Source organism: Vanellus vanellus (genome assembly GCF_965231255.1).
Source record: "Vanellus vanellus genome assembly, chromosome: 26".
Taxonomy (NCBI): domain Eukaryota; kingdom Metazoa; phylum Chordata; class Aves; order Charadriiformes; family Charadriidae; genus Vanellus; species Vanellus vanellus.
The window spans coordinates 2945855-3017943 of record NC_138931.1 but is presented as its reverse complement, the minus strand read 5'-3'; the positions used below and the strand labels follow the sequence as shown (position 1 = coordinate 3017943).

Below are 72089 nucleotides of genomic sequence, written 5' to 3'. Positions count from 1 at the left end.
AAAGGGTTGCTTGATTATTTGGCACATACTTTTTGTTTCTCAAGTTATAATAGTCATGTTAGCTTGTAAAAAAAAAAAAAAAAAAAAAAAAAAAAAAATCAAAGATCTCACCCCGAGTCCTGAATTATTTGACAACAAGAAATGCTTTTGTCATTTTGTCCTATTTGTTGCATATCACTCCCTCTTGTAAGAGGGAATGGAGGGTGAACCACATAACCTTTGAGCAGCACAAACATCTTCATCTCTGACACGTAATGTGATAAATTTCAGAACGATAAATTCTTTGAAATGAAGCAGCTGCTCCTCAATGTTTTCAATACTTGCCGTGGAAGGACTCTCATCAATCATGCTATTTTGAGACACTAATAAAGAGGCTTAAGGTGTTGGATTTACGTGGGGAACCCTTCATCTCAGCCCTGGAGCAGCCTAAGGTGTGTGCGTGCCCCTCCTGCAGCAGGCATTTTGTTAAAGACAAACCCTCTTATTAAGATTTATAGGACATACACTCAGCCTATTTGTTACAGATGTACTTGCCAGATAATAGCAATTATTCTATCTCCTCATTTCAGTCAAGTACTGAGAATTAGCTCCAGTATATCTCCACTTTAACATCTCTGGCTTTGCCAAAGCTGAGGATGATCTTGATATGTAGGATTTATTAGGCATCAATTTTCTTTCTATTGAGATTTGCCACAAGATACTGTAAGAGATCAAGCGCTGCTTGTAGAATGGACTTATATTTTAAATAATGAACATACCTGGAATTAAAATTACATGAAGATTTTAAAGTTTGGAGTGCTGCTTGGAATGCAAACCCACTGTGTGTTTGGCTGTGAAACGATCAGGAGCTGGATGAGGATTTTTCCTCGTCAGCGTGTTACTCCGCTGCTGCCTGCAGCTGGGCTCCTTGCTGCTTCTGGAGACACTGGGCTCGGCCACCGCACGTGGCAGCATCCCGGGCTGGATAATTTGGTCGAGGTGGCGGCTCCCACACCTTACCGATATGCTGACAGTGACGCCAAAAGTATCACTGAGATGGGTGGGTGGAGCATCATGTCGGACAAAGCACTGGATTTTAAATACTGTGCCATGAAGCTGTGGAATTCACAGCTGTGTGAAATTAAATGTACTGGCTCTCTTGAGTGTGATCGATCGTGCTATATATGATAATTGGTTCGGGATGTTAAGTAATTCTTTGTAGTGAAATGATCCCCCATTATCCCTATGCACAGGTTTCTAACTTACTGGATTTAATATTTCTCTCTGAATGACCTGATCTTTATAGTATTTTTGGCTACAACCTCCTTCGAGGATTCAGACTCAATCTACGCTGACAAACCTCATATTTCTAAACCATCTGTTTGGAGCCCTTTCCTTCCTGCTGTGACTGATGTGTTATTTCTGTCGAAGTTGAAACATCTGCCACGGGAGAGGTGTAACCTCTATTTTCAGGTGTCCCTGATGCGAGTGCTTTTTGCTGCAGCAATCCCCTCATCCCAGGAGCGTTCAGCTGCTTGTACTCCTCTTTCTGACAATATAATCAGTGAAAAGGCGGAAGGAAAATCAGGCAGTACTGTAGTAAGGTTATGCAAGCTGGGAAATAGATTCTGTAGGCAAGTAAGTCCTGTTATGCAAAGTAAAGCTGGCATGTGCGGTCCTGGATTTGAATAACAGCAGGAGTTTCATTAGATCGGAGGCATTCAGAGATGATGCAGGCTGCATCGCCGTGACCCGCTGCTGATTTGACACTGGGCTGCCTTTGAGAGGATCTAGTCCTGTGCAGGCTGTCAAGCAGCTCCTGGGGATGACTCCCAGCCTGAACAAAGGCTGTAAAAAACAGGGAAGTGCAGATAAACCTGGTCTCACACTTGGACGTCTCTCCATCATCAGCAAAGTGCTTAAGCACGCACTTAGCTTTGCGAACTGAGCCCATCCTGAAGCGCGTTGACAAACGGAGGTCACCAAGAGAGTGCTGCTGCACTTATTTTTTTGAAACATCCAAGGTTGGCTCCCTGCTGTGCGACACCCTCAGTGCAGCTCTAACAGCGGATTACACCTCAGGGTTCAGCACGATGGCACCGCATCTCCTCCTGCACTGCAGAGCCCTTTTCTCCATATGGTGATATTTACAGCTTGAGTTTTATATGTATTCAGTCTTATGTACAAGGCTTCTACTGCAAGAGCGTGCCGCGGATCAAAAGGACAGCACATTGTGTATTTTAATTTAAATACATCATTGCTTAACTCATAATATTTATTAATGCCTGCAATTAAGATCACTTACTAGTGTCTTACTAGTATCATACAAAGTAAATTAATACTAGCAGCTCCCTGGAGTAACTGATTAGAAAACAATGCTCGCTCTATTGCTCAGTTCCTTCTCTGTCAGACTCCAATCAAAAATTCGCTGCAGCCTTTTCTAATGATTTAAGTCACTTTTAGATCAGTTCCACAGTGAGCCATAAATTTGTTGTTTTTTTGTTTTTTTGTTTTTTTCCCCCAGACAAGGAAATGGCACCAGTATCTCGTTCAAAAGCTGATGTCACAGAAAATTACCCCTTTAATTGACAGTATAGGCATCTTGTTGTTTGTTTAACTAATGGCTTGAAAGGTCGCGCCACTGCCACCATGCAGTTCAGCATTTCTCCAAAGAGCTGACCTTACTGAAAAGCACCCTCTTGTCCTGTGCTTGCAGGTGAACCCAACACCAGGCAAACACCCTACTTGGCATTTCTTTCTCGCAAAGCAAAAGTTGTTTGGTTTTTTTTTTTCCCTGAGGCTAATGTTAATAACTCTAAATCAAACTCAGAACGCAAGCAACAGCAAATAGCACCCTCCCCACTCTTACCAGATGTGTAGCTTTGGGAATAGACTCTGTTTCCCATGGGCCAAAGGACTGAGAATTTGGGTTTGTATATGAAAGAGAGGAAGAGACAGTCTTGTAAGCACAGATTTAATTGGCATTGTAAGGTTTCTTCCTCAGGCTGCACAGGGCATAGTTATATAAACCTGGATTTTAACAAGTCCCGTTTTGCCTTTGACAGCTGCTTCCCTCATGATTTTTGGAAAGATTGCATAAAGTTGCTGCCTCGCTTTCCCCATCTGGAATGCTACAACGGTACACTCTGACTTGCTGACTGTGCAGGCCCATTTGGAGGATTAGTTAAATGTTTTTGGAGTGTTTTGTAAATCCCATGCACTAGTCAGACAATGCAAAAGCGAGCAATGGTCCGCGATTTCTTCAGTTATGTGCTACTTATTTCGTAACTTTTTACATCTGCCAGGATGCACAGTAGTTTCTACTTCTCTCTTGACACGCTCCTTCTACACTGATGTTTATAGGACATAACAGTTCAGGACCAAATTGAGTTTCCTCTTGCTAAATCATCACTTAATTTCTGGAGCCTGCGGTCTCCGTGTGTGAAGCAGCCCCCATTGCTGTCACATGTGACTGAGAGGCAATGTTGCGGCACTTTATTTCTTAGAGTGGAATAAGTTGGGCGTCTGAAAGTTGTGTGATAAAATCCCTGTAATACTGTTTTAATTGACTTTTTTTTTTTGAGGTAGGACTGGAACAGAACACCCCTTAGATAATAGCATCCTTCCCAAGAGGCCACGCGTGGCGGGCTGCAGGGGTTAATCTTAGCCAAAAGGAGACATCCCTCCATGTTCGAAGTGCAGCAAGTTTTCTACGTGCCCTGGGGTCACACTTGCATCTTGCTTCAGGGGCTGTGTCTTCTCCTCAGGCCAAGAAATAGCCCTGTACAGTGGCTGCTGCTCTATTAGTCAGCACAGGCTCCATCGAGAGGGTTGGTTCACAAGTTCCCGTGAAAACATTCCTGTTTTTAAACAGCACATGGCTTGTCAAGTAAATCGAAGCTGGCACAGATTATCCTTATTCGCTTACTAAAGTGATTTTTCAGAGTTTAAAAACTGTGACATGAGTGTGAAGAGCTTGGAATTTTTGAGTTGCTGGATTTGGTGGTGTGGTGGGTGGTTGTTTCTTTTTTTTTTTTTTGGTAAACTGACAGAAAAACATGAGGGGCTTGCTTTTTGCCAAAGAAGGAAATATAATGTAATTTTGTAGCAAAATTTGTCTTTTCTTTTTAACTAACACCCTTAAACAATATGAGGTGAAGCATCAGTAAAAAGAGATTTGACACTATTTCAGTGCATTTTTTTTTTTTTTTGAACGGAGAGATCTTCCTGAAGATCAAGTCTATCGTCACAAGTGCATTGAATGGCTCACGCAGCAAACGCCGCGCTTCGCTGTGCTGAGGCTTATGAACAGGCGAACCTCTGTGCGTACCAGATGTGGACAAACTCAGGCGGACGGATGCTCTGCTGCCCCCGCGGGCACCACGTTGTCTGGGAACAGAGCAGCTCTGCTCTGGATCTGTATCCCTGAGTTAAAACCACAGGGAATAGATTCTTGGACTTGTGTTGTATCAGCGCTTCTGGGGCCGGTGTGGAGCTCGGGGCAGTGCGAGATCACATCTCCCCGCACCCGCGGCAGTGGCCGTCGGCTACTGAAACTCCTGAGGTTGCCCCAAACACTGCGGGTTTCTGGAGTTTCTGGAGCGGTGGCACGTACGGTTTGGCTGCAGGTCAGTCTCGCTGAGGGGACCGGCTCCAGTTCAGGTTAAGTCCGCACTGGGGAAGGGTATTGCAGCGGCAAGGGCCGACAAAGGCCGCTTTTGGGGGGCTTTTCGAAGTTTCTGGAAGGCGGGAGCAGGGGCCGGCCTGGGGCGGAGCCGGCAGCGTGTGGGAGGGCCGCTGAGGCGGCGGGGGCGGAGCCGCAGCCCGCGGCAGTTAAAAACGAGCCGCAAAAGGGCCCTCAGTCGGCAGATTGTAAACGCTAATTAGTGTGTGTCACCCAGGGCGGCACCCGGGAGCCCTCAGGAGAGAGCCCGCACAGGCGCCTGTGGCGCAGCAGGGCGTGCAGGGAGCGCCGCCAGCTCCACAGGTAAGATCAGCTGGTAGTAACCGGTCCCCCTCCTGTTTCCAGAGGCAAACCGGTAGTTGTTGCCCTCCCACAAGAGGACCTGACCGCTTGGCCAAAAGCTGTTGCTGGGAGGCACGTTGCGATCCAAACGCAGCTCCCGCAGGGACACGCAGCTGTGCAGGCCTCTGGCTGCCGGGAGCGCCTGAGCCCGTCCCTCGTAATGGAGGTCGTGTAGATACAGCGCTCAGCGATACGGCTTAGCGATGGGCTTGTCAGTGTTAGGTTAATGATTGGTCTAGGTGATCTCACAGGTCTTTTCCAATCTAGGAGATTCTGTGACTTGGCTGAAGGTCAGTCTTGACACCATTCAGGCGACATCCACATGCGGAGTGCTTCCTTTCCCGCCGAAGCCTCGGGGGCTATTTGTGGGAGAGCTCTCTGCTGCACAACCCGAGTTCCCTGGCGTGGAGAATGATGTGCTCCACTCATTCGTGGCACCAGCATGATGGGCTGAGGTCTCACGAGGCTTACGTGTGAGGCAGTGCTGCCTTCCGGCAAATGGGACCATCAGCACGAGTGAAAGATGACAAGCTGGCTTGTGTGGAGAAAGAAGCTGTCTTCAGGATGGTGCAGCTTGCGGTGCTCTCTCCCAAGCTGGGGTTAGATCAGGTGCTTGCAAAGAGATGTTACCTTGCCTGCACCCGAGGCTTTTAAATTAAACATAAACGTGCAGAATTTAAAGCTGCACAGGAAAAACTAAATAAAGCTTCGGTCTAGTCTTAACGTCTTACAGGCAAGGCTCTGTCTGTGCCTATGGGAGTTTGGGAGTGGAAGGTCAGATTTCTCCTAATCTCTCGCCTGACTTTCCCTCTGTATGTGGACAGGCTAACAATCATCAGACCGAGGCACTTGGAAGGAGCAAGAAGTCAGATTTTAGCTTTTGGAGTCACGAAGGCATGCAGAAAATGAGCACACGATTCAGGAGGAGTTTCTGTTGCCTGAACAGCCTCAACTGCAGCCAAAGTGTTTCAGCTCAGTAGCATCTCTGCAGCCTTGAAAATTGTGCCTTTATACGTCCTGAAATTGTGAGCTCAAAACATGAGTATAGTCTAGAGGTGAACAAAACATTTTCTTTTCTGTATGCCCCAACCACTGCTCCCAAAGCTTGCACAGCATGGGGAGGGTAAACGAATTTGGGGCATCCATTTCATGCCATCGTGAGAAATCCTTGGGGCCCTGGATTGTGCCTGTTGACGTGTGGTAGTTTGCAGAATTGGAAGCTACTTATAGCCTGTGTACTCTGGTCAGATATTCAGACATCTAAATTTTTAACTGCTGTATTCATCTAAATACCTTTGACTGGGTTTTGTAAGACTTTGTGGTTTTGTTTTGTTTTGGTAAAATAGGTCATTTCTTTTTACTGTTCACAAAATAATTCACACACACACTTTGAATTATTGATTTCTCTTCATTTTGCATGTCCTTTCAAGATCCTCTTTAAAGAGGGGTTTTGTATATATATATTTTTTTTTTTTTTCTTCAGGAGTCTTGTGTCCCCACCTGCCAATGTGTTTAATATAAATTCACTGTCTGTCCTTGCAGATTACATTATGCAGTCTGGGGTGATGGACTTTTTAATAAAGTGAATATCGGAGACAGATTTGATAAAAGACATGCCACATCTAATGATGTTTAATGAAAATAAAAGCTTTTGGGTTTGGTGTCCTGCCCATTAACTTAAGTGTGATTATATTTATTGTCCATCAGGCAGTTCAACACAAGCTCAGTCAGAAAATGAAGTTTTAGTGGTACAGTAAAAATAGAAAACAGGATGAATGCTTCGGTTGGGGGACAAATAGGGTTTGCGAAGGTCACAGTAAATCTATGGAAACATTGTCAATGGCTTTAGCAGAGATCAAACTGGGTTGCAAATATTGCCAGGGAAGAAACAGGAATAACACTGCAAATATTTCTGATTGTGGTTGAAGTCATGTTTGATATGTAACAAGATCCTTACGTCTTCCCCTGATGTTCTTTGTTTGTTTCTGGTGGCTCTTTCTGGAGATACTGGAGTGTCTGAACATGGCCTGTTCCGCTTCTCACGTGGCTTTCCTGGCTGTGATGGAGAGCGTGGGCTTGGCAGGATGCAGTCACAGCTGAATGGGCTCTGTAAGACAAGCGAAAAAAGTAAGACAAGTGAAAGCAATGATGCTTTAGAGAATGAGGAGAATTTCTTACAAGATCAAAGTATGTACTTTAAACTAAGCATATATTAAGATTCAAGGGCATTGGCTTCATTGGAGTCCCTATAACGTTGGGCAGAGGTGGACACCCAGTATGTGTTTTCTGCTAGCGGGTTTGTGGTTTAATGCCATGTCAGCTTCCATCCCTGACCAGAATAACGCGAAATGAGATCTGTGTTAGAGTTTCTAAAGCTGGTTGGAAAAGCATAGCTTTTAAAAACTTCATCATAATAATATTTAGAGTTTTCTTGTTGATCTAATGAAAAGTGATAATTATGGGGAGGAGGTAAGTCAGTTTTGTTCTGTATTTTTCTTCCCCCCATTCTCCTTTCTTTCTTGGTTTTGTGTAAAAGAAATCATAAAGCAGAAATATAGACACCAAGGAAAAGGAAATATAGGAGCCTGGGAAACTGGGAATAAACCTGCTCTTATTCTCCCTTCAAAATAGAGAAAGTCCACTGAAAAATGCCTCAACAATCCTTTTGAAAAAGACCATTTTTTCATTGGCTAAAGATCAGTAGCCGTATTAACTTCAGAAATACCCGAAGATGAGGTAACTCTTGTCTAGCTGAATATAGTCAGCCAAAGCATACACAGGGGGAAAATTAGTAAAGAAAACCTGACCATTTGAAGTGTAACGATTACTTCAGTTGCTCTTCAGGTTTAGAACTGATTATAGATTTTGTTTTTCAGAGCAATCAAGTACAGAATAATTTAAAATAAATCCTGTTGTAGGGTTTTTATAAATGTCATGTGCAAAACACACTAGGTCCCACTGGCCAAATTTCAAAGGATTGGCTGGACAAAATAGTAGCTGGCTATAAAGGAGGAATTAACCACTTGAATAATATATGTGACAGAAAGAAAGAAGGTTGACCCAAAACCCTAGCACTGTAAAAACATCCTGAAATTAAGATTTCTGTGTTGTCTTTAGTTTTATTCTTAATGAATATCTTCTAGACATAGAGATGGCATTCAATACGCAGTGTGTTGTGCTGGACTTTCACGTGCAGTTCCACGTGGTTTATGATTGTGTGTTTGTGTCTATAGCAGTTATACATGTTGCAGTTAACACATGCAGCATCTTCATGTACCAAAACGTTCTATCGATGAACACAGCATTCTTTTCATGGTCTACATACATAAATATGGATACAAATTCTTGGTGTGCTTTGGGCTGGACTGGCCACTGAAACGAACAATTCCACATGAATACATACATCACCTTTGAATCTATCAAACCCCGGGGGATACACAGCACTCCTCGGAACAGGGTAATGCTTATAAATCATAAGAGCAGTACTTCTGGCTTTATTCCTTGAGCAGAGATGGCAGCAAGTGTCTCTCGGTGTGTTCTAGCCTGTGTCTCTCAGTGTATTCTAGCCCTTGGGTGAGCCGAGTCCCTCTAGTTGCGGGGAGGGACGAGGCTGCCCCAGCGATTCCTGGAAGGGAGAGGAGATGCTTTCCCAACTGTGGTGGGGAGCTGGGGACCAGCCTGCACCCCTGGGGCTGTCTCCTGCACCCCCATTTTGGGCAATACTGCAGCTTGCAGGAAGCTCTGTGCTGTTCCGGATCCATAATTCGTGTATCACAGTATGTCAGCTTAAAACTCGTTGTGTGTGGGGAGGGCACAGCCTGGTTCTGTGAGCTCCAGAGAGCAGTCAAAGATTGAATCCTGCACAGGGAGAAGAAAGTTTGCCAGAGAACAGACAAGTGCCGATTGCTGTTTTGCAGCTACCAATTTCAGACAGGAAGGTGGGTCAAGTCGTAGTCTTAGAATAGACCTGCTCCGAAATTGGGTGGATTCGCAAAGCAAAGCCTGGCTGAAGGGGATGGGATCTGCCCTTAGTGACAGCCACAGCTCCCTGGAAAATGAGCAGTATTACCATTGCCAGCTGGGGTTTTCTTTTTTCCGAGACTCACAGTGACAGGACCCACTGCACCACCCACACTTCACAGCAGGGTCGAGCACCGGCAGCTCTCACTTTACAGAGCAAGGGGTGGTCCAAATCCCCAGCTTTTGCAAAACCTCCCACTATCTGCCTTCTACTGCAGCTCCTGAGATATGGTTTGCATAAATACAGTTTGCTAAACATGTCAAAATCAATCCGAGTAAACGATGCTATTCAACTGAGACAGTTTCCTCTACCCAGGATCATATAATGACTTTCCCAGCAAGATACATAAATTCAGCAGGCCAAATATTATCACCTTTTTTTTTTTTTTCATTCTGGGTATCACTCACTAACAGGTTTATTTCTGGTGTAGAGAGGCAACTGCTGGTCCATGAATTTTTTAAACTAATATTGGAGCTTCTATGCTACTCCTACGTGTCATGGGGTATTCTGCAGATGCTCAGAAGATGTGTATATGTAACTGCTTTTTTTTTTTTCCCTCCCCCTTTCCGTTTGGCATAATTTGGCATATATTTCACAAACGTCTATACTGCTTGGCACGTTTTAAATAAGTAATGAGATGGCACTATTCTTCTGATTGCAGCATGCGTAATGATGGCAGTGATTAAGTAAATGACTCTAACCCCATGTCAGGGTGGCTTTTAAGGCAAGGAAATGGTGACATGAATAAGGAATAGGTGTGAAATTAGTAGCATAATCATTCAAGGGAAGCAAAAAACATGATGTTGGTATGAATTAGAGCTCTTGCTGATTTCTGACAGAGGTCTTGTGTTTCCACTCTAGTTAAATTTAAGGAGTTTTGGGTCAGGGCTTATCAGTGAGAGGGGGAAGTCTGTCTGCTGGTTTATAATGTCTAGACAGCTGCGGAGGTATATTGATAAGTGCTCAGTTAGATCCCCCTCCCCTTCCCCTTCCCTGTGGGCTTTGTCCTCCTCGTGCCTTGTGCTGCTCGGACTCCTTAGGAAGGAGACCACTTTGGCACATGGGGTGTGCTGATCCAGGCCAAGACATGGCCAAGGAGCTCCAGTGACAACCTGGAGGGTTTAGCTAGCCGGGGTTTACTTTGTGGCACACAGACCAACTGCTGAACGCCCCAAAACCTGGAATCCAGTGCTTTTCCTTCCCAGTGCCTCTGGGACAGCGCGTGTTCATTTTAACTCATCTGTGTTTCGGACAAAAAGGGAGCAATTCCACTAGGCTACCTAAGGTTCCCCGTTGTCATTTGTAGATCTCTTCCTGCCTGCACTCTGCAGTGGATCATTAATATTTCAGGTTTATTTTCCATCCGGCTACGTGCCTGCAGCACACAGCTGATTCTAGCATGAAAAATTCACAGCAAATTACAGCTATCCGGAGGTCCGGTGGTTGCCAGATGAATCAGGGCCAGGGTCCCACTGCGGTTTCTCTCTCTGCCTCTCCCCTTTTTTGGGTGCGGGGCTGCTGCAGTGTGCTTGGACCTGTGCAGGGTTGTTTTCCTTTGCAGGGCTCCAGCATATGGATTGTCAAACAAGGATCAGTCTTATCAGAGCAGTGTGTCAGTAAATTGTGTGTTGAGAGGTGGTGGCATCAGAGGTTTTTAAAAGATGCTTTGGTGTTGTTACTGCAAGTCATTCTTGCTATTATAGCCCGGAAAAGACCAACACAGGCCCCTTTTTGTGGGCTACTATAAATGCACAAAAAGGAGAGCGGGGACCCTGAAAGGTACCGACACGCAGGGTGGAGGTTAGATAACTGGTCCCCAAAAATGGGCTTGGGCATCCCCCCCTGCAGCCAGTGAAGGCGAGTGAGGGCCTCTGAGTTTTGAGAGCTGAGGCAGATGGGGAGAGGAAAGAGGAGCCGATGTCCTTATTTTGAACATGCAAAGCTGAAGCAGAAGGAACTTAAGGCTGGAACTGAGTTTCCAGGTGAGTGAGCTTAATGTGTTGGGTGTGTGGAAGATGCTAAACTCTTCTGAAAAGCCAACCCTTGATTGCAGCTGCTGAGTGCCAAGAAATCTGACCACTGGTGTGGGATTCAATCCGGTAGCACCACCTGAAGGTCCAAGAGGGACTGTTGCCTTGAAATCTGGCTCGAAGCTACATGAGCAATGTCACCTAGGTAGAGCGAGTTTTCTTGTGGTTCTCAGGTGTGTGTGATGGGACCGAAGGCGTCATAAGCAGAGAAGGGAGAGGGGTGGACTCATAACAGTTAGATGCCTGCAGCAAAGCATGTAGGTGCTCAGTTGGTGTCTCTGAAGGGGGTCAATCCTGTTCATCTGTTTCAGTACCTTGACTGGGGGGAGACTATGCTATGGTTTTTTGGTTTTTCCTCTGTTCAAGTCATCTCATGGGTTTTCTACTGTTATGAAGCGGCATCACAGAATGGGGTTGGGTAGCAGGGATTTTTGGATGAGCTAATTTATAAAACATGTTTGGCAATTCACTGCAGTACTTTAAAGGGACGTACCCACCGATGGGATTCAGGGACACATCTCTCGGTTATAGCTGCTAAAAGTGACATGGAAAGTACATTACTCTAGTGCACTTCAGGACATGAAGAAATAGATTCAGTGTATGGCAGAGCAGCTTATTTCTCTCTCCGTGCATGAACAGATGTAAGAGAGACATCTCTTTTGCAGCACAGAGTAAGCGCACCTGAGCTCTGTCCTTGCCTGTACTGAGGCATGCTAGAAAGGTCCTCCAGTCTTTCACAACATTTTTTGACTGCAGAAGGGGGATGCCTCCGTTTCTGAAGTCCTGATGAAGTTGTGTTATTCTTTTAATTTTTCCAGTTGCTTGGTGCTGTGCGCTTTGATCTACTTTGTCAGGCGTGTGACCAAGGTTTCCCTCTGGTCCTGGGTGCAATGGCCTAGTCCAACGCAATGGAAACTGTTTTCTCTTTTCTGATAGCTCTTGCAGACACATTTGTCAATATTTCAGCCTCTACTTTTTTTCCCCCAGACAGTCTAAAGTCTGGGGCCATGCATTATGTGGAATTATTTATGGATCTAATGTCAGTAACAGCCTGTTAATATCTGTGCCATTTTTCTGAAGATTGCTTTAAAGTGGTCTGGGGGCCAGGGCAATGGCTGGCGAGCCGACAGCCCCCCTGCTCCTTTCCCAGGGCTGCCCATTTCCTCTGCACCAGAGGAAGGTTAGAAGCAATGCCGGACTCGGGAAGTTATCAATAACCTGATGATTAAGGACTGGCACTTCTTAGCCACTGGTAAATAACACTAAGTAGCTGATGGTCGAGGTTCCCATTTACTGATATTATCAGTCAGTGGCAAAGGCCATTATAGTGAGAGCCGTTTGTTTCATGGCACTGGAGAGCCGCTGTTAGGCCCAGATGGATGGTGGAGAGACAAAGGTCTGAATTCTTGGGGTCTGTTGCTATAAGCCTTCAATATTTCCATGCATTTTCACTCATTTGCACATCAGTGGATTCAACCTACAGCCTTTTATTCACTTATTTATTGAGGTGGTAATGATTTATGCAGTACTATGAGGCTATGAAAGGTCTGCTGGCATAAGGGAGCAAAAGGGGAAGAAAACTCTTGATTTCAAGTTACAAGTGACATTTATTATTCATTTTGATAAGGGCTGGTAGGACAATGTTTTGTTTTCTGGTCTGTAAAACCTGAATCAATTAGGGCTGCCTCTTGCTGTGTAGACCTTAAAGCATGTGCTGTCTGTGGTGTCATGTTTGAAGGGTTGGGTTTTGTCTATTTATTTGTTGCTTGGTGCCTCTGTGTCTGAAAACCTGAATGTGCTCCAATCTCCCCACTCTTCCTGGCTGATGGCGTCCTTGTTAATGTCTCCTGAATCTATAGCTCAAGGTCAGAGGATGCAGTAAATTCAGAATTGATTCGTTTGAGGTGATAGCGGTCATCCGATATTTAGCAGGAGAAACTTCTTTTCCATGCCCCATTGCCCTCTAATGGCCAGTGATGAATTTGCACAGCAAAGGGACAATCCAGAGGGCCAGATAGGAACTACTGAGGACATCGGTCTGTTGTGGTGGTTCAGCATGTGCCTTATTTTCGACATTCCCCCCACCCCCCCTCCCCCCCCCCAACTGTTCACAGTGAAGATTGGTTTGGGGTTGCAAAGAGTAAAAGGTATGCTCTCTTTTGGTAGCACCGTCCCTCAGACAGATGGAGGGAGGGAAAAGAGGGATGAAAGAGGGCGGTAAATTCAGACATTGAAAAGAAACAGGGAAAAAAAAAGACACTTTTGTTTTTCCGTGGATTAACAGGAGATGGAGGACTGGAGTGATCACTCATGTTAAAAAAAAAACAAAACAACAACAACAAAAAAAAAAAAACAAAAACCAAACAAACAAACTCAAAAAACAACAAAACCAAACACAAAACAAACCCTACCCCAAAACCAGTGTTAAACTGCTTTGCTTTTGGTCGGAGAGCAAGAGGAGGGTCTGGCACATGGCTCCTGCATAGCAAATGCAAATTTAGTCAGCATCAGTTCACTGGTGGCGATTGCGCTGTGCCAAAATTGCTTCTGCGTCTTACTGTGTGATGCCAGCAGGTGGGCTTGCTGCTCTGCTACACCCTGCGTGTGGCAAATCATGCTGAGCAAGGGACCCTGAACTGGGAATAAGGGAAGAGCTGGACCCGCAGCAAAACGTTGCAATTTGGTGAAAAGTGTGAGACTGCGGAGGGAAATGCATCTGAAGGATGTACTGGTCCTCTGGGGTTACAGACTGCCTGCTCTTGACAATTGGAGTGCTGAAGATATCTTCGGTTTTCTTGGGTTCACTTTCCTCATGCAGTAGAGGCTTTTTGACAGTAGATGTCACGTTTGCATAACGCAACAATAGATTATACCTACAGAGGAACCCTTTGGTGCACAGAACGACACAACGCGTGCTCCATTGCAGGAGATACTATCACCCGTCCTATGGATGCTGGGGCCAAGAGAAGCTGTAAATCATGAACTGCTATAGGCATGTGCTCTTATATATTTTTCTCAGGTTTCTGAAGATGAAAGCTTGGTCTCAGTACGGCACTCGCACTCCGCTCGGTTGCTGGGCTGCAGGCTTGGCTTATGGAAAGTGTTCAGATATTATGGAAGTTTGAGGCTGTAAAAGACAGGGGACTGGTTTTCTGCAGGAGAAAGTAAGCCCAAGCTCCATGATTTGGGAGTTGAGTCTTAGAAAGGTAATTAAGGAAAAGCAAGTCTCTAGTCTTTAGCTTGCTTCAAAGCTCTATATTCTTGGAAAACTCGAGTGCTCACAAAGTGGAAAAGGTTGGAAACCACAAAGAAATAGATTTTAAGGTGGCGGAAAAACTGATGTAATATCTTGTCAACCCTTATTATAAACTTAATTCAGCTTTGCTGACTAACTTGCAGGGTTTGGCAATACCTGTAAATGATCTTTTTGGTACAAATTGGGAGTTTTGGGGATTTGGCAATGTTATAAATGATCCCACTTTACACTATTGTCATGTGTTTCATGTGCAAATGATGATCTTTAAAAAACAAAACAACTACCTCCAGTTTAGACAGAATAATTCTAATACAGAAATCTTTGTAAATACATTAATTCCAGTTCATAAAAAATAAGTTCTGCATCTTTACACCATAGTCAAATACAGATAGATTAGAATCCATTTCTGACTCAAAAAAAGCAGCAGTTATCCAAAGTGGAAGAAAGCTACAGTCTTCCAATAAAAATCTATCCTAAACCAAAAACCCCTCCTCACTCTTCAAACTGAAGACTAATTTCATTGCATCTGTGTTTTGCAGAGCGTACAGTACTTGATTGGCAACCTCAAAGCAAGCCTAGCCCAAAAGAAGAAATTGGGATTTTTCTATATGTTTCTGTATTGGAGACGGATCTGTGGCGTGCAGCTGCAGTAACAGTCGCTGTAAATAAGAGCTCTGCATTTGAAAAGTGACTGTACAGTTTCATGTTTGGTACCCAAACAAGATTACGTGGATCAGGATTTCAACAGGTGTGAGCTGGTTCGTGAACTTCAGTAAAAGGTTTCAGGCCCTCTGAGGATTGGGCTTTTTTAAAAGTCCTGATGGGCCGTGGTCAGAACCGCGCGTAGGTAAAGGTTAGCATGCACAACGCTGGTCCGAGGCCTCAGGTCTTGTTTTGGCTGTCTGGCAGCCATACGGTCTTCTCTAGCAAAGCCACTATGCCCAAGGGCTGGAAACGGCCTTCCTGAGCCACAGCGCGATTGATTTGGGGCTGTGTTCTGATTTTGATCCTGATCCAAACCCAAATCCAGTTCAAACTGGAACCTCTATAAAATCTTGAGTACTTTGGGTCCAGGGCAATTTTGTTTCTCTCTTTTTTTTTTTTTTTTTTTCTTTTTTCGTTTTTTTTTTTTTTTTTTTTTTTTTGTGGTTTTTTTTTTTTTTTTTCCCCCTCTGGTAAAATTTTGGTTCCTTGAAAAACACTTCTGTGCGCTTTAACTTAAAAATACTGATGCCAACCAGATGAATAATATCAGTGCCAATGGTAACAATAGCATCAGTGCCAGCACCCTCGCAGTATTATTAACATCAATGCCAACAGTATCATGCAGATATATGCCAGCAGGCCAATAGTGTCAACAGTGCTGATGCCAATAGGCCAGAAGGAATGAAGAACCCCTCAGTAATAAACCAGTGTGCAAAGCCTTATGCTACAGTGCTGTCCCACAATAACAAACCCCGGTGCCCAGCCCAGATCTCATTAGCAACTTTACAATAACACACCCCGCTGCAAGAGCAATTAAATGAAAACACCAAGGTGTGTATATCTTGGAAGGGAGAAATGCTCGGATATTTTTGGAGCTGAGGGGCAAATGAAATAAATGATTAAGGATTTTGTTGACTGTGCTTTTCTAAATTTTTCTAAGTGCAATGGTGGCAGCCGGAGCGCTTTTTGGACTGGCACAGCCTGAGCTCTGGGAGTACTTGTAAGCAATGACTGGTCTGACTCCTGTGTGCTTTGCTTTTGAGCATATCTCCAGTTCTACCTATTCAACAGAGGAATCTTGTTTAACAGGTGATCTAAGGATTAATGAGAGAACCGGATCCAAAAGGATCTGTCCAGAATCAATGCATTTCCAGTGTGTAATCTTATTATTCCAAGTCTAGTTCGGGCCTTGAGGATGCAAACTTTCCTCCAAAGGGCTGGAAGGATTTTTCTTATTCCAGAACTTCCAACTTACACATGAAGGAGAAGGTCCAGTGTGTCGCTGAGGAGAGGGCCGGCAAAGATCCAGAAATACAGCAGAAAGTTTCACAATTTACAAACATATAGTAACCAGACTTTCCCTGATCTTCTCAGGTCTGTAACCAGAATAGCAGTGTAGATGCAGGGCATCCCAGTGCAGCCATGTCTTGCAGGGGTGGCCGAGGAGTTAGGCTGTTACGCAGCTTTCATGACTTACTCCCAGTCTACACCTCAGTGCAAGCAGCGATTCTGCTTCGTTTCCTTTTGGACGGTAGTTTGACGTCATCACCAAAGAGTTCCTCGCTGTTTGAAAACTAAACTTCTTCTTTCAAAGCAGCTGTCGGTCAGTTGTTCTTTTTTTTTTAAAGAGAACAGGAAGGCTGCGTTGGTTGCCTTTGCCAAAAGTGGAGGAATCGAGGGACAAAAAAATTGTCCCTGAAAATTTCAGGTATCTTGATCAGCCCCGCTTCAGAAGCTTCATACTCTGGGATTAATTGGAGGTTTTAAAGCCTACATGAAAAAGAGAGTTAAATGAATCGCAGTGTGCCCCGTGCCGTTTCAACAAATTACATTCCAAAAGAATTGCTGTTTGCACTTGAACTCAGGTTACCTGAGGTGGAGGTGGAGGTTTGCCTTTGTGAACTGGGAGGTGAGCGGGCTTTCTCTCTGGTGCCTGTAACAAAAATGTAGTTCAAATGTCGTTAGGCTTTTCTGTCTGAGCAGCTGCAGAACGTCCACAGACCTCAGCTGCTGCCACTTTTATCTCCTTTATTTACTATGGTGTCTTCCTAGTGGAAAAGCTTGGGCTGAATTACATTAGTCTGTCCACATACAAGAAGGCACAATAATACGAACACACAAGGGGTACAGAGCTCCTGTTTCAGAAGACCAATAAGCTATTCTCAATGTTTAAATTCATCTGTATCGAGTATCCATGCTCAAATAGACTGCTTAGGAAGATAAAGCTGATCACATGTTCAAGATGCGTGTTGAGGAAAGCATCTCTAAAGACAGTGGGATTTGAACATGCTTTTATAATCAAGCCGCTATGTGGAGTTTTTTAATTATTTTATTATTTAGTCCTGATCTATGATCCCTTATGCAGGCAGTACCATGCCATTATGTTGCCCGTGTGAAGATGGTTTCTACACCCTTGGATCAGCTCAAATGCTGAGGTAGTGAATATTTGAGGGAGGTGTTTTTGTTCAAGTAGGATGCTTTGGGTTTATTAATGGCAAATATTCGTATTCTTCTCACTTCCAAATTTATTTTAAGAATTAAAAAAAAAGGAAAAATAAACATGAATGGAGATCCCCTCACAGGTGGCATCTTTAGGGACTAACAGATCTCCACAATAGAGGGACCATTGCAGACATCTGTAGGAGCAAAGATGCTGGTCATTTGCATTGTGCTTACACCTGAAATCCCTGTGGTGGCTCCTTCCCTAAAGAGTATGTGGTTTGAATGTCTGTGATTTTTGTTTTCAATCATAGTCAGAAACTGAAGAAACTGAAAACATTAATTGGCATATGATAGCCATTCGCAATGCAGATGGAAGACACGAAAAGTTGCAGGGATATACTTACAAAAATCTCTTCTGTGTGAGAAGGGGTTGGTTTGGTAGAAGGAACAGGAGGTGGGGGACCTTTTGGCCTTACGACAGGCTGTAAAAGAAGAAAATATAAACCATAATGTTCCTATATACAGATTGTATGTATGTGCATCCACATGTTCCCATGGGAATGTGCAGGCTTGTATAAAACGTGCATTACTAGGGGTAGAAGGATGCATTCATTTCAGAAGTAGGGATGCTTTATGCTATCTGGCCCTGAGAGAACATGCAGGGCCTTATCTGGAGTGCAGTGATTTCTCCAGCCTTTGGGATGAGATTGTCATTGAGGGTTTCCACCATGATGTGAACTGGTATGTGTTGTCTTCCCCAAAGCCAACATGAAAGCAAAGAAATGCTCTAGAAGTACTTACGCTCTGGCGCTGTGGTTTGTTCTCCTGCGGTGGAGGTACAGGAAGGAGAAGTTTCTTATCATTCATCTGAAAACAGTGAATGGTTAAATCAGAGGGAGCCCTTATCTTGTGCGTTATCTTTGCATGCCCTTTACTGCAGACAGGTTACTCAGGCACTTAGTGCCATGTGCTTTCCCCACTCCCTCCCCATGCTGGGATTCACAGCACTGTCCCCTCAGCCCCAGACAACTGTTTTGAAACCCTTGTGGAAGCGTAGCACACTTTGGCTGATGAGTTTTGATGTTTCAACTCCTCAGTTACAGTCCCAGAGAAACTATAGCTGACCCAGCACCTCCCCACTCTTACCTTCTGGGCAGGTACCGCCAGGACAGGGCGTTCTCTGCGTCTTTGCTCTTGATCCACAAAGACTTGGTTTGTGGCTCCAGATCCTCTTCTGGTCTGGCAACTATGCAAATATTACATGTGACTGTAAATCTTACCCTAACTGAAGTAAAACATCTTGCTGAAGTTGAATGCCTGCCTTACTCCTATTTCTGTTATATAGCCATGTCCTTTTGTTATTTCTTTATTTCTCCCCCTTATTTTAATTATTTAGGATTAATCTCGAGAGCTACAGTTTCAAGTCTTCAGTTCTCTCCCAACTATGGGATTTCTGAAACAGCTCAACAAAGGTCATGGACCAACTTTGGCTTTCCAGTGTCTAATTCCCTCCACCGTCTTTGAAAACCCCAGGTTGAAACCTATCCAGAAGTTGCTTGGCTTTATGGTTTTTTTCCTCAAGGGGGGTAAGCATTTTACCTCTTTTTGAACACTCGGAAGCGGATAAGTAGCACTGCTGCAGTCGCTGTGACAGCGAGGACAATCAGCACACCAGCAACAATAGCGAAGCCTGTCAACGAGAGAGAACACAAGTTGCTATTTCTTAAGAGATCCACTATTACTAAGCAGTTTCCCATCACGACCATTGGCAAAGTAATTTTTTTAACAAGGTCTAGACCCACTATTGCATAGGTTTATGGCTGCTGCTTCTCTTGCCACGAATGCGGATGGAAAGTATTCCTGCCATTTTTGCCATATTTGAAGACTGTGGTTATTGCCTGAGTTGTCTTTGGGCTAAACAAATGTAGCCCTTTCCATCCATCCTCAAAGATCACTTTATTGTTATTCCTCTCCTCTTTTCTCAAAGGGTGTTACCCAAAACTAGGCTCAGGCATTGTATACCACGTAAAGCTTCACAATTTTTCTTCAACAAAGCTATTCTAAAGCCTCAGCCAAGCCACAATGTTGAGAGCTGATGATGCTCCAGTGAATGTGGAGAGAGGACAAAAATATTTAATAATAAAGGCACACATGGAAATGTGTGCACAAAGTATTTTCCCTCAGAGGTAGACCAGTTAAAGGCCAGCTCCATGCAGATGATAAAGAAATGAGCTTGCCTGCTTCCCTCACAGCGGAACCTCCACTCAAATGTAAGTGAGCTAATATGGTATGCTGGTTATCTCAGGATGGAGAAAGGAAAAGCTTGCTGCTCTAAACAATCTCCTGGGTGTATGACTTCTGTCAGGTTAGAAAGAAAAATAGCTTGCTCTAGTCATTCGTACAAGCCGCAGATGCGGAGAAATCAGAGACCTAGATGGGAAGTATTTGCAAAGAAACGGTCTCCAGTGCGAGTCATGGCTCTTTCACCGGAGTTAAAGCAGCTTATTTCAGCCAGCGAGTGACAGCACCCAGTGTGGCCATGCAGCACTTACTGGTAATAGCCGAGGAGCTGTCGCAAGTTGGTGGTGCCCATCCCTCTTCACACTGGCATTGCAGCTCGTGGTCACACACCTGGGGAAGCACAAAGCCAGGAATAGCTTCAGGTTGGAAATGTGAGCGAAGCTGTGAGGTCGTAAAGTGTCAGTGGCTTCAAATCACGATCCTGATAAGCTTATTGAAGGTAGGGCCGGAAACCCCCTCTCATTTTACTTGGACTAAAATTTAGCATAGAAAGTAGCAGTTTTGGACTGTAAAGGAGAGGTCTGATGGTCTGCTGTCATGTGCCTTTGGCAGGTGTTGCTGTGGTGGAAGCTGCAGTAGAAGGCACAAAGCAGCAGAGTTGGTCTTTACATTTGTAGGTCTCTGACTGTTCAAATAAGATGAGCACAATTATCTTCCCAAAACAGAAGATGAGCTGAGAGAGAATAGCTGTGATACCGTGGCTCATAGGCAGGGCCAGACACAGAAGCTGTGTGTCTCCTGTCATCTCCTTAGCAAAAATATTGATAGTGATCAGGTTAGACTTGCTTTTATAAAAATACAGGAAACGTCCGACTCCATTGGGAGCTTAAGTCCCAATGACTTAAATACTGTCATCAATAAGGTCTGTAGCTGATATGCATAATTTTCCTGTAGTTTTTTTTTGGGGGGTGGGGGGTGGTGTGCTTGTTTGTTTTTTAAAGTTAATAGCGTTGAGTACTCATATCTTACAGCATGTCCAGAACACTTGGCCGAGCAGTTGGTTGATCTAAAGACATCTTCGGCATAGACACATTCTCCGTTGCTGCACACCTGAAATGTACAGGGCAAATGTTACCAAAGTGATTTGTAGCTTTCAGAACATGCAGAGCTTGCACATTGTCCTGTAAAGTGATGAAGAGTAAAAGGAGACATAGAAACAGGTCTGCAGATCACTTAAACCTACTTTAGGAGTTTGATTGTGGATATAATTTTTCATTTGACCTTTGGTTATTTTATAGCAAAGAGGAGTGACAAAGATGTACAGACATCACTGCTTTCCACTCCTCTTCAATCCTTCATGCTCCCCCCCTTCCCCCCAAGTAGAAATACATCACGAAGAAATTGGAAATAGCACTCAGTGATGCCTAGCACATCAGTTATGGAAATAATTAAAATAGTAATAGATGTATGATCTTTTAACCCTTCATACAAAGGTACGTTTCTGTTGCCACTTATATTTGTGTCAGTAAAAGATAGAAAGACAGCAGTCAAGCGTAAGGAGATCGGAATGATAGCAGTTCCTGTTTGCTTTGCTACTGATCTGTGATCAATGTGAGGCAGAAGGTATGGTAAATCAGATCAGCAGAAGCTTAATGTCCACTTCAGTCTTCCCTCTTAAAAATCTTTCTTGTCTGGTAAAAGAGGTAGCGATATAAACAAGACTGAAAGAGGGGAAGAATAAGGAAAAAAGCTATTCTCTACTAACCATCCCATTCCCACACTTCGTTCCATTGAGAATCATCCCTGGGTCTACTCCTCCATTTCTAGGAAAACTTGCTTTGCAGGACTCGAAAGTCACCAGACTCCCGTCCCGAGGCATCTCCTGCCCCCCAGCACAGAACAACTTTCCGCACATTATATCTCTGGAAGGAGAAAAAGAGCTGCTAGAACAATGATGTTGCACAATGAAACCATCTGAGCTAGTCTCTCCTCCAGCTTGAATTTATCGTGGCCGTACAGGACCACTACCCCCCCCCCCACCACCAAAAAAAAAAAAAAGCTGCAGAAAGGAATTTTGATTTGCGGTGTTTTCAGGTCAGTTTGTGAGTAGAAGGTGGCAGGTTCTCAATTCATCATGAGCTTATTAGGTAGCCCACAGTAGTTTGCAGAACTGAGTATTTAACTGACCTGTCTTCAGCTTCTGAGGTTCATGTGAAGTTCAAACTCCCTATCCAAAAATCCTTTCCCTCTGCTTAACTGCACATGCATGCACACACGCGTGCTCATCCATACATATCTATGTACACACTTGCTCTTTCTCAGACCGATCTCATCAAGATTTGGAAACTAGTTTTCTTAGCATTGTCTTTACCACAATATTCAAACTGAAGAAGGGATATGTGGACGTATGTGCCATCTAAAATAGTGCACTCTCTGTTTCTGCCTCTTAATTGGAATAGGAGTGGTCTCTCTTCCCAAATCCCAGCAGATTCTGTAACACAGTGCTTACTTTTTTTTACACGGGACGTGACTACCTTTTTCTTTTTTGCAGTATCCATAATATACCCCTTTCTCGTTCATCCGGTAACAGGATAATGCACCTTCAGTAGCCTCTGTGAAAGAAGAAAATGCAATGGGATTAGATTAGGTTCTCTGCCTGTGAAAAATAAGAATCTTCAGTTTCCTTTCATTATTTAAGAAATGGCCTTTCCCAGTGAAGTTGCCCATGGGCATAAATGATTCTCTCTGGCACTTCATATGTTAATTCTGCAATGTTATTGCATGCACACAGCAGAACTGATCCTGTGCATTCTCTCTCTGTCCAGTACAAACCTATAGACCTTACTTAGAAGATACATAGTCAGAACTGGAGACGGTTTAGGATTGAGAAGAGGCTAAGCCACCACACACTTTCAGAAACATAACACCATGCTAAATTTGGACATGAATTTGAAATACAGACATTTCCTCTTCCTGTCAAGCAAAGAATACTCTCTCAGCTCCATGCCAAAGTTATCTTAAAAGCATTGTGCAAAGGAGAAATACACTTACCACTTCCCATTTCTCTAGAAATACATTGCATTGCATGCTCTGAGTGTTGGCTCACATGATTATTATCACTTACAGTGTAAATACAAAAGTAGTAATAATAAAGTGTATGCTACAAACGAGAACCTGTTTATGTAGATATGCTGTTCGTGATTTACAAAAGGCCTTTGATGATTTGCTAGCAGACAAAGCCTACCTCTGCCTCTCTCCTTTGACCTAGGCAGCCTTATTTTTCAATGCCAACTTGTACTCACGTGGTCCAAAAGCGGCTTTGCACTGGTTTTCTCGGGTGGGACAGTTTCCCATGTAGCAATAGCCTTCGCCGTAGTTGCAGGGATGTCCGTTCACCCGGAATCGATCCGCTGGGCAATTTGCAGAAAAGCCGGTGCACATCTCAGCCAGGTCGCAGTCATCCTTAACTGGTCGGCAAACAGCTCCTGATTTTTTATACTGAAGGGAGATCACAATACCACCCTTAACGCGGTGCTCCTCCGTGCCATTTAAAAATCACAGTGAACTAAAGGGCTAAAATTAGGGGAGACAAATCCCCTCCTCACTGTACAAGTTGCATGAGGGGGCAGATCTGTATCAAATTTAAAGTTGTTTTTTTCAATTGACGGGATTTTTGCCTGGTTGTGCCACAGCTTTTCTTTCTAGGAGAAAATGGGTAAACACAATGCTCGTTTCTCCGGGATGTTGAAATATTGAGTGAATTGATAGTTGTGGTGTAGTTTGGAATGGACAGAATGCACTTGTCACTACAGTGCTATGTCAGTAATTGCAAGTAAAGAGGATCGGTTCTTTTGAAAGGTGTATTTCTGCTTTCTCATGGGGAAAAAAAAATAATACCCTGGAAAATATGAGAAGCCAGAGATGAAAAGGGGTCTTACTTGGCAGTTTTCGCAGCACTCGCCGTGTGCACACGTGGAACCTGCTGTAAGTTTGCATGTCTCGGGGTCGCAGCAGTCGTTCGTGCACTCCTGTGAGAGAATCAGCAATGTGAGCTCTGGTACACTGCTTTGGGGGTTGGTCCCGTCTGCATGGGGTTCTCAGCGACCCATCCCGTACTCAGTTACCAAGGGAGGGTGGGGTATCTTGGACCTGCACTTTGCTTTCCTGACAACCATTTTCACTAGAAGCCGTGCCAGCCATTGCGAGGGAGCGCATAAAGAATACAAAGTGTGTTTGATTATGAAAGTGCTGATAGAAGCTGTGTGGGGAACTTGCTTATTTCTGCCGGGATGGTTTTGTATGTATGACTTTTCCCCGTTCTCGGTTCCTCTGTCAACGCTGCATGACAAACCATGCAGATGTTTTCTCTACATTCTGCACGTGCTTTATAGGGCTGACGATGACCACAGTTTCTACAGAAATATTTCAGCTAGCTTTGAACTGGCTACTTTGGGAATTAACAGAAACCAGGTACTGTATAGCCTCAATAAAACTCTTTGCCTCTTCCAAGTATTATTTTATTCCCGGTTATGCAGATACCTCAGGAGTACCACAGTCACATTCCTCTCCTCTTTCCACAAAGCCGTTTCCGCAGGATGGAGGTGCTATGATGCTACTTATATCTGGGATGTTGGTTAAGCATCTTGGCATGTCACTCAACATGTATTTCTCAAAACTTTGGAGGCTGCAAGAGCTGAATTTCTTGGGGACGATAGCACTATATTGAGAAAGCAGGGGGATTTACGTTAGGATCAGCATAGGCAGGGAAAGGCAATACCCTTTATACGAGAAATGAAAAAAATGACCATCCTCCAAACTATTGGGTGCAACCATTTTTCTGTATATATATATATTAATAAATACGATGGTTATCTCTTACTTATAGCAGAAAAAAAAGGTGGAAACAAACAGAACAGAACAAATTAATGTACTAAATGTAAACGTTGCATGTATTAAATCCCCCATCTCAAAGACGTAAGCCTCGTTTACACAATTTGTCGCTGGATGCTTCAGGCAGTAGGAGTTTCCCACTGGGCTGTCCAGCAGAGGCAGTGTTCAACTAGAGATGAAAATTGAACTAAATTCCTATTAACAGGTGTTTATTGAAGGTGCAAAACAACAAAACTAGACTTTAGGTAAATTTTGGGCAAGCTCTGTCATCTGAGATAACCACAGCAGTTTCATGCTGTTGTAATTGTAGGGAAAAAATGATTTATGGTTTAATGAGAAGGCCTTACCACGCATGCAAAGCTAATGTTATCCAAAAGGGACTAAAGTTTGGTTTGGTGTTTGTTTGTTGGGTTTTTTTTTTGCAGGGAGGGGTGGTGTATCCACTTTGGAATATCTTAGAAGGGTCTGGAATTTCTTCATTTTCTCTTCTTTTTGTATAATTTAAATGGAATAATCTCAGTGGATGAAAATAATTACTACTACATTTTGGAAATTGGCAGCTTATCCAAAGCCCATCTTGAACTGCCCTGTGTGTTAACGCCCTCGCCTCTTTATCCAAACTCCTACCTGACGGTATCTGTCATGATACAGACTTTCTCGTTACATGTGCAGGCTTCAGTGTCATGACTCATGCCAAGGTTGTGTCCCATCTCATGCGCCATGGTAGCTGCAACTGCAATTTCGTTTCTGTTATGGTCCTGTAGAGGTAAGAACAGGCTATTATTTCTATGAGTATTTTAGAACAAGTAGGAATACTAGAGAAGCCATGTGGTGAAGAAATAGGACAATTTTTCTTCAAGTGAAATTATCCTCACTGCTACATAAGGATTGATAAGTTGTTCAATCCATGCATGCGTCTGTTCCACAGTTTATGCTGGATTATATTATAAGAGCACTTAGATGATACCGCTAATGAACATGAATAAATTGCTATAATTAGTTTTTAAATGAACATGAAGAAGTTAGGCTGCCAAGTAACAACTGAGTGTTAAGGGGAACTGAACATCTGAAACTCTTAATCCTCTCTCTGGATAACTGTCTCTGTGCTTAGGGTAATTACGCGGGTGCGATATGATTATTACTCATTGCATCAAGGTAGCTGTTGTGTACAGTGTTGAGCATGCACAGAAAGGAAAGGCAGATGCCGTGCTCCGTCTTCGCTCTTAGCTTGGTATTTTGCGCTGCTTGGTGGGAGGGAGAAAAGTGCTGCTCTTTTGAGTGAAATCCAGATGCATAAACAGCAGATGGTAGTGGAAGCACGTGAAGCATGAGACACATCGTACTGGTGATGCTCTTCCAGCATGGCATTGCAAATCACACTGCTGCAAAAACGCATCCCCGCACCTTGAAAAGCATTTTTGTTTTCCAGTCCTCCTAGGGTTTCCTTATGGTGTGGGAAAGCTGGAATTTCATGTGGGTTGTTCCTCTTACTAACAAACCCAGCGCAACAGCCGAATTCCAGGTGGTGTTGGTAAAGTTTTGGGTCTGTGTTCCCATTCAGGCTGAAGTTTAAGCTTAGTAGTTTAGGCAGCTGTAATTAAGTGGCCAAACTGTTGATGTGCATTATGACAGTCAGAACCAATTCCCCATTCAAAACAGGGAACCTTAAGGTAGAGGCACAAAATTACTTATTTCTCTCCTTTGACTCTGTTGGAGCCTGGTACTCCAAACACAGGTGTCAGTTTGATGTTGGCCTTTAGATAACACATATACCATGCTTTATGTGTGCTTTCTTTACCCTCTGCATTTCATTTAAAATAAAATATCTCTCTGTGAATTTCTACAGTCTTAATAAAATAATGATATGAACCAGACAGAACTGAAACAGTTGTACGCCAAATAATTTGCATAAATCTTCTTTGCTGGTTGAGTAAAAAAACATAGAAAAGCCTTTTAGAAATAAAATAAACAAAAATAAATCAGACCTGAATAATACCTGCAGAATATGCATCGTTGCATATGGATTTCAGGAAGGCTAATCCAATCGTTGTCCCCTCAAAGTCGTAGCCTCTGTAAGGAAGGAGAAAGGCAGGGTGAAATGCAATGAAGTGACCGGGAACCAGACCTGAAATCGTCTGCTTTATTAACCAGGCTGAAGGCTTTAAGCATATACTCATTTCCAGCTCCTGGATTTAATAAAATCTTTGAGGATACACTTAAGATCACCGCAAATCAGAAAACAATTGAAATGAGCTTTTCATCTTGAATTTTTACTTAAATTGCGTTGCAGTTCATCAGACTCAAAGCATCTGTTTGAGTGCATAGAGCTTGATGAAGTGCTCTAAATGTCGCAAAGTGCTTGGATGAATCAGGGCCATTGAACACGAGCCAGAATAGCGAAGTGAGCGCTGGTTTAGTTTGGCAACGTGCGTTTCCCAGCCGTTAAACTTCATGTCAGGGCTCCTTAGGTTGTTAGACTGCACTGCAGTCTTTGGGACGCTCAACTGTGCTGTGACCAGAGCAGGGAAGAGGAGAGACTGAGATGTAACAAAAATTTACCTTGCCTGGTTTTGCAGAGATTATGATAGAAAGATTAGATGGTATGTCCTAGCAAGTAATCGTGCTCCAAGAGGAAAATGAAGCAAGGAAAGAGAGCCTACAATTATGTTTTTGTCCTCGAATTAGTACAATCTGGAAAGCGTGAAATCCGGTTGGTATAGACGGTGTCTCTGATGGGTTGGTGAGCCATTTTTAAAGCACAAATTCCTTTAACTTACTTGGAAATGCAAATAGGAATCAGAATGATACACACGTGATTAGCTGAGCATTGTCATTTTTCTTCCTGTTTAATAAATCTGATAGACGCCACTTTGAGAAACTGTCGAGAGTGAATCCTGCAGCACGGCTCAGGAGGCATTTGTCACCATCTGTCCAAATTTCCAGGCCAATTAAAGCCACGTAGATATTGATGGCCTTATAAACCTGCAGCAGAGAAACAGCGTTGCTGTAAAAGTGAAGTACGTTTTGAAGACTTCTGAAACACTTATCCTGGTAATTGGCTCACGTTCATTGCTTGCAATATATAGCCCACTCCAGACCTGATTTAAGCTTTTCTGCACTTTGAAGTTGCAACAAAAAATTAAAGAGACAAAACAAAACATGAAATCTTATTTTCCCCCACATTTAAACCAACTATAAAAATGGTTTTTAAATACCTGAAAAAGCTTAAAATTCTTTAAAATACTTGAAAGTTCCAGCACTATTTTGGAAGAAGTTTGACTTGCAAAAGAAATCAAGAATCGAAAATTAGTTCATTCTTTTTGAAGGATTTCAATCATTGCCTTAACAAGCTCTTAAGAAAATGCAGTATAAATCTTTAATACTAATTGAATTTATAGACATCTCATATCTGAGCACAAAGAACAGGATAATATGGACAGATGCGTTTAAATTTGTTTCCTAAATTACAATAAAGTTCAGTTTTCATTCTTTCCTATGTGCAATAATGAAAATTAATGATAAAAGTGATAAATAACTTCTAATTCAATTTCACTTTGCTGTATTTCCTCTTACCGTGTTGATGTAATTGACTATTCCAAATATCCTTTCTCTTATAGTTTTAACATCTTCTTCATACTTCTTATACTAAAAAAATAAATATAGTATGTTAGGAAAAGGAGAGGAAAACAGTGATTTATCAGAAAAGAAATATCCCACAGAAGACTGCCTTGCAAACCACACCATACCCAGTCTGCTTATTATCTTTTCAATGTACTATTTTATCATCCAGTGTATTTCAAGATCAGGCCCTTTTCAAATGCGTATCTCTGCGTAGGGTGCAGAAGATGACAGGCACTGCATGGTGTTTTTTCAATTCTCATCATCTCCAGGTGGGGTTTTCAAAATCAACTGACATTAGGAAATCCTATTCCTAGCCAAAGTCAGGGGTAACACCTAGCATAGCGCTGTAATGGTAGTAGGAGCCCAGGGATACGAGTGGTACCTACTTTGGAAAGCTCACCTGTAGCTGGCCGAAGGAGAAAAAAATCGTTTTGATACTCACCAGAGTATTGTCTGCAACTATGTAAACTTCCAGATACTTTTTTGCTTTCAGGTATGCCTTCATCTAAAGAAAAGACACATTTAAATGACTTCTAAGGCCTGCTTCAGTCTCAGCCTTCCCAATTTCAAACCCATGTATGTTATGAGGGTATTTCTTTAGCCAAGCCGTTTAGAACCGGACTGCCTTGTTTTAAAGCAACAAAAGGTAGACTAGGTATTAAAATGATTATTAGAATGATGAAAGGTAGACTCGATATTCAGAAGTATTTAGATGTTGAAACATGCCCATGGGCACCTATTGGTACATGCAGGAGGGCTTAATTCAGGTGGCGACTCTGAAATCTCAGATCTGTGAGAGTTTTGCACTGGTTTTTAAGGTCTGATTATGCTTCGCTGTTTGCAATCGCTTCTTTTCTGTAGGTGCCACCAGACAAAGTGGGACTTGTGCTATTCACAGAGTTCTCCTACAGCCACAGTTTCTTTTCTTGCACATACATACTGGAGTGTTGCTTAAGTAGGTACTTACTTCTGGACTGTTGCTGGATTTGAAGATGTCGCTGGTGGGGTCATTTGAATCAGCTTCCCAGGTATTATTGATTAGACCACAGGTTTTTATGGACTTTTGTTCCAGGTCCTCATACTTATAGACCGCATGTTCGTCTCTGTCTGAGGTTCCCAAGGGTTCAATGAGGTACTTCTCACCGCGGGTCTCAAAATATCCACTAAGAAAATTAGTTAGACTGTGATCTTTTGGATCCGCAGGACTGAGTCAAGATAGTAACGTTATCCCTAACAACATTTAGCCCAGGTGTACAGATGGTTGCATGCAGTGACGCAATGGAACAGTTTGGCAACGTGAGGCAAAGCGTACAACAATTTAAAAGCAGAAATCAATTGTGAGATTTGGCTGGTCAGAGAAGTCTCTGAGTAGGAGACTGTCTGTCAAAAAGAAACTGTTTTAGAAATGAATTAGATTTAAACTTTTAGGGTTTTGTGCTAACAGAGGTGATTGAAAAGTGAATTTCAGTTCAGTGGGGAATTCAAGGATAATATTTTCATCTTTAAGTGAGATGAAAAGCTGAAATATTGAAAGGAATTAAGAGTTTTGAATAATTTGAGCAGCAAACGTCAAAATAAGCATTCTGTGTTAAAATGTAAACTTGACAGGATATGCAAGAAGTGTTCACAAAGTTGGGGTTTTGCAAAACCCCACTGACCATTGGGAAAATGTTCTGCTGCAGCTTCTCAAGCTCAACAGCCATCCTCTTCCCTTTTTATGTTATACCACTGTGTCGTCAGTGGTTAGAAATGAACAGATTCTTTTAACTGAACTTTTCATACAAAAGCTTGAACTTCCTGACCCTGTAGCTGCTGGAGCACTGAAAATAATGCAGCTTTCTTTTAAAGGGTCAGCGGAGCTTCCTACCGCTCAGAAGCATCAACCCTAAATGTTTATTGTAAGCACCACCAAATGCTGTGATTTATGAATGGATCTAATATGGAATTAGTCATATAAATTTATTGATATAGATGTTTCTTTAGCTTTCATTTTATAAACTCTGAAACTGAAGTAGAAATACAGCTTTTTATTCCTCCCTTCTTTCACCTTTTTTGGTACACTAGTTTCCTCGTAAGCATGAATAAAAGATAACACCACTTATTTACATCCTGGTTATTTTTATATTGGAAGATTTATCCTCATAGAGTATGCACATTCTGCCATTGGTACCCTTTGGGAACCAAACCTCCATCTTACCTTAGACCTTTGCAAGCACTGATGCTTGCTGTGGAGCCAGCATCGTTCTGAACATAACCTTCATAATAACAGTGATCCTGTTTAGAAAGAAAAAATACATTGTCAAATTGGGCCATGCCTCATTGACTGCAATGAATTGGCCTAGATCCAGTGATTTCAGAAGACAAACTACAGTAGCTCCAAGCCACAACAAACTACACTGTCTGGGGAACTCTCCCATTAGAGGAGATTCTTAAACTGAAAAAAGCTGGTGACCATTTCCATGTTTGCTACGGTAGCGTTATTGTTACCCTTCAACACAGAGTGACCCAGATTGTGACAAATCCAGGCATGGAGGGTTCTGGTCAGTATGCAACAGTACATGAAAATAAGAATATGCATATTCACTGCTCAAAATTAAGCATATACTGATGTGCTCTGCTCAATTAAGGTCCGTACCAAATGTTTTTATTGTGGCCAAATTTCAAGGAAACACCCTTTGATATTAACCCAACAATTAAATGCATTAACTTCAATGAGATTAAAATTGCATGTATTATATTAAAACATATGATTAAGGGAAAAATTTTCATGACTTAATTGACTTAAGGATCTAAGGTCTAATGAACACTTTTGTGTTCAAAGAGACTTCAAAGTCACTGAGGTATTGTGGAAAATTTTACCCATGGCATTTTCCTTAATAGGTGTCTTAAGAGAGACCTATAACAGTATTCGACCTTTTGTTTTCTCATGGATGTTTGGTTTCACTTTACCATTTATTTGTCTTCTTCCCATCACAACGCGCCAGCTTTCTTACAGTGGAAAGACATCAACAAAGTGAAAATTAGTAGAGAAAGAAGTGGAGAACTATTTTCCATCTTTTGAGGATACAAGAGAAACCACTCCTGAGATCAGAATAAAGTATCCACAACGTAGGAATTCTGTGTTCAGCAAGCTGCACAGGTAGGCCTGTGAGATTGTCTTTAACCAGGCGTAGGTGCTGTTTGCTTTTCACAGGATCCACTCAGGGGGTGAAGTAATAGGAGCAATCAGAAATAGTACCTTTTTTCCACACAGAAAAAAAAACCAAACCAACCCGATTTCTTTATGCACATCTATTTCACTCAAGACCCTCCTGTTCCTGCTAATCGCTCCATAACAAAGAATATTAGGCTTTGTATTCCCATTTACACGTGTTAAAACACATAGCATGCCATTGGACAAAAAGCTTCAGGTGAGAGCTTTGTTGAAGATAAGACCCATGAGTGTACAGTTAATTAAAAAATATCTTTAGTGACTTCCTTTGTGTCTGGATCTGAATAACTGATTTGTCATGGCTCAGAGAAACCACCTGGGGTAACCTGCAATGCATTTGCTGTGAGCGTGGGTGGTAACGCGAGCCAGTGAGGAAATGTGACTTTATCTGAATCTGTGATCTCACTGAGATTAGGGTGTAAAAGCCTGTCACGGAGTTGCACAGAATGAGGAGTGTCAGGAGGGCAAAGTCAGGGGTAAGGTGGTGGGATGGCCCTGGCTCCACTCTCTTTCCTGACAAAAGAGAGAAATTCAGCTCAGATAACGTTGCTCAGCCGCTAAGGTGAAAAGTGGTCATCTTTTTGAAAGACAAACTGATTCTCAGCAGGTGTAGATCAGTGGGGCTCTGCCAAAGTCGAGTCATATCTTCCCCATCCCTTCAGAGGCATCCTAAATTACAGTGCTTAGAACCTTGATTTAAAATCTTGTCTTTCTGTCTGATATGTACTATCATTTCATGGATCCATGAATCTCATACAGACCTCCTCAAGACTGCAAGTATGAGGGAAGGAAGCCTTTTTTCATTACCTTGATCTGAGGACTTGTTGTTATTTGTCGACCGTCATCAGAATAAACTGTTTCGGTATAGTCTCTAGCTAATAGGTGCCTGCGAAGAGTCAAGGGCAAGTATTATTCAAAAGAAGTTGTAGTCATCTAGAAACGAGGCAATTGCACACTAAGTATGTGGGGAATTCAAATGATTACTCAGGTTTATTAGTAGTAGTGAAAAAACAGGAAAGCAAAGCTGCTGGGTGGGGAATTCTGCCTGTTTGTAATCCTTACTCAAACAAAGGGACGTTTCTAGAATAAGAGGACTTTAATTGCTTTCTTATTTCATTGGAACAAACTAATCTCCTCGTAGATCTGAAAGTAAATGTATAATCACATATGCATACATATTACATATTGATCCTGTTTTGGCCTCCAATTTGTGCAGACATTTCTCAACACTCCGTAGTGCATGTGAAATGGTACTCTTCTCTTCCCAGTTCACCCCACTGGTTATAAACAGCAAAGATCTCAGTCAGTGGGAAAGCTGCCTCATCTGTTTCACATGTGCCCGTGCATAACATGTATGTATGTACTGATAGGATGAGGGAGAATGGCTTCAAACTGGAAGAAGGTCGTTTTAGATTAGATATTGGGAAGAAATTTTTCCCTCTGAGGGTGGTGAGCCCCTGGCGCAGGGTGCCCCGAGAAGCTGTGGCTGCCCCATCCCTGGAGGTGTTCAAGGCCAGTTTGGACGGGGCTGGGAGCAACCTGGGCTGGGGGGAGGTGTCCCTGCCCAGGGCAAGGGTGTTGGAATTAGGTGATCTTCAAGGTCCCTTCCAACCTAAACCATTCTATATGTACATGTACACACACTAAGAGATTCTGTGTGGAGATCACACTAACATATTTGTCTAATCTTGCTCACAGCTTTTTTATAACTTTGCTAGTGCAGGTTCTCATCTTTGTAGACGTTATATCTGAACTTGCTTTTTCTTTTCTATCTAAATAAAACTCTATTTTTGTACACATATGTGTTCCTGAACCTTCAAAGGAGGACATCATAACTATGGAATAAATTACTGTATTTCTGCCACCGGTGGGAAAGGTGCCTTTGGGTTTCTTGTTAGCATGGACAGTTGTGAGTTGCTGTGGAAGGCCAGATCCTGCAAGGCTCTGTGCGCTCACACTCTTGGGCAGCACAGCACTAAGCAGATGCTTATGCAGCCCTGGCTTAAATGTACTTACAGCTAGCAGCAAAGCAAGTCTACGTTCCATCTGTTTGGGCAGCTACCCCAAACTGCCGCAGTCCCATTTCTTTTTAAAGAGTGGAATTTAGTGCAATATAATTTCCCATATTCCCCCTCCAAATATTTAGATTAGATTAAAACAGGGGCAAACAGTTAATTATAGTCTATATTTAAACTGACGATAGTAGTATTGTATTTACACAGCCATTAGAAAAGTACCTATTAAAGGAGTCTTGTTTGATCCTATGTTAAATATTATGGTGGAGCCAGCAAGCAGAAAATCCCAACTGGGCTTTATTTGTGTTGCTCTGTACGGATTTGGAGTTTTCTTTGTATGCCTTGTTCTGTAAGAAAGCCTGCAGCTTTGCTATACCCTCTGCGTGGCCTGTTTAATTGCTGTTAATCTCTTCAGCCAAGGAGGCAAGCTCTCCTCACTTTCAATTTCCAGAAAGCGTTTTGTCAATGACGGTATATATTAGAAGCCCAACAGCAGTAGTGTTAAGGTAGGGAGTATTGGAAACCAAATTATTGAGGATTATCACATTTCTTATTACTATTTTCCATTTTTGGCCAAGACAGCCCCATTTCATGGATATTTCTCTTGTTCTCCGTAGTTTCTACCAGCATAGAACAAATAAATATAACCCATAGACTCTCCATGGACACAGAAAACTTGTGCAATCATATGAAAACATTAAACATTCAGTGGATTTAGCCATTTAGGAAATAAATGGGAGAACAGAGCAGTAGAGGCAAGTCATTCCATCACGGTAATGTCATATGGCTGTGTAGTTATTTCACATTACCAAAGTAGGACATGATGCTTTCTCTCCCCTCTTTTTCTCTCATTGGAGTGGAACGGTTGCATTTCCCCAAATACCTCTCTCTCACAGGAACCTAAGTCCTGTTTCTTTGAATCCTGAATGCCCTGCAGAGCCGTTTACAGTGAGGAATAATGCTCAAGGAAAAAGTTGAACTGGACCTACTTATTTTTTTGTAGGTGCAGTATGACTTCCTCTCCATTGGCTTTGATTCCATACTCCATTGTGTCATCATATTTTGTCTGTAAACAGATTTAAGTGTTAGAATATGGACTGTTACAATTTCTGGCTTCACTATGAGCTGGCTGTCATTGAGTTGCCAACTACATTCTTTTCCTCCTCTACCCACCAAAAATAAGTATGCTGGCAGTTATAGGAAAAGCAGGAGGCTGCTCTGTTTCATACTTTTTAATTGGAGGAAAAATTTAACTTTGCGACTGTATTTCTACACTCATAAGCACATGCCCTGCATATTCGGCAAAGTGCTGAAGCGGATGCTTAAATTCAAACATTTTCATAACTCTCTTGAACGTTGTAAGAGCATGCTTAGTTTTAAAGATTCGGTTTAATTTACTTCAAACGAAAACATCCATAGGTTATTCAACATCTGAGTAGTATCCAAACCTACATCTTTGCAGAGATACAAGTGCAGGAGACCCACTGATGGCACCCAGGGACTTCACTGCCCACTGAGCGCACCTCACAGCCTGTCTTTAGCAGATGTGAGATCACTCTTGCAGGTTTTTTCTTTCATTTCAATTTGCAAGACCAAGCGTCTGGCTCCATACTCCCTTCCTCTTGAAAACCAAGCGTGCTCTGATTCCAGAGAACCTTCCCCATCTCCCAGAAAAAGAAAAAAAAAAACCCAACAAAGTAATCTTTTTTAATACCTCTTTGTTTCTTTCTACATCTCTCTTATGTACTGTGTGCAACTTCTGTGGATAAACTATTTCATATTGCTCAACTCCAGGTAATTTCTTCCTCGGATTCCCTAGGGAGAAACAGATGTATATTTATGAAAACACAGTATTAATTTATTAAACACCGTCTTTCATGTCTATCAAGACTGATTCTTTTGGGCCATATAGTCATTCATCTGTTGCACCGCTCGTTTTTCGTGTATTCTCTGCACCAGCTCTGCCGTGTGCTCATCTGTTCTGCTAAGCAGTCGCCCCCCTTGTGACCGAACACCAGGTTTGTTACAGTCTGGATTTCAGACGAGTTGACATACCTGGCTATTTCCAGGTGTCAAAATATTATATGCAGTTCACTTTGGATTTCTTTCCCCAGCACCAATCAGCAGTTTCGGGTACCAACATGCTAGACAAGCGATGTAAGGTGCGACTTTTGCCTTCACATTTAGCAGGTGACATGCATGAATTTATACGGTTCTGTGAAATTAGTGATCTCCAAATACAAGTTAAGACTGCCTCTAGATAAGCAAATAAACTTGTACAATTCACTACAAGTCTGGACCAAGCCTAGATTTCTGCTTTAGAAAGCTTTTCAGCTGGTCTTCTCACATAAATACTTGTGACGGTGCTTTAATAGGTACCCCCTTGAGTCAGATTGAGGAGTGTTACATGCTTGTGACAGCAGAAGGACTGGAGAAGGCTTTTGGAGAAAGCTAGGTAAAATAATAGGAGATACGCAGGAAAGTACGAAAATCTGGAAGGTGGTGCAGAATCCTGATGATTCCTTAACTCGCATAATCCTTTTTACTGGTTTTACTTGCGTGTTGTGTGTCTGTCGTGGCTATAAAGAACTTGGTGAGGAAATACCATGCTGATGAAAAGCATTTCTTTTTGTTTTCTGCTTCTGAGCCTGAGCAAATCTTGACAAAAGTTAATTTGTGGCATGACTTGCAGGGGTGGTCAGCACACATTGTATCATTTGAAGTTAATAATAGCAGCATTTGAGTAAACAGGGTCATACAAGGGATGTGTTAGTTTCCAGCTAGGCAACAGCAGGTTTTACATGCCTCAAAGCTCTTTAATCTTCTACAAAAGGTCATTTCACCTGAATGGGCAAATTTTTGAGGGCTCAGCACTAAGCACAACAGCCTGTATTTGGTAAAAAAAAAAAAAACAACCAAAACCCAAACCACAAACAACAAAGGGAGAGTGCAACTCCCATTTTAATTGTCTGCCTCAAGGTCAGATTTTTACAAGAGCAGGGCATCCAATTACTGTAATTTTCTGTGTCTGGAACAACAGAGCACATCCTCATGCAAATTGTTCCAGTAAAATAAACAGATTAATTCTTCATAACTAGTTTATTTGATTAAACCCTTTCCAAAAATAATTGCAGAATAAACTTGGCTGTATCTTGACAGAGCTGAGTGCTGTAGAGAAAGGCAGGATGGTATAATGGTAATAAGTCCTAAGAAGTGATCTTACATCAGCTGAGCCATTACACAGTCCACAGTAACTGTCCACGCACGAGCTGTTAGCAAATACCAAGTGCAAGTTTGTTACTGTAATTTACAGTGATGTTTTATATTTTATTTTAAGCAACTAATTATATTTACTTTAAAAAATCTTTTGCTTTGCAGACTTAGTCTTTCCATGAGCTTAAAGGACATTCTTACGCAGTGATCACAGTAATATTTTAGGCCTCTTAGAACAGAGTTGTGTCCTTCAATTTTATCCATCCGCTCTGGGTTGCAGACTCTTTACACGGCCAGCTGTAGCCCAGATGATTCGAGTTTAGGCTAGATTTGAATGGAGACTCAGAACTTAACTTGTCCTTTTCCTGCACTGTGATACAAACAGCATTTCGAGGAAAACGGGTTAGTTTTGTTCTGGAACAGATTGTTTCTTAGAGGTAGTTTTTCTAATCAACTCAGTATATTGTCATTGTGTTGCTTCAGGCATTGTCTTGAGTCAGTAGCTTAAAGGAGGAAAGAAATTCCTTGGGCCTTGTACAACAGCTAGAAAAAGTGCTAATAAGGAACACATAATTATGTACTTTTCCAAGAGCATAAACCAAGAAGAAAAATCATTAGTGAGGATTTCATCGACAATGAAGGTTTGGTTTTGTCAAGAAACAAAATATATGACACCTTAAGCATTAGTGCTGTACACACTTTCAGATACTCTGTGCAGCTAATGAAATCATAAAGATACCTGTCTGAACACAAGTCAGATCTCTAAATATGTAGATAAACCCTGCGCATGCTTGTGCATGCCAAGCTCTGAAAAAATCTGTTCCCTGTTGACATTAATTGAAAGAAACAATGCATGTGGAAAAAAAAAAAGTGTGGTCTGTTAAGGTTAAGTCATACAAATACTCATAACCTGACGTATCACGCAGATAATGAGGGTGCTATTTTAATTCAGGTAATGTCATTAACTGAATTAAAATAAAAGTCTTTTCTGTTATGGCCAAAATGCTGTCAGTTTAGTAAGTTGTCCCAATTGGATAAATTGTCCTCTCACTTGCAGGGAAAGTACTTTCTTAATTAATTGTGTCACAAAACTAACCAATTCTGGGTCTTTAGGCAATCTCTGGCCAGTTTTCACACAAGTAAATAATTCTCTGACTAGAGAGTTTTAGAAAATCACTTTGAACAGAAAGAGAAAAAAGCAAACATCCCTAACTTCAGCAATACCTTTTTTTCCCCATGGCTTTAATTCACTGTTCTTCCATATTATCTACATGTTAATAATTAAAAATTCATAAAAGCTATACAAAGTTATCCATAGCAACCACTGATAAAGGATTAAAAAAAAAAAAAGCCGTACCTTGTTGAAGAAAATGTAGCAAAACAACAGAAACAAGAAGTACATTAGTCATCTCCGTTGCGCTTGTCTAGCAGTGGTCTCCGTGGTCTGGGAAAGTTGGTTCCCAGGCTGTCTGCTTTGAGCAGCCCTCTCTTGTGCAGTGAATGAGAGGGAGCGAGTTGTTCAGCTTTATTCTTGCTCCTATATGAGGAAGTGTTTACTAAAGGTGTTGCACAATTTTCAAGTCACAGAGTGTTACAGCAAGCGGAAGTTCCTGCTGGTTAGTTAATGTCACACGAATTGTGATATATTGATTACTTCTTTGAAATAAGTTCCCTAGAACTGTTCATCGGGAAAAGTAAAAATAAATACATACATAAAGAAGGAGACTGGAGTGGTCCTAATGTTCTCTTTTTATGGTCTGGCTGGTGAAAAGCTGCAGTAGAAACAGTGGGTACCACTGGGGAGGAATGGGAAAGTTCTCAAGAGATTTAGGGTGAAGCAGGTACACAGGGCTGGTGTTAAAGATGTGTCTCCGTTCTTGCTGCTGGCCATTTAATCTCTACGGAAGGGAAGGGCTTAGAGCACCAAAGGTACATGTAATTCTGTATCTGTGAATCATATCTACGGTATAAACACTGAATAGGTCCTTTTCAGCCCCTTCCATCTGTATTAGTAATGTTTGCTTGAGGTTCATGTGATAATGTCTAACTAAAAGGGGATGCAGTCAAGTGAGCGATCAAGGTGATATCTGTCAAATAATATTCTAAAAATTTATGCTAGAAACTTATCCCATTGACTTAGCTAGTTGTAATAGAAGAGTAGTATGCGCTTCTTAGGGCAACAGCTACCAATGTAGAGCCGCTTTATAGAAGTTTAACTTTTCACGTGTTAGAACAGGTATTACAGAGTACATAGAACTGGAATGGAGTGTGCTGTATACAGCAGTATGTGAATATAAATTTATATTAGCAATACACATTGCACAGTAATATATATTCATTTAGTACATTGATTTATAAATAAATAAATAAATTGCATAATTCTACAGGAGAATTTTTACTGCCATAACTAACAAAAGTTCCCAGGTCTAATGTAAGTGTTATTGGATAACTGTTTCTGTCTCAGGTATGTGCTGAAAAGTTCTGATTTTTTGAACATTAAAATCTGAAATTGCAAATTCAAACTTTCACCTTAGATTTTGCTAAATCTCCAGACGTTCTGGGACAGATTGGCAGCTACCAACAAACGGGCTCTGAGTTTTCTTTAAGGATAGAATGGTACTAATTAGTAACAATTTATACACAATGCTGATTGCAATAATCAACTTAGGTGTAGAACAGGCAATTTAACAGTAATACTTGATTCTAAGACAAGAGCCTGATTATCTGTGTGCTTCTTTTTTGCTTTATTTTGCTCAGCCATCTACAGTGAGGCAAAGAGATTTTAAAATGGATATAAAATGCTGCTGATCAGAAGCGGGAGAGCTTTGCGCCGCTTTGCATTGCTTTGCAGCGGTGCAGGTGATGGAGGCTGAGTGCAGAATAAGTTCCCCTCATCCCCTGGGAGAGCGGCGCACCCCAGGCGTGGGGCTGTGCCTTCACTTGCTCTTAGGGATGCTGGGCTGGATGCACACCCAAACCCTTTGTGCAGCTTTTCTTGCCATTATAGGTCTTGGGTCTTCCTTTGGCATTTGCGTTTTACGGATCGTTTATTCTCGTCTGTTGAAGGGTATGCTCTGTTTTGGCAGCGGCACGACATTTTTACAAGGGATATGGAAGCGTAAAATACTCCTTCACAGGAGTAAGTGTAGACCAGACACATTGTCTGGCCTCCAAGCTTGCTCTGAGATGTGCTAGTGCAAACGCTGTCCTCTTCTTGAGTAATGTTGGGCTTGAACAGTCCCTGCAAGTATTTGAGAGCCCCTGGAGCGGGATTTAGTGGCAGGAAGAGGGCCTGAGAGAGGAGAAGGGCATCTGTCTGCCAGAGTCTGGATAACTACCCTCAAACATCTTCTCTGCTGTAGGACTGGAACCCAGGAGTTCTGCTGAGCTGCAGCAACGGTATCATAACTCGGGTCAATATTAATCTTCCACCTGCTGTTATAACAACCCTGATTTTAGCTAGCACTGTGCTCTGACAAAGGACAGCCTTCTAGGTGGACCTTCTGTCCCCTCCGAGCGCCTCGTGAGCTGAGCCTTCCCAGGACAGAACTGCAACCTGACACTGCTGGGACAGGAATGCTTTTTTGGTAGCAACTTCTTTGGGACACACTGTAGCTTGGAGACAGAGCAAGCTTACTTTCTGTAAGAAAAGTCACATACCGCACCAAAACGTGTCCCCATCCCAGGTTATGAAAGAGCACAAGAATTCATGGCACGATGTTGTGACGGGTTTGGACGTTCCCCAGCCAAGGTGTTTATTTCAGTTGCAGCGAGCATCAGCGAGGAGCTGTGTAATTTAGTTTATGCCAGTGTCTTTTTTGTTCTGTAAAGATAAAGCTTAGTCTAAAAGGGAGACAATTTGGTATTCTAAATGTTATATGAATGGAAATAAGCACTGCATTCTTGGACTACATCTCTGCCTTACAAAAATAATTAAGAAAAATAACTGTGAACAACTCGTTTTAAAAATGAGTGGCTGCTATCCAAGCATTTATCTCAGCTCATTCTCTGTGTGTGACGCACTTGAAAACCAGGTACTGACCCCACCAATCTCCTAAACTACTGTTCTTAATAAGCTGTGCTTTCCAACAGTGTGTAAAGGAGAGTTACTTTATGACTAGACATAACATCCCAACAAAGAGCTGACATTAAGAAGGGAATGTGATGCGACGAAGGTCTTGGGTAGACTTGAAAGGGAATTGGATGTAATTTCCTTTTGTGAGTAGAAAAGCATTTGATGTTTCTGCCCTTGCTACAGCGATTCCGTAATAGTCTGTCTGTAGCTTCTTCCCCCGGAGGTGGTCAAAGAGGTCTCAGCGAGGTCTCAGCTGACAGGAAAGCGCCTTCTGACTTTTTGAAACCCCTTAACAATTGTGCAAGTTCTAAGCAAGAAGTTTTCATAATCGTGGAGGGGTAAAATTGGATGACAAGTTTGACTCAATATTTAATAACTAGAATATTGGTATTTTTAACTCAAGTACTGTCTGTTTAATTAAAAGAAGCAGAAATTCTGCACAAATACTGTCCATGTGAGATTAAACTGAGTATTAAAAGTACAATGATAGTAGTATGCTGGGGCACTAGACTGAGCTCGGGAAAAATAAGAGTTTGAATCACTTCTCTGCTTCTGCTTTTGCCTTCTCTGCTATCTCCTGAAGTTCACTTTGGACCAGGTTTGCAAAGACACTAATGCACCTAAAAGGAATTTTCAGGAGTGTAGAAACAACGTAGGTATCAGTTTCCCTTGTGCTTCAATAGATACACATTCAGCCACAAGAGTAAGGACCCCCCTATAACTCCCACAGAGCAGTTGAGAGACATAATTTTGTTCTTCCACGTATGTCCATTTGTCCCCTTCTGCTTTCCCCCAATCTAGCCCTGGGACAGGGTCAGCAAACAGCTCAGCATCTCGGCCACATCCTGTTCCTCCTGGGAGCAAGTTCAGGGAAAGAATGTGGTATTTCACACTCAGCTGCCACCAGACCAACCGTGGGTCTGTTGGTTCAGCTCCAGTAGTAACCTGCCTTCCGCCTTCCTCCATTTTCTTTTCCCCAAGCTTAAACGCAAGCCAGCCTGCAGGTTATTTTTCTCCGACATACAAACAAGACCATGCGGCTTTTGCATCTGCGTTCCAGCCCTACACTCCTGTTTGCTTCCTCCGTCTACTTGCAGCTGCATTCCAGTCTCCCCACAACCTGCCTCTCCGTGCCAGCCCCAGGCCCTTCCCCTCCATTTCCAGAGCTGATCCAAAACCTATTGAAGTCAACAGAAGACCTTCTATTGCCTTCCAGGGCCCTTGGATCAGCACTACGGTTCCTCTTTAAAACCTACTCTTTACATAAAGCTTTTTCTTGTGCTTGCCTCTGTTGTCTCACACGTTCCCAAAGTGAATTATCCTTCTTTTCCTCAGCTACCAGTCTTCAGTGTTTTGTCCTTCTTCTTTTCTGGGTTTCTCTTGAAGGACATACTTAGATGGCTGCTTTAGACCTAACCAGAGAGTTTGGAAAAGTTACCTCCCTGCTGGCTATGTTACCTGCTCCTCAGCTTACGTGCAGCACTTGGCTACGTTTGTATTGCCAGGGTTTCATATAAAGTAAAATGCTTTCACCAAAACTGTGATTGAAATGAGCTTAGTGAGCGCCAGCTGAGTTATTTTTGGTGTGACTCTAATCAGATCACAGACTGTCATCTGATTCTGACTAATGAAACCTCATTACAAACATTTTACATCTCTGTCACCCTTTTTGCCTTGGAGAAGACCATAGGCATGTGTGGTATGTTATAAATACATTGCTTCCATCTTTCCTTCCCTTTTCTTCAAAGTATGGATCGAAAACCGGTTACTTCATCTTCTTTCTAGATCTCTCTTTGTTGGTTGCATTTTGCTTAATTCTCCTGCACTAATGCAATGTAGTATATACACAGTCGCAATCTAATGCAGGCTGTAGGTAGTTAATTGAAGGTACAGGACATTCAATGTATTTCTCAAGAACCACTAACTTCTCATAACTTCTTAGTATGATTTAGGGTGATTATTTGAAGGTTACTTGTTCTCAAAAAAACACATGCAACCCCATTTCTTGCTGTGCCACATGTTGTGCAATTGTGTGCACACGTACAAGCTGTTTAATGTTCTCCATCTGTGCGGCATGAGCGACAATGCGGACCATTGTGAATTAAGCACTGTGGTCTTAGTTCCTGTTTTTAAAGTGTTGCTTATTATATTGTTGATACTCGTAGTACGTGAGGTCTGGCTCAATTTTGCCAAGGGACGGGGGAATCCTGCGTGCTACGACGTGGTATCTAGCACAATTCTTTGCTGGCTGCCGTTCACCCGGGGCTCTGCTTGCTACACACAAGGGCAAAGAGTGGCTCAATTCTTCGAGCTGGGTCTCAGCAGGGAGGAGGCACCACCCCAGGCTGTGGGTAGATCTGCTAGGCTGTGGTAGAACTGTACAAGGCAACGTGTATGCTTGACAAAGAATGGATCCATACCTTAGACCTCCACGAACTGAACCTCATCTCTGCCCAACCTCTCCCTCCTTCAGCCCTGCATTGCCCATGGAAGGTCTTGTACCTGCCTGCACTGGAAGGTCTTGTACCTGCCTGTCCTGCCTGCTGTCCTGCTGGCTCTGCCACAATCAAGCCTTTCAGCTCAAGTCCTTTCCCTCACAGGGAATTGGGACAGAGCTGGCAAGACATCCAGCTTTTTTCTGGCAAACAAGAAAGGGGAAGCAGAACTATTTTACCTGGATGACCTGCCATGGTGTCTCCAGTCTGATGGACTCCAATTGCTTCCCACACACATCGAGTACATAGAGAACATTTTATTGAGTCATCTTACCTCTGTGCTTGAGGCAAGAACATGAACAAAGACACAACTGTCCAACTTGAGCTACCTTTGCAGCAGGAGATTTTTCCTGGCGTAGGAAACTTGGTGTAGTTCCTGACAAAGAGCTCCCAGTGCGGACAGGGCTGCCCACTGCCCAAGCTGTGCTCTGGACCAGCAGAGTAAAGGTGCCTTCTGCTTGAGTAAAACAAGCCTTACAGGTACGATTGTGTCTACCGCAGGATGCCACGTCTAGCACAGCAGCATCTTCTTCACCCATTGAACATCCTTATGTGATACTGCTACATGCTATAAATAGCCAGGGCTTTTATAGCGACTGCGGCTCCTCTGTCTCCAGCCTAAGAGTTCTTGGCCTGGTCTACTGCCTCAAAAGATGTGTGGGGCTTGCTGTTCATTTTCAGTAGCTGCCTTTTGCTTTTTAAGGCCTTGATGCTGTCAGAGAACTCCTGCAAAACACCTTTAGACTGCTCTGACCTCCAACGTACAGATTTTGTGTTCTCCCACTGGCTCTTAGAAACATCTTCAAAAGATAGAAAGCAGTCAAAACCCAAACACATTAATGACCTCTCTGAAACTATCCTGGTCTCCGTAATCTCAGCAACATAAGAGCGGGCGGTTAGATGTGTACCTACTTCACACGACTGCAGGGTAGCTGAAGCCATTTCCCAGCCCGCTTAATCCAAACAAAAAGAAGAGATATGTGGAAATGAGCGCATGGCAGGTACTCTGCAGTAAACCCTACAGTCACGTTTTATTGCACGGTGAGAGACACCTTGACCTGCAGTGCACAAGCACGTTCTTTGGCACTGAGCTGAAAGCATGTGTGCAGAGGTGGCTGAGGAAGGGTGTAAGCTGCAGGTTTACTCCGTACCTTACCTCGCCATAACCTACTTACATGGGCATGCTCTTAAGACCACGGAGAAGGAGCTGCCACTGGCTAAGTTGCGTGCCATCTTCTGCTGAGTTCCTCGTGGAAACTGTTGCTGTGACAAACATATCCCAAAGTGACATTTGCCTTTTGTTTCCCGTCTTAAGCACTTCCTCCATTTGCTTCCAGCTAGTTGTGAGTCTCAACCCAGGAGAACAATGGTGGCTTTGTGCTATTCCCTCCGTTACCTCTGGAGCCTTTGGAAAGGCTGTCTGCTCAGAGCCGATCTGTACCCACAAGGGTAAGGAGACAGTTCTCCCCACTCTCTCTAAACTGCAGCCTTCCATAATTATCTGTGGCTTTACTAATCTTCTTTTAAGCCTGTCCCTGAGCAGATATTCCAGCCCCAGATATTCTTTGACACTATCCTTTCAAGATCAAAAGGCCACTGAGCAGGTGCAAATGCAGTTAAGACCCTCTTGCACCTTATTAATAAGAATCAGACCTCAACAGTCTACTGATACCTGGTTTTTATGTAATGCTTTTCATGAGTAGGTCTTAAAACGCTTTGACACGAAGGTTAAGACTTCACCATCTTACAGGTGAGGAAACCTGGGATGTGCAAATTGGGTAGTTTGCTGTACGTGTCCGTCCAGTCTGGTGGCAACCTTCTGGACCAGGTGTAGATCTTTGGGATTGTATGAAAATGAGCTCGCAATGAGCTGTCACACCTTGAGAGAGAATATGGACAGTATTTACACTCAGGGCAAGATGTTGGTCATCTGGTTTTGCATATTGTTTTGATAAGAGCAACTATAATGAAAAAAAAATAGCAAAACACTCCCTTGCTGATGATCTGGAACATCTGTGGATACTTTGGCTACAGGGGTTTGTAACACTTGAACATGTTTCATTACTTCTCATGTTGTCTTCATTAATTAGTTATTGCTGACAGCAGGCAACCCCTAGGCATTGTGGTAGGACAGATCAATGGATTGGACTATACTGTTTCCATAAAGATGGGTATGTGTTCTGCCTTTGTGCTTATTCAAATCATCTCATTTTACTTACCTAAACTGCTCTGCGTACTTCAGCTGCTCTGAAGCAGTACCCGAGCCTTTTCTTAGGTATGAGCATGTTAATGATGTACTCGAAATGCTGCACTAAGTGGGGGATTTTTAGCCCCTTTGCATTTCTAGTAGGATGTGTGAAGGGTGTTGCTTCCAATCCTGATGTTGAGCCATCAAATGTGCCTTTCAATGATATTTATGCTGGGATGACTTCACTGGAGCCATAGAAAACAGACAGCTGGGGACTGAAAACCATTGCTCCTCAGCATATATGGAGTACAAGCAGTGAGGACAGTGTCAGAACCCCTCTGTGATATATGAAGGTGCATCTTTCTTCTGAGAAGGGAGGACCACTTTTAACAATAGCAAGATAGAAATTATAAATGGCTTTATTTACTGCAGCTTTGTCCTGGTAGACATGAGGCACAGAGTGCCTGCCAACGCATATGGTTTTATGATGAGTATCAGAACATTTATTGCTTTCCCTAAAGTCTTGATCCTTGGAGTCATGTGAATAGTTTGCAGTCTTGGCTTTCAGTTGTTATTATTTTAATTAAAAAGAAAGCAGTTTTCTGGGTCTCGGGGATCTAGAGAAATGCTTGAAAACAGGAACCTGAGCAATGTAAAACTGAGAAAGCAAATAAAAAGAACTCCAAATGCCTGTTTTTTGTTTTTTTTTTTAATCTCCTGGTTTCTTTGATACTTTTTCAGGCCAGGCTGATGGTTTTGAAGGCTTGGAGTTAGCAGTGCTGAGTCCTGATCTGAGCCATTCCCTTTTCTGAAGAGGCTGCAAGCCGTAAAAAGACAAAAGGTAAATTAAAGAATCTATTTAATCCTTCTTTACAGATGTAGTACTTTAAAGAGTTTGAGACTAAGGACTCAAGGTCTCATAGGCATAAAGAACTGATTTCAGATCTTCTAAATCTCAGTCTCCTCTACAGCGAAATAGCCTAGAGCCTCTGCTGCTGATGCTGTGTTGCTCCTCAGCAGCTCAGTGTAAGCTATTTCTAACGTAAAAAAGAAAAAAATAATTGCAAATGTTTCTTCACTGGTTGTAAACGAGCAGAGCTTGAGTGATTTGGTCAGGGAGGGGTCAGTTCTAAAAGGAGAGTTCCCAGACCCAAAATAAAATTCCATAAAAAGTGGTCCCTGCCTCCCAGCTCCCCTCATTTTGTGTGGATCGTGTTTCTACTGCCACCCTCCACATGCCCTGTGAGAAGGACAGGCACTGAGCCGAGAAGAGAAGGAACAAAGGCAAGGCCCAGCATGGCTGTTTACTCACTGCATGCACTGTTGTCTTCAATCAGATAAGCCCGTGGCCGTATGGTGGAATATTTCCAGATCCAAATCAGCCAGAAAAAAAGTGAGACTCCAAGACAAACACCAGAGCTCTCGAGTTTCGTCTGTCCCAGGTATGTACCTGCCCCATCAAGTCATGTGATAGGGAACGGGCTGTGATTCCCATGCAGAGAGTGCCTTCTAGTTTCGTCCTGCTCTAAGGTACGCCTCTTACTGCAGGTCTATTTTCCTGCATCAGGATTTTATCCAGTTAGTAGGGCAAACTGGTGAGGGGGGATAAAGGAATTGGGTATCTGGAAGAAAAAATGCTTCTGTTATATAGCAGGTGGGTTGTTGCTCTAAAGCTGCCAAGACACAAGATGCAGGAGGGCTACGACAGACAGGAGCCGACCCTGTGGATGACACTTTTGGTGGCCAGGGCCTGGCGGGTTGGCAAACTCTTGTGTTCACTCTCCACAACCACATCTCCAAATAGAGGTGACAGGTTGGTCCATTGTCCTAACCTGTCCATGCTCAGTGTGGAAATGTTATCTGGTTCAAAATCTTCTGACTTGCATTTATTTTTCTTTTGAAGCTGGGATGCAGCCAGGCTTTAATTGGTGTCATTCAGCCAAAACTTATTTACCGCCTTTTCCTGGTTTCCGTGTGACTTTTGGCCTGTTTGAGTATTTTAATTGGAGGCAAAGTAAAGACTGCTTTAAAATTACATTTGTACAGGAGAAGTTTTTAACCATCCTGTTTAAAGAGCACATTTGCAGAGTGCCAACCCAAATGTACACAGGTACATTAAATAGAAAAGGTCCTTTCAAATTGTTACCTGCAAAAGGTAAAATTCTGAAAATTAAATCAAGTAAAATAAACTTCCAGATGCATTTAATTGGAAGTTAGTCAATTTTACAGAATACCATACGTTTACTAGCTGACTGTTTTTGAGCCCCTAATCCACACTTCTGTGTTATTGGTGCTGTTTTAATCCTCAGAAAACAATGAAAACTATTTTTAAATAACAGACTTAGTAAAAGATGTCATAGAGAAGCTAGCAAACAGCAGTAATGCGAGCTCCAGCTTAGCACAGCTCACCAGCACTGTGTGAAATATTTGTTATTCATGATGGTGGTATTTCCAAGGTCAATGCTGATAGGCAGTTGCCGTAGAGTGCCTCTTGTTGCCGTGGCCTTCCCCTGTATTATTACAGCTTTGGTTGACTTTTTATAACCTACCACTCTTCCTCACCTCGTTTATTTGAGGCTCTGACAGCGCTGATAGTACAGTAAAGATTCACCAAATCCCTGCAGTATATTAATGTGTTGTTAGCGATTACTTAGGTTAGCAAAGAGTGGCAGAGATACTTTGGTATTTGCTAATACCATTCAAATAGAGGCATAAAAGCATTAATATAAATGAGAGATAAGGTGTCAGCAATTGCTTTTCCGCTGCCTCGACTCCATTCAAACGGAGTGAGGGCTTGAAATTTGCACCACTTTAAAGAAGTAACGGGAGAATGACTCATGCATTTTGCACAAGAGTTTTACCTGTTCCCTATGTGCCACCAGCTCCAGGCACCAGTGTACCTCAACGGAGCCATTTAATGGTTTCGTGCTGCCAAAGATGAACATCCAGCGCTCATTTTTCACATGCAGCCTATGTGTTGCTCATGTTGGTATTACAGCCTTCAGGTGTAGAACTATGGGCTTTGACTCGTGCATGAATGCAGGAAGAAACATCAAAACAAAATTAAATTCTGCTGTGTATTTGAACACGTGGCCCCTCACCTGTGTCTTCATTATGGTAGTGTTTAGAGTCTTGATATGTGTGTCGACGTGTAGATAAGAGAGGAGGAGAACGTGCATAGGCACAGAGGAGATTACAAAATCTTTAAGTAAATACCCCGTGTAATCACCGCTTTTGTGTGTGTGGCAATTTCTCTAGTGGGTTAAGTTAAACATTTCCAAATTCCTTTCTTAAAATAAGTCTGGTAGATATTTTTGAGCTCTGATCTGATGCCTAGGAATTTTTTTTTTCCTCTTTTTGTTTTCAATCATAAAAATTTGGGAAGGGCATAGTAACCTTGGAAGCTTGCTAAGATACTAATCTGGAGCCAGGCTTTTACTTTTTTTTTTTTTAAACGTTCATAAAACTTCAGGGAAACATTTTTTTAAAAAATTCTGTTTTCATCTGAGCATCCTGGCCTTGGTCAGTTCTGTGCAAAAAGTGCCAGAATGCCCCAAGAAAGGCTGAATTTGCAGTATTTCCAACCACACTAGTGCCATGAAGTAGTAAAACAGAATTCATGAGAAAGAAACATAACAAGATTTCAGGAATAAAATGTTTGGGGATGCAAGTGCCTGAGTATTCTACTAAACAATCACTGTAATTTTTAAGGACTTTTGTCAGCTATAGAACAGAGTAAAACCAAATTGAATAAAAAAAGCTTAATAACATTTATTCATATTAAAGGCACCCAGTTTTATGAAAGAATCTAGGGTGAGTCCAATAGGGACATGAATAAAAGTGGAAAAATATAAAATGAAATTGTTTTATTGAATTGCAATGGATTCTTACTCTCTACTACACAAATAACTTCTATGATCTTACTTAATCAGTGTATCCTTTCATTTATATTGCATTTTAAAAGGAAAAAGCTAACCTTTTTGTTTTTCTAAATCTTTTGATATTCTACCATTAGTGATGAAACAGTGTCAGCAAAAGCTGAGTTACTCTGTATGTTTAATCATTGTGACCGTCAACGTCCATGAGAGTTTGCAATCAAGGGTATAGATTCTGTTATTATAATCACTGGGAAATTAGGGCTGTGGTGTTTCGTATCTGGACTTTTGGTTTTGGAGCCGAAGGGGATAAAGAAAAGGGTCTCATGGAAAAGACAGAATCTTCCCCGGGTAATTCATATCCATACTTTGAAAAGATCCTAGGATTTTTAATACTTAACCTGTTCTTTCTGTGAAATCCAGATATGTAGTTCACATATGGCGCTCTCCTACTTTTTGGATGTTTTTTGATTACTGCTAAGAGGAAGAATTTGGGGTGGTAGGCAGCTCCTGCTGCAGTGTCTGTCTGGTTCAAACCAGAGCTCATAGGACATTGCTGCTTCAGGGGAGCAGTTCCAAGTTGAATTAAGAGTTGACTTCTCTATGCCATTATTCTTTGACCATGCAAGAACATACAGGGGCGGGGGGGAGGAGTTGGGAGAAGAGCCCAGGGCTAGTCATCTGCTTTTAATCTCACATAATATACTTTTTGTTGGTGTCACTAATTTTATATAATCCTGTACTCTGGCAACCCACTTTTGTCCTGAGGAAAGGATAGCCCTCTTCTTAGAAGAACGGGTACTCTAATAACATGATGCAAAATGTTGTCTGTGTTCAATATCTCCATTAATAGCTGCAAAATTTTAACAAAAGATTTTCTGTGATGAGTGTGAGAAAACCTTGTGCTTGTGGTGACATTTGTGTAGTAAATATATGGCAGTCTAACCCATAAACAAAGCAGGAACATCCCTGGAGTGAAATCCTCTGCCCCTTGTCCTTCTTACACTGGTTAGGGCAGAAATATCGCCTGTAGATCATGGCTTGTTTTGCGCTGTTGATCATTTTTGGAATTTTTCAGCCCGGAGAAGAGAAGGCTCTGGGGAGACCTTATTGTGGCCTTCCAGTACCTAAAGGGGCTACAGGAGAGCTGGGGAGGGACTTTTTACAAGGACATGTAACTTACAGGATGAGGGGGAATGACTTTAAACTGGAAGAACGTAGATTTAGATTAGACATTAGGAAGAAATTTTTCCCTCTGAGGGCCCCCCTGGCGCAGGGTGCCCCGAGAAGCTGTGGCCGCCCCATCCCTGGAGGGGTTCAAGGCCGGGTTGGACGGGGCTGGGAGCAACCTGAGCTGGGGGGAGGTGGCCCTGCCCAGGGCAGGGGGTGGCACTGGGTGGCCTTCAGGGTCCTTTCCAACCCAAACCATTCTATGATTCTATGATTTTCACCCAGTTGCCGTCTCGTGAAGCTGGCACTGGCACGGCAGGGGCTGCTGCAGCATGCCCTCTCTGACCTGCAAGGCCATCCCTGCCCACAAGCATGCGGTGTACCAGTGGGCACCAGTTACAGATCACTCCGAAGCTGTCTGAAGGTGGCATGGGCCAGTGGACAGGCAGGACATGGAGCTCCCCAGACCTGTAGGTGTTCTAGAGATGTCTCTTTCACTGCAGGGCAGGCTTTACTGTCAGTTCTCATTGCCAAAAACCCCTTGGACTGGCAGCCAGCTTCTGATGGGAGGAAGAAGTCGAGAGCCAGGTCGCTAAGACAACTGCCAAGACAACAACTTATCCAAACAGGTGTGTTTATTCTGCAATTTATTCAGTAAATTGCCCTGTCCAAATGAAATTTGATGGGAAATTATTCCGGGCATGGAGCATAGTTTACAATACGTCCACAGCTGCCATGTATCTCCCTATTTGAATTAGAGCAAATCTGATCCTTAAAGATGTTATTTTAAAAACTTGAAATCTATTTAGCACATTTCAGAAACTCTGTCCTGTCGATGAATGCCATGAAAGTGAATTTCTACAATATCAGCACTTGCCAAAATGTTAGGCTATGAGATGTCTGTCGCATCGTTGTTATTTGCACTCATTAGAGTCTCATTAGATGCATATTTCCTTCAAAGGGTTCTGGCAGGAAATTAAAACCTTGCCGTAGAGGTCAATGCAATGAATCTGTCATTCTTTCTGTTAAAATCTTAAACTTCAGGTTAATCCCCAGTGCTGTACCCTTTTTAAAATAAACCTGATGACTTTATGCTTCCAAAGCTTTAGACAGCAGGTGGAATGAGTGTAGGGGGAGAAGCCACAGAAGAGCTTCTTGTTACAGTTCAGTAACCTGTGCTCGCTGACTCGTCCTCATAAATACTGCCCAGAGACACGCCTGCCTGTACGGTAACAGCAGTTCCTGTGCAAATAAGGCAGCTTTGCACTTTGAAATCCATTTTTGGCTGAACTGCGTTTTCTGACCGTTTCCTTCCAACTTCTTGTGCACACAGTGAGGGTATACGTGAACACGCGTTTGCTCACTTACTCATTTGCACCGCACTCCACTTCTCATGCGAACTAAGCCTTTTTGCACCGCTCTGTAAGAGGAAATAAAGTGGCCGTGAATGACAATAATTGCTTCCTTAGCTCTGCATCGCTAACAGCCGCTGCCGTACTGGGTTAGAGGAGATGTAGTGTAGGTGAGCGTTGGGGACATACGGAGAAACATACGCTTTTGCAGAGACAAGTAGGTTTCTGTGCATGTGTAGGCAGAGAAGGTCCTCATCATCTTGATATAGGAAGCTCTAATTTCTAGGAAGAGAAAGAATAAATAGAGCTGCTCTTATATTCAGGAATGTATGTTTAATCCCTTGTCCTGTGGTAATTTTCTGTGAGCACTCCTGAACTTCTCGCTCATGGGACCAGGTTTCTTAGCCAAGAGCAATCAGCTGGGGACCGAACTTGTTTACCCAGCAGACTAAATGTGAGCCTTTGTTACCACACTGCACCTTTTAAAAGCACACTTGCTTCTGCTGTAACACCAGAACGCTCATGCTGAGCTTCTTGAATTAGTGGTTTAGTAAATGTACCTTTGTGATTAATTGCATGAGCCTGTCCAAGCATTTTGAAAAGCTGCATAAATATTATTAGATCTATTTCACAAGGTGGAAAACAGAAGATCAAAGGTGTTACCTGAGTTGTTAACAGTGCTATTGTCAGGGCTGGGGATGGACTGTGGGGCATGCCCGAGCTGGGATCGGTAACAAGATCCAGAGGCAGGTACCAGGGGTGATTTTGGAGTGAAGATCAGCAGAGATCATTCTCCAGTCTCCCTGCGGTTTTGGTTTCTGTTGGTACCCAAGTTGACGAGGTTAAAGGTAGCATCGAGGTCTGTAAGTTCACTCTTGGACTCAGTCTGCTGCGTAGGCTCCAACACCTCAGTAAAGCTTTTAGGCTCAGGTTCTTCAAAGAGTCCATGGGAATGCAGTGCCCAAGTGCCAATGAAGTGCAAGCTAAGTTGTAATGATTGGGGAGGAGAGAAGAGGGGGGAAATATATGAGTGATTTAGAGGCCGCGTCATCCTTCTGTTTCCCCAGAGTGACAGTAGAATTTTAGGCTTCTCAGTCCCACCACACTATTAGAAACATTACACTTGGAAACTATTGTCATTCAGGAATTTCAATGATACTCAAGCACTTCAGAGAAGAACATTTTTGCAAAACTGAAATTTACCCTCTAAAATGTTTTGAGACTTTTGAAAGGTGCTGCAGACTGCAACTTCCCTTTTATATATGATTTTGTTCAATACGTACCACAACAAAGAAAAACAGGAAAAGCTGAGAGTAAGATGCCGAAGTGATTAAAGAGTGTGAACAAATTCAGTTCCCCACTGTCTATGGCTCTAGACATTTTTTTAAAGTATTTGAGATAAGGATTTATTGCTGAACAATCTGTCGGGCTGTACTTTGCCAGGTTTCACATCGCTGACTAATGCCATTCAGTTGTTACAAGCCAATGACTCTATATTTGCGTCATCAAGCACTCAACCTAAATAAGTGTGTAGGTATTCATGTCTGAAAAATTCAGTGGAAGACCTTATGGAAGGGAAAGGAGACTTTTATTTTACTTTTTCTGAATTGTATCTATCTATTCATGTACCTACAGAGTCAAAACCACCAGTATGTCCACGTCCAAGTAGCCTGGGCAGGATTACTTGCGGTGGCATGGAGAACAAGGGATGCCAGCTACCGTGTCCCCATTACATCTGCTGTGTTCCTCTTGAATGGTGACAGTGAATTGGGGTTTGAATAGGTCTTTTAATACCCTTTTGAAGTCAGCAGTTATTATGGCAAGAAGAATCTTGTTTACTTTACCCTCCCTACATCTTAGGCAATTGTCTCTTGTTTCCTCATTTTGGGTACCTTACAGCTACACCCTGTTTTCTTGTTAGGGTAGCAGGAAAGAGGTACGGTACATACAATTCTCTTTTTTGCCATCCTCCTGTGCTTCAATAAGAAGCACAGGTCTTCTGCTGACAATTCATCTACTGTGTTCTTGATGCAGAAAATTCCGTCCTTGATGTTTGCCAGCATAATTGCGCTCAATTGTATCCTTAGTTCTCAACAGATGCCAGTTTTTTAACCCTTGCTTATTATTTTTTCTGCTGCTTTCACAAAAGCACTTTAACATTCACACCTCACTCTTACCTATCTCAAAATTTCTGATACTAAACTCTACAAGTGTTACCTACTGAAGGCTGAAAGGATAAAAAGGGAGCACCAGGAGATGCTCTCGCTACTAAAAACAGAATAGTCAGGAGAGAGGAAGGGTGCAGAAGGAGAAGGAAGATGCAAGAATGACTCTTAAAGCTTTTTCTAAGACTTTTCAGCATTATCTGTAAAGATTCTGCAAAACAAAAGATGACAGCACCTACTCAAGTCTGTAGCAACACATCCGTTTACTCCAAGATGAATTACTCTAAAAGTGATATTGGCGGTCTCAGGTTTAGAGACAAGGGAAACAGTTTGGTTAAAAAAAAAAAAAAAGAAGAAAAACAAAAAAGCCGAAGTACTGGGGACCCTTCCAGTCCTGCTTGCTGTGACACCTGGGAGCCAACTGCATTTTGGAAACTAAGCAAGTACAACTGATGTTAGATAAGTTTCTTCTCGACTTCCCAGTGTGCTCCTGGGTTTCACATTACTAAGGAAGATTTAAAGCACTCCTAAAAGGTCAGTTCTCATTAAGGTCTTTCAAGCAGGAAGAGATGGATTCATTTGCTAAGGGCAAAATTTTGACCATTACATAACAGCAGAACTTAAATAGTTTTGTGGAGAGCATGTTTTACATTAAAGCAACCTAAGTGTATCAGAGAGCTTTGATATAAACTTTATCACAGTGTAACAAGAGTTTATCCTCATTTGAGTCATTTCTACTATTTCGTTTCTTCCTTAGTTTTTATTACCGGGTGTTTGTGACCAGAGCTAGATAGAAAACTGCTGATGACTTATAATGCCATGTTATATAAGCCTTCCCAGAAACAATTGTTGAACTACGCTTGAAAAATGTGTGGAAAGCACACTTAAAATCAAATTGTATATTAGCCACATTTGGTTCAACGGCCTTGAGGAATGCAGGGTATTAAAGCAGAGGATATTCCCTTTGAGCAATTGGCTGTGTGATCAGAGCCCAAGACCCTTGCGTGTTGGTGTTCAGTGTTATTTGGTAGGTTAGGGACAGGTGATGCGGTTGGAAGGTGAGACTCGGAGCTTGTACTTTTAGAGGTGGTGTGAAAATCTCTTTTTTGTGTGATTGTGCCTGTGTGATGCGGGGATGAGGGCTGGGTACGTGCTGCCTTGCGCTGCAAGTAACTGCTTTGGGTAGTGTGTGTATAAAGTTCGTGAGTTGTGTTGTTCTTACTGTAGTTTTGCCCAGCAGGGGAAAAGTAGGCTCTCCATTGCCCCTACAGATGCCATTTCTCATAATGCCAGAAAGGTTGCTCAGGGAGCGTCAAGCCCACCAGGAATCGCAGAGGCAAGGCGAAGTTGTCTCTTTCGGACTTATGCTGGGGTACCTGTCCCGATACCCAGGCCAAGGATGTGAATTGACACCTGCAGCGCTGGGGCCAATGCTTCTGTGTTGTGTGTTGCTGCCATCCAGAGCTCGCTGGAGTGAGGTGCATTTGAAGAAGGTTTTCTGTTTGTTCTACACATGCAAGATAAAGGCAATGAATAATAAATATCATAAATAAAGAATGATGTTCTAAAATAGCTTCAGTTTCCAGTGAGAACTGGAAGCTGCATCTGCCACATCTGGAGAAAGTGTGTTTTCATTTTATATTCCATCTGTTCTCTCTTCCCCCCGACACTGGCTTCAATGAGAAGAACATGAGCTCTTCAAAAGAACTTGCAGGAGACCAGTGTTCATGGATTAGCATTTCTATAACCTTATTCAGTTACTCTTAAGGGACTCTTGATAGTTCTGTACAAAAAAATAGGTGTAACTTTGGCTGCTCGTTATTATAGCGATACAATTTAAAAGTGAAGAGTACAGAGCTACCATTTGCCTCATTGGGGCCTGCTGACTTCTTTCAAAGAGAACAGAGACTTGAGAATTGCATCCCTGGGAAAATTGCTGTGGGCTCAGACACAGATACTAGAAATTAAGGGTGTAGTACCATGGCCCTCACTTCAGACACCAACAACTACCTGAAACGTGGTCATGTTGTCGAGATACTCTTCTGCCACAGGCGGAGGCTGAGGAAAACCATCCTGGGGAAGTCTTTGGCCACTGAACTGCTTTTACTTTAGGGCACCTTCGTGAACTCTTGTAGTGTCAAGCATTGTTGGAAGGAACCAGGTTCTGGTCAGGACCTCTAGGTTTTCAGGAGGGGCATTAACGTGGCTTCTTTCTTGCTTATTTTTCAAGTGCTGTTTTTAAATCGAGGGAGTGGAGGTCACGCTCTTCCCGATTCCTGTACACCCAGCACACTTAAATTCATGTTCTGTTCTGCTGCTTCTCCCCACCCCATCCACATGAAAGAACTGGCTTCAGCCACCACAGCTCTGTTGAAATCGGTGGAGATGACCCGAGGGTGTTGCCTGGAGTGTTTACTGTAGCATTACCTGATTATACCTGCACAAAGAGGCACTTGTGACCCACAGAGTGACTGAGGCTTGCCGGTTAATTTTGGAGCTACTGATCTGGAGTAAGAGAAAGTTCAGCCGTTTTACTGGAGAGCAAGACTTGATTGCGAGATCATACATGAGGAATGGGGAGCAGAGGCAGTGCAAGAAAACAAATACCGCAAAAGTGAGTCACCCGGCTCTTTACTTGAAAGCTCCACACTCCCCCTCTAGCAATATTCCAGCTCAAATCCAGACTGTAAATCACTACCTGCATGAACTCGTGAATTACTCATTCGTCATGTGTCCGGCCAAGTCATGCCAGGCTCCACTGTTGGAAGTGGTTAACCCCCTCACCCAAGCGAGCCATCGGCATGGGGCTGCCGGGGCAGAGCCCAGGAAAGCTGCCGTAGTCGCTCTGCTTGGACAGAAGGGAACTGCATGGAAAGCCTTGGCCGCTGGTTAATGTGGAGAAGGCAAAACCAGAGCCCTAGCAGGGTGGTGAAGGTCACTGAGGAGGTCTGACTGTGTTGTAGCTGTACAGTGGGTGTCTTTGGAGTGACAGGCCAATAATTCACAACTCAGATGACTGATGAATTGGAGCGTTAACTTTGTTCGCAGCACGGCAAGACGGTCTGTCTTTCTGCTTTGCTTGCAATTTTATGGTGATCAGTATTGTCTCAACTCATTTCCATTTAAATTGGAGGGAAAGCAGTAGGAGGGACCGTCAGAGTGTCATAAGGAGCAGACGTCTCCCAGCTTGTCTGGGAGATTCAGGTTTGCTCCAGAAGTGATGTCCAGAACTGTCCACGAGTTCCAAGAGGGATGTAGAGCTGTGCAGAGCAGAGCATGGGCGCTTCAGCATGGTAGGACAGCCGTGGAGACACACAGCCTTACTGCACCGTTAGGCAAGACTGAAGCTTTGAAGGACCTCCTTTCCTTCCCCTCTCCGAAGGGTGTGAGGTAGAGGCAGGTCAGCCTCACGCCCTCACAAAATCCCAGAGATCAGACGAGGCTGTTGATCCCTGGGTGTTGTATTATAATGAGAATGATGGGGGTGTGAGAGGTGGCATTGCACTGGGACACTGGAGTGGCATCGATAACCCGAGAGGCTGATCCGAGCAGACTCTGGTGTGTTTTGGCAGTGAAGGAACAGGAGAGGGCAGCAGTAATGCTCCTGTCCTGGAATACGGTCCCCAATAAGCCTTCCCAGTTTGTGGGGTGCCGGGACCCTTCTCAGCTGCGGTGTTCACACAAAGTTGGGCCTTCTCTGCATTTCCAGAGCTGCTCGGGCTCTGCTGCCTGTTCTCTCTGGGTACTTTTTATTCTCTGTTCCCCATCTCGGGGGCAAACCCCCATGTTTTAGAGACAGGGATCAAAAAAACCTTCCTAACTGCTGCAGGGACCGAGTTTTACAGGGGGTTAGAGCAGTACAAACTGCTGCAAACCGGCTTCCTTGGAGCTGCTTTCCAGTGCGGTGATGTGGACGTGTCAGAGGTGAGGCTCACGTGCGTCCTGGGGGCCTGTGGGGCTGCATCTGTAGTGATGTCCGGTGCCGTAGCAGTCACCTCAGCATTTTCAGTTTTCTGAGTTCCCTGGTTGAGGCTGTCGCCTCTGGAGGTCTTGTTCTGCGACTTCTGCAGTCAACAGAGCTTTTTCAGTGGAAAGTTGATAGGGCACTTACCCGTATGAAAACACCTGTGTGATGCAGACAGTGACTTCAGTCCCCCTTTGTGAGAGGGAGCTAGCGAGCAGGGAAGAAAACCGAGCTTTCACAGTCATCCCTCGTTTCTTCCCCAGAAACCACTCCGGACTGCTGCTTTTTAGAGTTTCACAGTGTTTTGGAGGCACGGTCTGGGAAAACTTGCAAGAGGAAAGCAGGTCCCCACTTCTCTCCTTCCTCGGCTCCCCCACAGGCAGATGAAGCGCCAAAGCTTTTCTTGAATAAAAATCTTTGGTGAGTCCCAGCTCTCTCAGAGAAAGACTGCTCAGGTGAGACTTAGCTGCCCAGGCAAAGGTAGTTTATACTATCTAACATGTCATGGAAAACCTCCATGAAATGCTGTTTCAGTTCCCATTCCGGAAGGTTGTGGCTCTCTGTCGGGGCTGAATTTGGCAGCCTCGCTCAAATATAGAATCTCAAATGGCATTAGCTGTCTGTGTCTTGGCAACTGTTCTAAGCGAAATCATCTATAAAACAATACTAATTATACCTCATATACACCCCAAATTCCCTTTGTCACTATAGAAACCATGAATCTGGAACTGGGCACACTTAGTCTCCTATAACAAATTACTGACATACCAGAAAAGGGATGAGGTTTGGAGGAAACTCTCCAGAGAAGCCCGAGGGAGAGCTATCTAAATCTCATGGCAGTGCTGTTACCTGCACACTTACTATTTTTCAGCTTGCAAGGAACCTAGCTGGCAACTAAAAGAGTTCAAGCAACTAATCCTGGAAAAAAAAAAGAACATTTTTAGGGATTAAGCAATACAGAGACAGTTTTAAGTTGTTGTTTTTCTACAGTTTGCGTGATACCTTAGCCTTGCAGTGGCCTAGAGATTTTGCTCTGTGGGACATTTTTGTAGAAAGGACAGAAACTTCAGTTTCTAGTTCTGGGACAGGAGCTCCCTTTCCTTTTCTGAGCTGAGCTTGTGGTGTTCGTTTGGACCCGCATCGAGAATATCCAGGCTGAGTTCTGAAGAACTTGGACATATTCCTGGGTTTTGTTGTTTTTTGTTTTTTGGTTGTTTTTTTTTTTAAGTTATTAGTAAGGACAACTAACAAAGAGTTAAAATTTCCTGAGTTTATTCCATTCAGTATTTGGATCCTGAATAGGAAATAATCCTGGAAGGTACTGCAGAGTGGAACTCACACTGAGAGGTAATAGAAAAGTACGTAGTCAACTGTCAGGCCGGTAAACTGCTTACCTGCATTCACCCAGGCAATATAGCATCAAAGCGCCTCTCATATACTTTAAACAGAAGAATTTACATGCTTTGGTTCATTCCTGCACAGTTCTCTTGTTTTAAAAGTGCTGTGTGCCATTTGCGCATTTCTGTGGCATTGCTGGGATTGCTTAAGCTTAGGAAAAACTTTGTTGGCCAAGTGAGTACGGGACTCTGCCAGGGGAAGGGTGGATTCAGCTGCAGCATTAGCTGGTGTTACTGTCTTGTTTAAATCAGATGTTTTGGGAGATTAGCAATGCTGGTGCCCACAGGAGGGAGCCAAATACATTGCTCTCAGGAAAGAAAAAAAACCAACTCAACCCCACCTTTGTCTTCATCAGATGTTCATGTGTGAAAAGGAGTAAAAGCCAATGGCAACTTCTAAATATACCAATAGAGCCTCATATACCATCTCAAAGGGAACTCAGACTTGTCCGGGAGATTAGCTGAAAGTATTGGGGAAAAAAGCATTGTGCTAAGATATATCTCAAAGCCACGGTACCCGCTTTTAATGATGGAGGTCTCCCACAAGGAGATGAGTCTTTGCTCTGACCTGAGCAGCAGTAGACCCACTGGAAAAAGACATCTCCTGCAAATTTGCCGTGCTCTCACATTGAAGTGGGGAGGGCTCAGGCTCTCCCTCAGCTCTCTCTTGCTCCTGGATTAAAAAGCCCCACAAATGTTTGAGACCAGTGTGGTCCTGGTTCCTGCAACCCTTATGATCAGAGCCCCATCCACCATCGCAGAGCCTGGGGAGAAGGGAGGCAATGGGGGTCTTTAGGAGCAAGAGAAACCCCTCTTTGGGGATGCCGGGCCCTTCGCTGGGTGGCTGCAGGAGGGCTGTGTCGGAGGCAGTGCCCTTACAGGGAAAGTAGCCCAAGATCTCTGAACCTCTGCCTGTGTCTTGTTTTTATTTTTCCCTCTAAACAAAACTTCAGCTTTGGTATGTGGCCTGTTGCTGAATGAGGAAAGTATAAAGAAAAGAAAGCTTTCAAGTGACTAAAAATAAACAGTGTTTTTATGAATACGCTGGCAAATTTCACAGAAAGATGGGATTTCTTCATCTTCAGCTTCGTTAGAGACACTGGGGGTAACTTTTCCATATTAAAAGGAATTAATTTTTTTTTTTTTTTGGTATTTGCTAGATTCCGTGAGTTTTTGAGCTGTTTGCTGACATCTGACAGTGTTTTGTGATTGCACTTGGAGATGAGGTAGTGCGCACATTTGCTTTTGCTTTGAGATGGAGTGACCTTTCTCAGCTCACTGAGGGCTGCAGCCCAGTTCCCTTTATCTGCATCCCCAAACGATAACGCCGACAGACAACGCATCCTGCCAGTCCACAGCCGGGCTAACTGCTATCGTGCAAGTAATGACCTGTTGCTGTTTGTTGTCACCATAACAGAGGTGGTTGAAGTTGGGGACTGGAAGTTGGCAAACCTGATTCTTTCCTTCCTAAGTCATCCGGAGGGCTGCGGGGAATATTTACAACATCTTTTCTCCCTGAGCTGCCCATGTAACGCTCGTAGGAGCTAATTCACAATACCATTTTTCTTTAAGTTGGATGATAAATGGTTTTGTGCCTCTTGTGCAGGTGATGCTGGTTAACAGCAAAACCCTGTCTCTGAGCTCTCGCTGACAGTGTATCAGTAGTAGAGGAACACGGCGCTACAGTGGGATTCTGGAGAGACAAAACAAATGGTGTTTCATGCAACTACTTGATCGGTGATAAAGAAAAAGTTTAGAACAGCCGAAGTACCCCCACACGCAAAAAGGCACAAGAACAAACGGCGACAAAATATGCTGTATATAATTCATAACAGCTACAGGACTGAAAAGAAAATAGACATGTCACGCGCAATGTTTTTTCATATGTTAAAAGAATACATTCCTTTCCCCTGTGCTGTAGTTATGAATTTGTCAGGGTTCACGTTTTTCCTCTTATTATTTCTCATTGTTAAAGGTCATCGGGCTTTAAAAATATGGATAGCCTGCGTCTTTGCTCTAATCCATCTAATGCACTGTATCCAAAGATTAAATCCCCGACAGAATAGTGCCAGATGAATCCTCCTCCTCTACCCCAAAGTTCTCGTGTGAGTGACAGGATGGATTCTGGTAACAACAGAGCCAAATGTCAAGAAAATACACGTTATCGTTCACAGGAATTGATTGTGAGACTTCCAAGGAGCAGAAGTGTTTGCGTAGCTGTGCACTGCTGTGAGAGGGGCCGTCTTTGGCAGAACAGCGGAGCGCGACATAGCAGCCCGAAGCTGAAAGGTAGAGCTACCGTGCAGGACCCTGGAGCTGCAGGTGTAAAAGACTCATGTCTAAACCTCACTCCTTGCTGGTGGCAGTTGTTGGCTTCACGGAAAACGCCATGAACTAACTCGATGGTACCAGTTCAGCAGTGGCCAGTGCAGGGTCTCTTTCCACCGCACTGACTTGCTACAGATGATGTACCTTTGCTGAGGCTGAAAGGGACTTCAGTCTGGAAGGCTCCATCCTTTCTCCAAATGTCATAATTTAGAGATCAACATAAACCAGGGCTGCTGGTCAAGATCACGTCAGTGGTGCCTTTGTCTTGGAGCTGATTCTCCACTGTTTATGTTCCAGTCTTGATACCAGCACTGTTCCACTGATTTTTTTTTAACATTTAAGACAGTGATTTTTAGGAAACTGTTGGTCCCTTGGGGCATGTAAATGAAGGCCAGACTTTCCAACGTGCTCAGGTCCCACCGTGTACACGTCGTACTGACTCTGTCTGTAGCCCTAGCCTGGGGCAAACTCTGTCTAGTAAATCTCGTGTGCCTTGAGTCCCAGAAGTCCTCCCCTCTGACTGTGAGGAACAAAAAGGTGTATTCAGACTTCTGTGTGGTTTGATTGGACGCTTTTTTTCTGAGGTAGTGTAAGCAGTTTATCTTGCCTTCAGGTAGCATCTCCCTATTCAAAGCTCTTCTGTGCTGCGGTTGGCACCACGAGAGTGCCAGCTAGGATTGGCCTGCAGGTCATTTCCAGCCTGAGAGTAGAGACATCTACACCAACGCAAGGTCCTCTCCTGCGCCCACTGTAGTCAAACGTGTCTCTGGTTTGATCTGAGCTTGCCTGCGGTGGTTCTCCAGCATGGTCCAAACACGCCCTCTGGGACCCGGGCATCTTACTCTGGCTGCTAAATGGAGTCTGCCTAATGAAATCTGTGCTGTACTGTCCTTCACTTGTTATTAAGAAGCTGACTCAGAGCTTGTAACTTTGAGTCTTTACTATGACAACAGATAAAGTGACAAGCTTTGAAAGAGAGAGCTTGTGTAAGAGGAGGAGGGATTTGAGAACCTTTTGGCCAGGCTGGTCGTTGGTTTGTCCAAACAACTGTTTTTACCAGAAAGTTTCAGGGAAATGTTACCTTCTGGCCCATGCCTCTTAAAAGGCTGGTTGTGCACAGATACCTCAGCTGAAAGCTAACGCCAATGCAAGTGCCAGTGCAGAAATCACATCTTAAACTGTGGAGTAGCTGAATGCAGGTTTCCTCGTAAATCTACAGGTCCAGGAGTCTTCATCTTGTTATGATTTACATACCAGGGAAATACTTACAAACTTGGAGAGGGAATCGTATTCATACGAATGGGGTCATGTTTGTTATTTGAAGCCGGCTAAAGTATGCTGTAATTCATTTGCTTTATTGTTTTGTTTTTTTTGTTTGGCCTTTTTTTTTTTTTCTTTTCTCCTCCCCCCCCCCCCCAAAGAAAAAGCAAACACTTGCACTGCTGCGCATGGAAATGAGAACGTCCTGTCCCCTGAAGGCACAAATACGACCAAGATTAATTTTGTACTAACTTCCTAGAGCCGTGGTCCCACAAGACGTGTTTGGTTGGGGAGCCACGTTGTAGCCGCACAGGCTTTTTTCCCAGCTTAAGGATTAGCAAGGTGTGTCCAAGCCTAAAATAACTATTTTAACTGCAGTTCTGAAACCGTGCAATCTTCCGTGTGCTACAGTAAGAAAACAGGCTCAGTCCCCTCTTTGCTTTGGGATTGACCAGATACTCTCCCAGTGCGCTAACAGTAGGGCTGGCCCAGGGCAGTGCAGCGGACCAAAAATTTGGGGGTACCATACACTCTTCTGTGGTTACTCTGTGCGTCTTGGGCACTACGGAGAGCCACGTGAAACAGTCTGCAACCAGAGCTTCTTTCCTTCTTTGTCCCTAAACATAAACCCCTGTGTGAAGGGGGTAGAAATTGCTCCATAATTTAGTACAGATAGAAATTGCTTCGGGAGAGCTGAAGCGAAACCTGGTGCTTGCTGCTCCTGAGCTCTCCCATCCCCTCTAAGCAAATGCCCCACAGAGAGAGCGCCTGGCCCAGCTTTCAAATAAACTGCCAGTTTTTCATTTAATGTCCCCTGTGTAAGCAGTATGGATGGTAAAGAATATGAAAGCCAACTTTTGGTTGATGGCAAAATGCCTGTAGTCTTCAGTAGCTCAAGAATTGGCCCTAAACTGCTCGCAGCTGAAGAAGAGATTTGAGTTGTAGTTACAAAGCGAAAGCAGTTGGCTGAATCGTAGCGGTAACGTTCACGGGTGTTGGCAGAGCTGCAGAGAATGTGGGCTTTTCCACGGTGTGCTTCCAGAGATGGGGTCTCCATTCGCGTGTTGCGAGGGGTAGGTGGTCTTGGGAAGCGCAGATGTTTGCAGTGATACGGGTGAAGGCAGGAGGGACAGAGAGATCACCTTCTGGTTCCCTGTCATACGTTGGCAGACCGGGAAGGCTTTGGCTCAGGGGTCCTCAGGCTTTGCCTCTTCCTCTGTCCATCTGTTTTGGAACCCTGTTCTGCTTTAAACTTCACTGCAGAGTTGCTATAGCCGGTGTGGCATTCCTACTGCAAGGTTTCTGTAACCTCACGTCTCAAGATGTGCTATGGTTTTCTCTGCTCAGGCCAGAGGAATACATCTCATTGTACGTTATCCACTCTGGCAGCTCCTAATCTGCACCTGCTAATAGAGGGGCCTCGTAACTGAGGAATAAAAAGGCTTTTGCCTAAGGATCTTTGCCACCCAACCCAGTATATTTAGACTGACAAGGACAAAGTATTCCCATTCCCAATGGACCCTGAGGCGTAGGGAAGATGACTTTGCCAATGTCACTCAGAAAATTAGTGACAGCAACTAGATTCCAGTACATTTTTTCCCCTTCAAACGCTGGTTTAAAACTGGTAGAGCTCTTCAGAAGTTTCTCTTCTGCTTTAAAATTTGGGATTGGAAGGGGATGAAACTGAGGAAGTAAATGAGAAGAGGAAAGGGTAGTTCTGTCTAATTCCCCCTGTATAATTTTTGTTCTTCCCTGTGGTGTTTAAGTACTTAGTTAAAACAAAAAGCTTTTATACTAGAGGCCATAATGTAAGATATAAAGATGATCCAAAGCATAAAATAAGAGGATGGATTAAATGGAGAGTAAAAAGGAAAATAAATGAAGAACTTTTGTGGTTAAGTGCTAGGAGCTTTGGAAAATAACGCTCAAATTAGAAGCATGTGCTCTAGAAAGTTACAACATAGGTATTGCAAAAAATGCATTCTTCCCACAGGATGGGGATGAATTAGGGTTCAAAATTATGAAATGAGCTGGGGAAGAGATCTAGCCTTCTGCATAGGAAAACAAAATTTAGATGTAGATCAAATGTGGCTCACGTAGGTAATTGTCAAGCACAATACATGAAAGGAACTCCAGTGGGTAACGTGGTATCCACTTATACGAACTATGAAAGAACTAGAATACAGAAGGCCTCGACCTCAGGACTCAAGAGGGCAATTCCCCGGCTAATTAAATTTGCACAGCTTAGAGGTCAAGAGACATCCCCGATTTCTGTTAGCTGAGAAGATGTCGTGCTAAAGATGGAAGAGGGCACTTGTACGCTACTGACACAAATGAAGTTTAAATGCTTTTGGGTACTTTTGTGGTTATTCCTTTGGTTTACTGTTTTCAGTAAACTTCCTGCGTGTGAATAGAGGGAGCGCATTAACAGGGCGAGAGAGAGTTTATGGTTTATGGGTCCAGAGGTCCGTGTCTGGGAAAGGGGCCCTCTTCCTACTGTCAAAGAAATGGCCAAAATAATTATATCTAGATCCAGGACAAATTCTTTGCTAAAATTTGCAGTGAGCTACAGCAATCCCCCAGTTGGAGAATTAAGGAAGGAGAGGAGAATACAGAGCTGGAGTCTGGAGATTAAAAACCTTAATTAGAAACCTCTGCATGTGGCGCTCTCATCCCCGTCCCTATATGTAGAGCTCAACCAGATGCAAAAGCTTATTTCTGTGTCTCTGTCCAGCACTGCTCCCACAGCTCAGATGCTCTCGCTGTGCTTTAACAACCAGGTTTCTGGGATGTTTTCTGGTGCCGGTCTGACCCTGCACTCTGAAGCCTTCAGCATCTCACCCATCATGCTGTGATATATAACCTCAGAGTATAATCTTTCTGCGCCGTGGACGATGCACTTTCCAACTGGCTCATTTACAAGAGACACAACGCAGAAGGGAGATGAGCGCCGTTCCCAGCCTGAATAGCTAGCTGAGTTCAAACGAATAAGGAATGGAAAGTTGAAAGCATCATGGGCAGATTTGCTGGAGAAATATATGCTTAAATATATACAGGCAGATCATCAGCCCATGTAAATCAGCTCGGCTCCAGCGAAGCCAGTAAAACCGGTTTTACACCAGCTGAAAACCAGGCCATGAGATCTCATCTAAACTAAAAGTCTCAAAATTGCAGCTAGTGGAGGTTTGTTGAGGAAGTGACAGAGAGGGGAGGGATATACTATCCTACAACGGACAGTAATAAGGGGAAAAAAGAACAAAGGAAACGGGCAGAAACCAAAGTAAAGGGGTGGAAAGAGGGGGAATTGCTCAGAGCCTGACCGTTGTTGCAAAGTGCTATGACTGTCCTCAATTGCAACAGCAAGAGCGGAGCGTTGCCACCTTGCTCAGTGGAGCTGATGCCATGAAAAAGCAAAATACTGTAGTGCGCCCAACTTTCAATCACACAGCGTTAATGTAAATCAAAATTAGGAGCAAGGAATAGGAATGCTGCACTTTTCATTGGCAAGTTCAAAGCTGTTCTTAGAGTGAATTATGCATGCAGGCTCCATCATCAGCCACGGCCACGCGGCCTCAGTCAGCGCCGCAGCTGACGGGTGGCACTCTGGCGTGGGTATTATAATCATTTAAGTTTTTCCAACTTCAGCTCTGGCAGCAGATCTATCCATGATGTAGCTTGTGAGTGACTGTCAGACCTTTGAGTCCTAGAGGAAGAAAAGCGCTGGGAAATCGCTGTGGTTCCAGTTCTGCAATGGCTGTTACTTACACTGACTTCAGGATTCATCCCACTATGTGCAAGCCCTAGGCTGCATATAGGTCTTTCTAATTTTATCCCTGTGGAATTCCTAGAAGCCAGACAAAATTGACTGTCGCATAAGAATCTCCATTGTTTACACAACAGAGTACTCTTTTTCAGTCAACGAAACATGTTTTTTATTAGATTTCCCTTGGAAAAAAAGACATTTTAAATTAAGGGAAAAAAATGTTTGTTTTGGGCTTTTTGGTGAAATTTGGGGGTGGACTGGTGGCGAGCAGAGAATGCTAATGTGAGACCAAAGCTTTTTTTTAGTACAATTCAAAGGTTATCAATTGCCCCAGAGCATCCTCATCTGAGAATCACAGAGCAACTCAGGTGGGACGGGACCGGTGCCGGTCTCTACTCCCACACTCTGCACAACGAAGCTGCAAAGTCAGAATAGGTAAAAGTTCAAACTTTGAACTTCCCTTGGATTTGGATGTGACTGGCGTGACGTGTGCTATAGCCTTAACTTATAGGGGAGTCACTAACTTCAGGTTAACGTGCTGACTTATCTGTCCAAATCCATATTAAACAGCAGAGTATTTCTGTGACTGTTTACAGCTGTTTAAAAAGGGAGGATAGAAGAGAATTTTCAAGGATATGCCTGGCTATATACACTAGCTGTTGTCTGCACTTCATGGTACGCCTGTAAACAGAATACACTCTCTATTACCAGCACAAAATGAACGTGAGGAAATTACGGTTGAATCCTCTTACAGTGGTGTAGATGAGCACAGAATACAAAGCAGTGGGGGAATCCAGTCTATTAGCCCCGTATGGAGCAAGACAAGGGGAAAAAGGCTACTGAGCCCCTGCAAATATGAATGCACGTGTAGATATCCTGGCCTGCTACTGGGATCGGTGTTGCTGTTCATAACAGTCTAGGGTATGGATTTGCTGTTGCCGGCTTCCCTCATGGAAGCAAAATGAATTTGGCCACTGCTGTGCTGGAACTGGAAGCAAATACTTATTGGGTAGCAAGTAAAGTGGAAGGGAGGAAGGAAATAAATGAAATGATAGTGCACTAGTAGTAGATTTAAAATCTAGATAAAGAAAATGCAGTTTGCTTTAAATGCCTACCTTGGGCTGCTGGAACATTACCCGCGTTAAGGCTTCATTATGGGAAAGTCCAAAACGTCACTTTTCTGACATTAGAACCCAGGCAACTAAAGATCAGTTACCTGTGTATGTTTAATTGCTGGGGTCATAGTCAACTCTGTGCTTTAATTTTCCACCAAGTTGTTATTTCTGTCTCTCTTTTTTTCCTTTCTCCTTTAGCAATGACATTTGCATTCCTTTTAGCAAAATACCAAGGTTAAACTAAAAATAATTCTGCCCATCAGTTTTAGATTAGGACTAGAGCAGGCACAGATTTACTGTAAATGTGTATGTAATGATTGCTGCCTATGCTGCCAGGAAATTGCCACAGTCAGACATTTGAAGAATTAGATTAATGTTTTTTAACATAATCTGCAGTTAGTTTTGATCGCCAAGTGGTAACTGCTATTAATATCTGCGTGAATCCACCTTCTTTCATGAGAAATGAAGATACGTAGAAATGGTTTCCTTTCCTGAAAGTGAGGAAGTTTTGAAACTTGTGCCAGTCTGTTGGAAGCATTCTGGAAAAAGCAACAGCACACCCCTGACTCCCAGTTGCCTTGAAATCAATGAGCTAATGCTTGTTAAACTGCCTTGTGTAACAAGGGCTTTATCTCTGGTTGTGAATGTGAGTTATCTAACGCAGTTTTATAAACGTGCCTTTGCTTTTTCCTAGTGAAAGCACAGATTTGGTGTTTTGGAAGTTCAGTTGGTGTGTTTGCAGGGCTGGACACAGTAGACCCTGTAAGGAAGCGCTAATCCTCCCTCTTCTAAAACGCAGAGATTTAAAGGAAGGTGATATGATATGTCGCCCCACATTGTTATTAGAACCAGCTCCAATTATGAAATCAGATTCTTCTTCACAGGCCTGTTACCCCAGAAGGCCAAAGTCTACAGAAAGTACTCAGTTTCTCTTTTACCCTTTCAAAAGGCCTCAACATCCGAAGTATGAGATTATTTTTGATTCCTGTAGCTGAGAGAAAATCTGTAGCTTGCTTTCACTCTCACTTGAAAGGGCTGAGATCAGTGGTGAAGTCTCATAATTGTCTATTCCTCCTCAGTTAATCCAGTGACTGCATTGTGGTCTTCTCGACAGCCGTAGTTTGGACAAACTCATTTTGATGTAATGGCATATCGTGAAGAGGACCTTGATACTCCACTGAGATGTATTTTTGGCAGCCAGTCTGCATGACCCAACCATTTAACACCGTGTTAACATGAAAAAACACCAACCCAACGCATTAACTGTATTCCCCTGATACACTGTATGTGTTCTGCTCTCCAGCCAGCCACAAGATTATTTTCCCTAAAACTAGCAGTCTACCCAGGGGACAAAACCAGCCTCTGAACAGATGTTGACTCTTTAGGCTTGAATGGGATAAAGCATCTCTGATGGTTACAGTGTTCTTGACTTAATATCTTAAATTAAAAGAGCTTCACAGGGCCCAAGATTCAGAAGTCCTGCTTGCTCCGAGCGAAGAGTTGAGGCTTTAATTTTATGAGCGGCGACAGCTTATCTTGGGGCAGTGGTGCGGGTCCTTCCTTTCATCTGTCTGTCCAGAAGCATTCTTACTTCACTGCGTGGATGTCTCACTCCCTGCAGAGCTCCTACTGAATGGCCACAGTTTGCCGCTTGGCACAGTCAGCACGAGGTCAGTGCTCCTTCTCCCACCTTTCTTTGCTTAGACATTAGCTGAGCAATGGAGCTGTGCTGGAAGCACATCTGCTAATCTGCCTTCAGCCCCAGTAGCTGTAGCTGTCCCTGGTCGTTAATTGGAGCCATACGCAGGAAGCACCGTGGTTTGACCATCGCTGCTTCTGTGGCCCTCCCTGCAGTTGGTTTGCTACCTGGGCGTCAGTCGCTCTCTTCTCCATCATTAATGGATGCCGCACTGTTTAATAACCGCAGGTGATTCAGACATATCAGGTGTGCTCAGTCCCATGGTGTGCAAAGCTGCTGAGGGTGCAAATGTTGTTGCAACTGCTCATACAGATGGGTAAGTTGGCATGTATCTAGAAGTCACTGTCATCAACAGTGTCATGACATTCCCAGTTGTGGGCTCTACTCATTATAATTTATCACAAACCTTAGAGAGAGAGAGAGGGTAAAATTTGGTCAACATTTATTAGCGTGGCTGTAAAACTTCCATTTTATTTGCAATGCTTTGGCTAATGACAGTGGATATTTCAGATAGAGACATCTAGTTGGAACAAAGACAGTCTGTGAGATGTTCTCTCGCTGTCTGGTTTATTTTAAATCTACTGCAGTCTTAGCTTTCTTCACTGTAGGTGGTAGAATATTTTTACACGCACTTGCAAAAAGATCTGAGTATTTAAATTTTTTCCGGTGTAGTGGGGCCATGCGTAAATTTGTCGATCAATTTCTTAATAATGAATGCACTGCAGACTGAAAAAATCCCCGCACTAAACTCCTCTCTAGGATTGCCTGACCTTCTTGGGTTCTCCTTCCTTCTGTAATTGGTTCTGGGTCGGCTGGCTTTGTGTCCTCCATCTGGTTTGCCTGAGCAGTGACACTTGTCTTGTGAAGCCCAGGTGGCAATTTATGACCGCAGTAAGACCTAAGCCACGTAGCTGAACTCCAGCGTTCAGTGCTATTCTCAAATGTACGTGTTTCTTACTGAAGACGCCAACTCTTGAGGAGTCTGACCGTGCAGTCAACAGGCCCCGGTTACCCGGGAGTTTAACACCGGGACCTTACGCTGTGTCCTTTGAAGGAGCAAAGTGTCATAGAGGTAGGGACAAAGCCTCTTGCATGAAGGTCACGGTTACCTTGAAACCTGGCCAGTGTCTGAGCACTCAAAGCCGGTTTCCCAAGCCAGAGCTTTTCACAGGAAGATATTAGGCTTCTCCTGGAAGGCTTTGCGGTGCGAGATGATATATTTAAAGACGGATTTTGCTCTGCTTCCCAAGAGCAGGATGATTCATTGCAGCTCTTGCTCTCTACTCCATCATCGCAGATCAAACGAGAGACCACTGAAGACTTCACTAGAGGCACAGTTTTAGGAGCACTGGGCCAGAGAAAAGGCTGAGATGCGAAGAGAGGCCTGAGTGCAATAAAAAGGGGTGGTATGAGATTTACCAAAGCTATGGCTATAGGAGTAGAAATGCTTGCCAGAACCAGCCAAACATCTGATCCTGCATTTTCCAGCAGGCCTAGCAGACTATTTTGTTTAAAAAAATATTTCCATTTTTATGTACTTTATATTCTAGCCACAAGGAATTGATTGTGTTTGCTATCCAAAAAAAGGTGCAGTGTACAATTATGTACTGGTTTCACAGGCGTAAGTAGTTTTAAATAATGGCTTTCATACTTTGATTTTTGGTGGATTATATATCTGCAAACAATTCTTGCGTATTGCTTCAGGGCAGCTTGTGTGCATTCTCTGATTGCGCCTGATTGCGTTCCGTGCCATGCGTGTTCCCGGGCCTCATCTCCTCAGTATGGCGTTCCGTCACAGTCTTTAACATTGCTACCACAGCTACGCTATTCTGAGTTACAAACATACAAGAATTCCTGCTTTACCTTTGTGAAGCCTCTACAGGCTCAATGCTTACAGTGGGCATTTGTCATGTAGAGCTGGTGACGCTGAGTATGGAGGTGCTACTTACGCAGTGCTTATAGAGTTAAAAGAATGCTAACAATTGATCAACTACTTTTAAAGATTTAATCCTGTAAGGCAATTAATTACCCGTGCCTACTGGCAATGCTTCCAGCAGTGTGTTTATGATCATTAATAACATCTTGAATGGATGCGTTCTTAACATGTGAAGTATATCGCTATCTTTAATGGGCTCATCTTCAGTTATTAACATTTTGCAAACCACTTATACATGCAACTGTAATATAAAATATGGCTGTAATAATTTGCAGTCAAAATCACCTCCTGTAATATGTCCTAAGATGAGCTGAAATAGTCTGCTCTGTCAAACAGAGCTTTTAAAGAATTCCCCGCTTCCTTTGGCTTTGAGGAAGGGAAGTTGTAAATTTGGGTTTGGAGTTGTTCAGCTCTGGAACTTTTTAAACATTTATTTAAGGTTAAAAAAAGTTTTGGTGTAGAGCTATTGTGATTGCATTTACATACACATACTTCTTCCTTACGAGTATGGAATGAGGAGCGGAGAAGATACATCAAAAAATTAATCTGTATTTTCAAAGCTCTTCTCCTACAATAGGAGCAGAAAAAGTTGATCTTAAAAAAAAGTCCCGAAAAATATCTGCCAAGGAAAAAGCTTTCCATTCATTCAGTATTCAG

At 43.1% G+C, this 72089-nt stretch overlaps 1 protein-coding gene across 1 annotated transcript; it reads right to left on the bottom strand.

Annotated features, from left to right (window-relative positions):
• Window positions 1–16684: 16684 nt before the first annotated feature.
• ADAM28 (ADAM metallopeptidase domain 28) lies at window positions 16685–38059 on the bottom strand (the record flags this gene model as incomplete). The annotated part of the gene is made up of 24 exons (XM_082495682.1): window positions 16685–16787; window positions 16888–16950; window positions 17864–17941; window positions 18261–18326; window positions 18606–18705; window positions 19059–19149; window positions 20012–20090; window positions 20730–20810; window positions 21466–21622; window positions 22210–22312; window positions 23003–23198; window positions 23639–23728; window positions 24240–24417; window positions 25218–25348; window positions 26576–26660; window positions 27403–27572; window positions 28164–28235; window positions 28654–28716; window positions 29179–29374; window positions 30409–30485; window positions 32230–32308; window positions 34427–34503; window positions 35152–35252; window positions 38008–38059. 24 exons carry the CDS (start codon window positions 38057–38059, stop codon window positions 16755–16757), a joined length of 2418 nt encoding a protein of 805 aa, XP_082351808.1. The 3' UTR covers window positions 16685–16754.
• Window positions 38060–72089: the final 34030 nt, after the last annotated feature.